The following is a 58958-nucleotide window of genomic DNA, read 5'->3' as shown; positions in this document are numbered from 1 at the left end:
GCATCAATCTTAGTACATTGACCATAGCTCAATGCCACTCTTGGAGGTGGTGTTACTCTGTTCCTGTAACAGGGCACTTGCATGAGTGGAAGACAAATTTAAGTGTAGACACATGAACAACTAGGTAGATGGCTTACATCAACCTAACTTTGTAGTGTAGACCAGGCCCAGGTAACAAATCCATAACCATAGTGTGTCCCAGGCCCTTTCCGAAGAAGAACTGGTCAGGAAAAAATAAGTGCAGGAAATGTATACAGACAGAATGGGTTAGAGAACAAATCCCTTATCAGGTTCAGCGTTATATAATGGGGAGGTGGGAAGGGCAGATACAGTTGTACAAATAAATGAAATTATATATATATATATATATATATATATATACACACATAGCTGTACAGGGCCTGATCTGAATCAAATGGGAGTCTTTCTATTGACATTCAGTGGGATATGGATCAGTCCACCAGAATAAATTCAGAATAACTCCATTAGAGTTAAACTTGTGCTTAAGACAGTGCATGTGAGATCAAAATTAGGCCCACAATGATAATCTGAAACTCAATGTTCCCAAAGCACCAACTCCTGCCATTTAAATGGAGTTAATGTTCAAACCACCATGATACATCTTCAGAATGTTTCCATGTACTAGCATGTAATGCAGTGTTTATTACTATAGAATTGCCAGCATATGGTTACGTTGTTTAAACTGCTTCTGATTTTTCACTGAATAGAACAAATAAAATCGGCAGCTGGGCCAATGTGCTAATCAATATTTCAGTGTTTGTGAGGACTCTTTAAGCTGTAGGGAGAAAACTGCCGCTTTCCTGGTTTAATTAAATATTTTCTTATTTTTTATCCTTTCTATTCTGTGATGTCTGGTCTCCAATACCCTACCATCTTGAAAGGATTTGTGATAAAGATAAAGATTTGTGGTTTCTCCAGTGCTGCTTCTAACTATGGGAAGCTTTGGACCTAAATCCAGTTCACCCTTCTCTCAAGGTTACACCATTCTTTCCATCACATACATTATCAGCTGTAATTAATTATTTTTTCCTCCTCCCATTACAGATACTGGGGATTAGTTATGATCAGCCAGTTATGACCAGCTGCTTGCACAATGGAGATGAACTGCATTTCAATTTATTTTTATCGCATGTTCTTCTCCAGGCTATATCATTAGCATTTTCTTTATCATGAGCTGCTGACAACTCTGGGGGAAATTTTGAAAATCATTCCGTTTAGAGACTATTTTGCTTAAAAAATATCTGAGATACACAACCATCTCTAAACATGATGTTTGTATTTCAAAGTTTTCCAGTCAGGCCTTGCTTATGGCTGCAAAATTCAGACCTGTAATTCATCACATGTGGTAACAACAGTGGAAGTGCTAGTGGAGAAAGGGCTCAGGTATTTTTATCACCATGTCAGGGTTAAATAGCAAGGTGGTAAAAATACCTGAGTCCTGTCTATAAGAGTGCTTCCACCATGGATAATTATGCAGGTGAATTTTTCAAGTGCATTCATTCCCCAAATGTCTGTGGGTCTTTAATACATTGCAGGACAGATGGTAATGTTCATATCATTAAGGCACTTGTAAACAGACAGAAATGGCTTAATGGCATGCACAGAATCTGTTCAAATCCAGGAAGAGATGTTTCCAGGAGAGTCTTATGTCAGCTGTGGTGAAGAAAGCAAACAGGATGTTTAGAAGAAGTCAGCGTAAATTAAAGAAGGTGGGTAGTAGATCTTATTAAGACTGTCATCTGCTGTATCATTGCCTACTAATGAACAGGATTCAGCTCTGAGAACAGGGAAAGTGACGCTAAACATTAATAATGTAAGTGCTGAAGCAATTGGTTTTACTGGAAAGGGGAAGGCCAGTTGACCTACAATAACTGAAGAAACGTCATAGTCCAGAGAAATTATAAATCAGGAGAAATGAGATCATATAGGCCAATGGTAACAAAATATGAAACAGACATTCTTGGCCAATTGGCTATTTCCTGTCCAGAGAATGTGCTGTAACATTCATGTTTTACTGGCAGAAATGACTGCCTCCAATGAAAGCTAATGTGTTTTGTGGTGCAAAGTGGTTACAAAAAATTGCTAAACTTAGTGTCCTGAACATATTTATTAAACAATCCACAGTGCAGTACTGGGGCCTGCAGCGAAAGGGTAACAACAGTGACATAGCTAATGGGGAATGAGGAAGAAACAGACATTCAAAGGCCCTTCCCCCCAAAAATATGTTGCAAGGGTTCTTTTATCTGTTAAGCCACTTGCCATATGCAATGCTTCCCGGCTTCTGTGTAGCAAACCTCTGTAATGGAAACTGCCCATCTGTTCTGATGTGGACCATGAGGAGATTAATTCAGGATATCAGAGAGCAGAAGCTCACTAACTCTGAAACTGACCAGATTCAAGCTGACTCACCAATTTACTTTTCCTTCCTACTTCTAAAGAAAAAAAAAGTAGATCTAGTGCTCAATCAGGAAAAAAAAAATTCCTTGGGTTATTTGCAGCCTAAGATTTGCCCTGCTTTGCCCTTGCCCTCCCTGCTAAAAATGGTTATGAAGATTCTCCATCCCACCTTTTCCGCCAGTAAATAAGATTCTCAATCTGCTTTCAGTTCCAGTGCCTGGCACCACAGTGGGCCCCAGAAGCAGTGTAGGAAAGTCCTGCTCAAAGTCTGCAGATCTAGGCTAGAGAATGCCCAGTACAGATGGAATTAAGTTGGATAGTTAAGCACTGGGACAGGCTTCCAAGGGAGGTTGTGCAATCCCTGTCAGCGAAGCTTTTTAAGAACTGGTTAGATAAACACCTCTTAAGGATGGTCTTGGTCCTGCCTCAGTGCAGGAGGCTGGATTAGATGACGTTTTAAGGCCTCTTCCAACCCTTTAGTTCTATGATCCTATAATTATTGGATAATTTAGCTGTCAAACTCTAACAAGTCTCTACTGAGCATGTGAGAACTGAGATTTTTTTCAAAGGCTTATAACTTGGTCAAATTTGAATAGTTTTTCACAGGGACAGCAAATGGCACATCCCTGTCACAAAGTCCCCCTTCTGCTAAATTCAAGTCCCTGATCCAAGGCTTCTCAATTACACAACTGCAAGAAATTTTTTAACATGGGCAAAAAATGTGTTTTTCCCTAATTGCATTCTCAGAAATGGTTGAACCATTTTAACTGAAACTTTCCAGAACAATTCAGCTTTAGGCAAACACCTGGCATGGGAATGTTCAGCCCAAATGGTTGAAGTTTGGCAAAATTATAAGCAACTGAACACAGTGTCTTATAATGGATAGTTTGGGGCAACCTTAACTATAGGCAGCACTGCCAGTTCCTTCTGTAATAAATAACTCTCCTGGACTTCCCTTGGCGTACATGGAACACAACACTACAAGCTGCTAGACAGGTGTACCTAGAAAAATATTGTATAGTATTACTTGAGAGATAGTATGTGATTACGTAACAGACAATAGTCCAGTGATCTCAGAGTAGAGAGCCAGGAACTTGTGGATCAGTTTCCATCCCACCTGTCACTGAATTGCACTAATCTCCTGTTCGTATGTTTCCTTATCTGCATACTCTGGACAGTATTTACTCACCTCACAGAAAAGCTGAGAGATTAGTCCACTTAGACTATATTCTCTAGATACAAAGTGTTCCATAAGTGCAAAGAGTTATTTCATGGCTTCTGGAAGGTATTTGACTTACGAAACAGGAGTGAGTACTGGATACCAAGGCTGAGAGAAGCTCCAGGAACAAGAGAACTACATGAAAGTGACTTATCTCCAGTTGGCAGACTGGCTAGGTACACACATCCTTTACATATGCCTCAGGGTGTGCATCACAGAGAAAGGAGGTGTATGTAACAGCAACATCCTGTTTGCGTGCAAGAGCAGGCACCTCTCCCAAGTCACTAATAATTAGATGCGGGGGGAGGAAGGGAGGGGAAATTGTGTGTAGAAAATATTGTTCTAAAATCCTTTCCTACAGTGAGTGGTTAGAGACAAAATTATGCAATCTACGGCATTAGCGTTCTATTGAGAACACTGATTTATTTTTGCTCAAGAGGGTAGGTGCTGTTAACTTTTCTGAGGGGAAAATGGCTGACAACAGACTTGCAAACAAAATTATTTTTTGTTAATCCTGTGGCAAGGCTGTCTTATCATCTTGCTTTTGTTTCCTGTTTCTCCACTTCACTCTTCTTACAATTAAGTTCAAGTGACTCAAAAGATAAACCACAGGCACAGGCCTGTCTATGGTAGCAATCCCCCAAGCAGCTCAGTGTGAGTCTGACCTTTTTACAGCATCCTTTAACTCTTTGTGCTCCATGTCTTCCCTATTTTGCATGACATCAGTGGACGTTACAAGGTGATCTGCCACTGTATCTGCTGGCCGGTACCATGTGAAGCCTTGCAGAGCTCACTGCTTTCTGATGGGACTCATGGAGCCTGGCTTATTTAAGTCAAAGGGAGTTTTGCCATTGACTTCAGTGAGGCCAGGATTTCCATGCCCATCTGGTATCTTGGCATGGAGGAAACCTAGAAAACAAAGGCAGATTTAGAGTTAGTGGGGCCCTGTGTGCAGCTTCATTTTCAGCACCCCCACCCACACCCCTGGCCCTGCCCCCTGAGACCCAGGAAAAAGAACATTCTCTCTTATCTCCCCCATGTTTTTCATTCTTTTTTTTCTTCCTCCTCCTCCTATATTATAAGTAATGGGAAGTAAATGAAAATAAAGTGGGGTACCTTGATTGTGGCAGGGGGTTGGGCTCTGGGAGGAAGTTTGGATGTGGGCTCTGGGCTGGGGCAGGGGGTTGGGGTGTGGGAGGAGGGGGAGGAGTGCGGGCTCTGGGAGGAAGTTTGGGTGTGGGGTGCGGGCTCTGGGCTGGGGGTTAGGAGGCAGTGCTTACCTCTGGTGGTGTGGCTCCAGCACACACACCCCTCCGGCAGCAGCTCCTAGGCGGGGGAAGCCAGGGGGTCTCTGTGAACCGCTGCCCACAAGTGCCGTTCCCACGGCTCCCATTGGCCGCAGTTCCCAGCCAATGGGAGCTGTGGAGTCGGCGCTCAGGGCAGGGGCAACACTTGGAGACACTTCCCCGCCCCCCCCGTCCCCCCCCCCCCGGGGCCTCAGGGACATGCCAGTCGCTTCCAGGAGCGAAGCGGCATGGAGGAAGAGACGCAGAGCAGGCAGGGAGCCACCTTAGCCCTGCTGCTGGCATGTCTCTGTACACCCCTTATGGGGAAGGGGACAGCAGACCTCTGTGCACTGCCCAGGCCAGGGGGCAGCACATAGAGTCGCCTTCCCCCCCCCACACCAGGGGTACGCAGAGATGTGCCAGCAGCCGGCCACTTCCGGGAGCGGCGTGGGGCCATCAGCCACGGCATACAGGCAGCCTGCCTACCTGAGCCCTGCTGCACCGCCGGCCAGGACTCACGGGCAGGTTGTCAGATATTTGTCCTGCATTTTGGGGAGGACCCCTGTTGTTGGGGGCCCCGTGCCACCACAAGGTTTGTTTCATGGTAAGTCCACTCCTGCTGGAAAATCTGGGTGAAAATCTAGAAGAAATAATTGATAAATTCACCCTGTGCTTCAGCAGGTACAATGAACTACGCCTGCTCAGGAGACACTAGGACAAAGCACAATATATTTTGTTAAAATTAAGACAAATAGGGGTGTACATTTTATAAACCGTCACTTCAGGATGTCAGCCGGCTTTGCTTTTGTTTCAAATGAAGTCACTTGAACAAGTTACTTCAGTGCTGGTGCCTCCAGAAGTACAGAAATTTTATACCCATCCAAAAAAAAAAAATGCATGAACTTTTTTGTGACCTTCAAAAGAAAAGTAGGTAAAGAATCACTTATAGCATGGTAGAAAGCATCTGAATACTAGCTCATCTCCTATCAGTCCTTATTTACCAGTACTTCAGTAATTCCTTTTATGTATTCTAGATTAATTCTAGGATAATCTTAACCCAAAAAATAAATAAAGAAAGAAAGAAAGAAAGAAAAACCCTAAGGAAGCTATAGGAGAATATTACAGAGAGTGCATTACACTAATAGAAAACTGAAGTAGCCCACACACTCCCCTCTCTGGTTGGAGGTGGGAGGAATATTAATCAAATATTCATGTAAATTATGTCACCTTTAAGTGCCATAGTTTCCCTTTGATAAAATGGGGATAGTGATTATTCTGCTACTTTGAAAAATGCTGTTGATGGAACATGCTATATAATTCTCTTCTTGTGAGTTTGGCTTTTCAGCAAAATAAATCTTTGACTTACAAATTATTGCCTTCCAAATTTTCTGCACTCTGAAGAACCCCGGGTGAAATTCTGGTTCCACTGAGGTCAAGAGGAGTTTTGTTATTTATTTCCTCAGAGTCACAATTTCATCCTAGATATGTAAGTACATGCACAAAAATAGGAAGAGGCTGTATATGTCTGGAGGGCGGGGGAGGATGGGAGTGGGGCGTTTACATCGCATTTGGAAACTTTAACTGTCAAAGGAGGGGGAGTTAGAAGAAATTGGCTTTTAGAATGTGTGAGGGGGCTTGACTTGATTTAAGAGCCTGCAGAGACATCTACCCATGTGAAACCAGACTGGGGGAGGAGCAATGAAGAATTCAAAGCAAGGTTCTGGCTTGAGCTGGATACTGCAAGAAGCAAAGTAACATATATAAATTCAAGACGCTCCCATGTAACAAGAGGCAACCCTAGGAAGACTTCAAGAAAGCCTACACAAATGAACATCATTTGTGTTGGAGGTGTTTTGGATATGTGTGTGGTGCACGTTTGGGGAGGGGTGTTTACAACACTAAAATTCTGGTTGGATTCAATGCTTGGGAGTATTGCATGCATCCAGTTAATTTTCTTCATTAAAGCAATCACTATGGGGTTACTGTTGCTCACCGGCTCTTATGAGAGAAATATTTTTGCTGGCATCGGACATTTTTAACTTTCTGAAACAAACCCTAGGAATTTATTTAACTGGGAGAAAACAAAAACAAACAAACAAAAGGATGGGAGTGCCCAGAAAGCCAGACTGTAATTTTTCAAATAGTTTCCTTCAAAATGCTTTCTATGTGCTGCTGTTACTTTCAGATCCAAGACAGATTTAACAGTAAATAACATTAAATTTAAAAGGTACTGAGTCTCTTTAATGACATGAAGACAGTAGATTGTTGGGACTCCTCCTCTTCCTTCTCATTTCTATGGTTCCTTTTCCTCTGGGCAATCTTCCATGATCCATGTTCTGCTTATTTGGCCTCTAGCATCTAAGCCCCTGTCTAATGGAGCTGGCCTACTAATCCCCTCTTTTCTCTCCAAGCTGATTTCTTTTTACTCAAATAATACTTCATGCCCCACAGCAAAGTAGGAATTTTAAGAAAGGCCCTTAATCTAGCACAAGATTGTCATCCTTCTGTGAAGGGCTGTGGACACCAGAGCCGGCTGAGGTCACTGTGGAAGAATTGGCAGCCAGAACGCTGGCTGGACTGTTGTTAGGGGGGTTTCTGATTTTATTACTAGAATTTTCTGAAGCAATACTCGGGAAGGATTGCTATAAACACGGTGGGCAGCCTGAATGGAGGTGACGGAAGATGATGCATGACCAAGCGGCATGCTGCTCTCCTAGCTCTGTAACTCTTGGTGCCTTTAGTTATTTGCAGGACGGTGTGTCAGAGGGGAGATACAACGCTGAACAATAAACCTATTTCTGTGAAAGATTTGTCATCTTACTCCCATGCCTTTACTGACCAGGAATGGGACTGTGTTTTCAGTTTCACATAAGTGGGATCTGAGTTACCAAGCAGTGTCAGACATAGCTAGTGAGAATTGATATTAGTAAAGACTGGCTTAATCTGGCCTACTGTAATTTTTGTCATGAAGAAGTTTGAAAATGTTGGTTAAAATCAAACCAAGGGCACAGTGTTAATATATATCAGCACAGCACTCTTCTGACAACAGATACATTGTGAGGCACAAAACATTCAAACTGATCAGATTAAGATGTACCACAGTGTCAGGATTTCCAGAACAGCTCAGTCAGAAGAAAATGAGAGAGACTTTCCTAGTGTAATGGGCATGGATAATATTGAGTTTCCTATGCACTGTTGCGTGATGCATCCTATGTTTGTGAAAGCCAGATTGGGCAGCATATTTCCTTTAATTGTAACAGCAGCATTTATTACTCTTGAAATAAGGAACAACATTTTGAAACCATCCTGACAATCTGTCCTAGGTTTTTACAGTTTAAGAATCTTATTTATATCTTATGTTTTTTTGCTCTCAAATTAGAATTTTATCTTTCCACCCCTTCTTTCTCACTGAAGCATTTTGAGGCATAAATGAGAAGCTGAGTGGAAAAAAGTCCTACACAGGACAATTTATCTTCCCTTACTCTAAAAATGCTCCATACAATTAGTGCAACATTATATTGCAGTCTGAGCACAATCTGCCCTTATTTGCATGGGTGTAACTCCTGTTGTATGCTTGTGTAACTTGTAAATTAGGCCCTATGTACATGTTATTATCAGGGAGCAGTTTTGGTCTAGTGGATTGAACAGGGGGATGAAAGACAGCTGACATGGCTTTATTCATGATTCCCACTGATTTGCTGTGTGACCTTGGGCTCTTTGCCTCACTGTCCTCAGCTGTGAAATGGGGATAATGAAACCCACCAGGGGGAAGTGCTTTGAGATGTGTGGATAAAGCACATTAGCAAAGTGCAAATTGTTGTTCGTGGAATCATAGAAATGTAGGGATGGAACAGACCTCAGGAGGTCATATAATGCTTCCCACCTCCCCCGTGCTGAGGTAGGACCAAGTATACCTGTTGTTATTAGTAATTTTTCTTTTATGTATCTTCTGCAGAATTTGGTTTATGATGCTTCTATCTAAAGGTTTTTTTTAATTAATTCTTTTATTAAGACTCTCTTGAAGGGTCTTTGGTCATAACATCCCTTATAGAAAAGCCCTATAGAATTTAATAGAGAACAATATGCTTCTAATTTTTTTAACAATACGATCATGTAGAATAGTTCAAAAAACCTATAGAGAGGCTATTGGTCCCTATTAAGTTGTCTAAATCTTACACATAATTTTGCAAAACCCTCTTGGTTTCATCTCTATGAAGTTCTTTAGAACTTTTCCATAAGGAATACACATACACTAACAAACAACTTATCCCTATGAGGTTTATAGGTACTTCTGCAGTGATGCAGAAGTGATACTGCTATGTAATGCTGTACCTTACTAGTCATCTCAATTGACTTAAAATAGAGCATTGCATAATAAAATCACTGCTGCAGAAATCCTGACAGGAGAAGAAAATGCCATTTACGTCAATAGACAGTTTTTGCAGCAAAGCAAAAAGCCAGAGGGAATGGGGAAACCTATGCTTCAAACCATTCAAATCCTTTCTAATGGAGTGGAATTGTTTTTCTATGAGAGTTTTTCTTGCCTCTTTAAAATTGCACTATTGGATCTTGCTAATTCCAATATCATTACTTGCAATTGTTTTAAAAACAATAGTTTGGGTAAGAATTGGCTCAATATGTCCAATGTCAGCATGCCAGGCTCCTGCTGCAGAGATAATGCAGACATAATGTAACCAAATTATCCTCTAGCAACTCCTCCCAACATTTTGTTGCAAGGGTAGAAGGAAAACTGCCAAGAGCTGTACTTTATCCAGCCAGTTTACTGTCTCTCCCCCTCATTTTGAAATGCAACAAAACCAACGTCTCTGTCAGCTGGCTAGTGAATTTTGCACCACCACCACCAACAAAACAAAAACAAAAGAACCACATATTATCAAAAGTATCAACGTATCAGACACTCCAAATACAATCAAGGTAGGCCGCCTCCAAGATGGCAGAACTTTGTTACTAATGCCATTCAGCCGATCAACCTATGGAAGCCATACTTCTGGGGAGGGACTGGGGAATTACCTCTTTGCCACATGGATTTATATGCCTTGATGCTTTTCATGTGTATGTTTGAAATATATAATATAATAATCTAGGCTGAATTAACATTGTCTTCCCTCAGCCCTTCTTGATGGGTCCTACTTTCATTCAACTTTGAGGAGAGAATATCAAAACAGCTCCCTTGCCTCGATCAGACAGATGCACCTTTTCACTGTTTGCTCTTTTGCTTCTGAGGTACCAGCATTGAGAGCCATGTGGCAGTGAGATTTCAAGGGATATAGAAGAGAGAGAGTTCTTTTATGTCCTCTAGCCATGGATCTGAGTAGGGGAAAACAGAGGCAAAACTAAAATAATAACAGGAATAATAAAAAGATTAATAAAATACACTTAACAGAAATAGGGATACGGTACATGAAACAAAGTGGTCTTAACAGTTCAATAAGCTGAGACTTAACAGCAAAAATGTCACCTGAGTCACTGCTAAGTAATTCAGAGGTAGTGCAAGCCTCCTGTTCTGAGGAAAGGCGAGCAGAGAGAGTGAGTGAGATGGCAAAGCTGAAGTCATAACGTGTGTCAAATCAAGTCTTGTTTTCCCTCAGAACTGTACAAAGTAGTGAACATCCTGGAGCTAAGGTGTGTCTCTGAAAACAGAAGCAGTCCAGAGACTGTAAAGGGGGGAGAGAGACAGAGAGAGAGAGAGATAACAGTTATAGAAAAGCTTCCAGGGAAACCTTGGTGTACTCTAAATAATGGGCCTGACATGCTTTTTTGCCAGCTAGCTCACCAAAGGTGAAGGAAGAGTAGGAGCTGGCAGTCCCTGCATTCCCTAAGGTTCCGGGAATGCAGGAGCTGCTATCCTGGGATTATCTTCCACAGCAGAGGGACAGGGAAGCAAATAAACTCACCTCTGTGCAGCCAGCCAAGGGCATCTCCTGCTCTAGCTAAAGTATAGGAGCCTAGAAGACTGAGTTTTGCTGACCACATCCTCCTCACTAATTCAGATTGGTATTGGGTTTGGGGGCAGGAGAGGATCCTGAAAGTATGTGGTTCTGAGTGAAAGTGCCTTTTGCTTTGCATTGCATGTAACTCGCAGATGCAGACCACTCTCCAAGCTACTACTGTTTTTCATTAGCTGATGAACATTATGAATATATTTATTAGGGAGCTCTCCACTGATATTCTATGCACCTTAGCTTATAAAAATAGCAGACTTCAAGGCAGAACAATACATCAATGCACAGTGTTGCAGGACTTCAGAAAAAAATAGCATTCTTAGAAGCAACTCTTATGGAAAAGTCCTTTAGAATTTAATAGAAATAAACTTTCTAGGCTTTTTGAAAGTTGTTAAATATAAAATTCTCTCCCTGGTGTATGTTTCTATGGGATGGTTAATAAGAAAAAACCTATAGAAAAACATTCTCTGTTAAATTCTATAGGATTCTTCTATGAAAGAGGATAGGATTGTATAGCATTTCTCTATGAAAGTTTAATTTAATCATATGGAGATAGAAGACATTAATTTTTTTAAAATTAGGTCCAGTTTTCCATTACTCCTTTGACTAGTTAAAAATAATACCTTGTATTCATTGTTAGAGGCCTGATCCTGCTCTCACGGAGATTAGGAAACTAGGTGTTTGTCATAGTTTGTCATGTACTAATTATGCCAGTCAGTTGTGTAATCAGAGCTATAAAATATACTGCAATTAAAACAAGTGCAATGTCATTGTATCTGGGAGTGGGAAACACACTTTAGTCTGCTCTTACAGTTAGTACAAGAAAAGCTGCCTTGTGTCACTAAACAAGCTGTTGTAGTTGTTTTTTGTTTTAATAGATAGAAAGTGATTAGTCATTTTAAACTACTGGAGAGCAAATATAGAGATCTTGTGTATAAAAGAATCTGAATCTTTTCCACTAACTCAAAAAGAACTGATTGGTAATAATTCCTAGCTAATAGCATGGATTAAAGTCTTTGAATTATAGTTGTTTAGTCCCAGCTTCCACAAACAGACAAGGTTAACTTTCAGCATGTGAGCTATCCCATTGTGGGATTACTCATGTGTTCAAAGTTGAACACATGAATAAGTGCACGCAGGATCAGAACCTTAGTAAGAGCATCCTGTGAATCTGAGGCCAAAGTTTGTAGGTTGGGGAATAAAAGGGCCAAATCCTGATGGTATTTTCAGGAGTGAAGAAGTATCCTGAACTGATACGAAGGCCTCAGTCCTGCAATTGGATCAGCATGGGGAGACCTTTGAAGACAAGGTGCTCCATGTGGGCCCAGTATTCTGCCTGCATGGATCTGAATAGAAGATACTAGTTCCAGTGTAACCATGTTGCTCAGGTAATTCTATCTGTCAATCACCATAGTATGTAAATATCTTCCACATAAAATCAATAGCAATGTCCCTCCTGGACTTCATGGAGCATCTAGCATTTGTCTGTTTTTGGCATCAAAACTCTGGTCAGAGTAGGGGGGTTGTTTTGATATTTTAGATTTTATTAATTTATTATTTTTAAAGGTTGATTTAATAGAATCGTAGGACTGGAAGGGACCTCCAGAGGTCATCTAGTCCAGTCCCCTACACTCATAGCAGGGCTAACTATTATCTAGACCATCCCTGTCAGGTGTTTCTCTAACCTGCTCTTTAAAATCTCCTATGATGGAAATTCCATTTATTTTAGGGTGTGGCATTTTTGTTTTTGTTTTTTTGGGGTTGGTTGGGGTTTTAGGGTAGAAGGGGCATCCGTGCTGAAAGTGTCATTCCTATGGTGGAAAGGCCTTTCTTACGTGCATTCCTTTATCTTTTAAGGAGATGGGGAGAGTGCACATGGAAGCCACAATCACAGGTGTACAGTAGATTAAACCATTTAATATGTTCCTTCCTTTAGCAGATCTGCAGAACTGCTTCCGTGTCCAAACTCAATACACTGTCAGGATTGCCTTGTGAGGTCTGCTTTAACTGAACAAGTTTACTCCTTGTTCACATATGCCCTGTATTTGGTTTTAACGGTGCAAGTCTGTTCTCCCTGTGTGTGTAATTCCCTTTCTCGTTAATGGAAACTGAGAAGGTACATTGGATGCAGAAGCCAGTTTACAGGTTCACTGGTGCATCAGGAATAGACTGGAAAGTTGATTTGCCTGTACAGATCAGAAAAGGTCATTGTCTGTTCTTATAGCTGTACTTATTGCAAAGCTCTTGTGCTGCGGTCACTGCCAGACGCTGTGATCCCTCGGAGGAGCAGGGTGCGGATTCACAGAACACACAGCAGGAGTTAATGCTGCTTCAGGCTGCATGAGCTTTACACATTTTTCTGTCCATTATGCCATTGTCTTAGGGAGCAGGAGGAGGGGGGTAACCTCCTATTTGTCTCAGCAACTCACCCCTGCCTGGCCTGGCCCAACCCATTATTTCTGCACAAGGGAAATGCATGTATTCAAAGGGGTGGGGGAATGAGCATCTCACCGAATAATTCAAGTCTTCAGCAAAGCTCCATGAGGCTGTACTCAGTGGATTTGCTCCAGTGCACACACTGTACAGTGCAGGGAGTGTAGAGGCCAAAGGAAGTAATAGAAAGTGAAACAAATCTCTTCTTCCCCAAATGGGCAATTGGAAGGCTTGTCTATTTCCTTCAATGGGGAGCAATAACTTGATCTGCTTTGTCCCTTTCATATCTGCTGTTCGGAACAATAAAGTGTCTAGTCAGGCACAAACATATGCCTTAGTTTGCATCCCCTTGATAATGCAGAAGATATGGTCAAATGCTACTGATCGATCTGTATTGATTGGTTCTTACAGCATTTTAGAAACCATTGGAGTAATACTAGTCATTACCCTCCATGGCGTATCTCATCTGATAATTCTTTCTTTTTCGTTAAGTGAAAGAACATTGCATTTGTATATGCTTTGTTGGGCTATAATTTCCAGGTGTTTTGCGGACCATTTCTCCCCAAAAACTCTTCGTAGCTTTTCAGTCATGCTTGTTAAAGGTAGTGCATGTTATATGAAACTAAAACTTGAAAGGGAAATGCATTGTGATACTAAAAAGATACATTGTAAATCTAGCATTTTTATTTCATTAGTGTATCTGTTTTACCGTGTAAAATATTGTTTAGTTTTGACTCTACACACAGCCCAAAATCTGAGCATCCAAAGATTTTGCTTTACATAAAATAAACATTTGTGCCCATTTCAGACTCAAGTACAATGGCTATAAAGACAGCAAGAACCCTCGGCTATGTATTATCATGTAATTTGTCTTACTGAGCTGGGCTCGTCAAAATGACAATCAAGGAAGATTTCGCTCATGTCTCCATTTCATCCTGAGAAACCCCTTAGGTCTCAACTTTCTATGTGTTTGCCCTTTCCAGTATTGTCTTCCTATGGGACTGTTTGCTTGCATTTGCTTTTACCATTTTTCATAGTGAAATTGGTGTTCCCAAAGTCACTTCTCTCTCTCGTGTCAGGGAAGATGCTGAGAGATTAATAATGGAGAGCAGCGTTGCTTTGATTTCTGCATTTCCTTTGTCACTGCTGGCAAAGGTTCTGAGTGAGGAGGAGGTATGCAGCAAGCATGAAAAATAGAATATGGATGCTAACACACATATTACAGGTCCTGTTTTAATTTGACTTTGGATCTTCCAGATCTGTTAATTGTCATCTCCCCTGTTAGAGCCAGACAGTTCTATTTATTGGCATTAATTTCATAAAGATACAGTGTATTTTATATGAAATGTGAAGCCATGTTATGAAAGATACTATTTCAGTGGCTTTCCCAACGTGAAAGGATTATAGTTAATGCACCAGTGTTACTCCCATATCACAGCATATTAGACACTCTGCACATGTTATACATATTTATGCATATCATTCTTTTTAAAATCGTATGAGAGAGAGAGTTATAAGTAGGGTGACCAGGTGTCCCATTTTTAAAGAGACAGTCCTGTATTTAGGCCTTCCTGCAGGTGTCCTGACTTTTTCTTAAAAATGGGCAGATTGTCCTGTATTTTCTGTCTCCTCATCAGTACTGGTGGGTCCTGCTGCTGGCTGGATCCCTGCTTGCCAGCTGCTTGCCCACCAGCGGCAGGAGGAGGAGGGGTCCAGTGACTGCTGATGGGTGTGCAAGGCTGGTGGTGGGGTGAAGCTGCAGCACGTGGGGCCAGCCACTCTCCCTGCTGGTCTGTCAGCGTAGCCCCTGCTGCGTGCCAGCTCTCGGCCAGCAGGGCCCCAACCCCTGTCCCATTTCCAGCCAGTACTGGCTGCGCATTGTGAGCTGCGGTGGCTGGTGCGTGCGGGCAGGCGCCAGGCATTGGCTGGTTACATGTCGCCTCTGCTGCCCACCCATCGGCCCTTTACGTGCTCCCCATCTTGCTGTCCTCTCCCTGCTTTGCCACTTCACCCCCCTCTGCTCCTCCATATCCCGCCCCGTGGGGTGCGTCCCACCTCCCAGCGCTGTGTGGAGAACCAGCCCCTGGCCGGAGTGCTCAGCTCACCAGCAGCCTGGCTGGCAGGCTTCTTCCATCTCCCACTGTCTCTGACAGGGCCAGGGCCCCGGGAAAGCCCAAGACCGTCTAGCCCGGGGCGCTGGCCAGGAGGAGCCGAGCCCTGCGGGTGCTGAAGCCCTGCACAGTACTGGCACAGGGAAGCCTCCCTGCCTCTCAGCTAAGCTCTAGAGTGGGGGGTTGGGGAGGGAAGCAATTTCCAGCCTGTTCATGCCCCGAATCTTCAGGCTCCACAGCAGCCCCCAGGGCAGGGGCTTAGCACTCTCTTCACCTCCCCCACCCCTGGTCCTGCCTCAGGGAATGCGGGGCTGCTCCTTCCCCTAGGCACCCTCCCCTACTGAGCCACCTCTCTGGTTTACTGAAGCCCCTGCAGTCAGGTTCCCTGGGCATTGGTGCACAATGAATCTTTAGAGCTTAACTACTTCCTGCCCATGCTGTAGCTGTGGGACAGGAGGTGGCTGGGTTATGTCCGTGGCTAGCAGCAGCCTGGAGGCGTTAGCTGCCTTTTGACGCTGTGCGGGCAGACAGGGACAAGCTGCTTCAAGCCACACGGGTGGGGAAATAAGAGATGAGCTCTGCAAAGACATGGGCCAGGTCATCCCTTCCCCCCCTCCACTGCCCCTGTGGCTAGAAGCAGCTCACATCCCTTCCCTCCTGCACAGTGCCAAAAGGCTGCTGCTGGCCACATACTGGTGTGAACCCTTGCAGAAATCTGGAGGGCTGTGGCATGAGACCCAGCGTGTCTTCCCCCCCGCACCCCCCCTGCATGTGTTGCCTTGGGAAGACACAGCACGAGGTACCAGGAGAGGCGGGTCTGTCCTGAGGGCCCAGCCAGGCATGGAGGGCAGAAAGTGCCAGGCGGGAGGGTCGGTCAGTCACCCCTCCTGTGTGAAAGAGGTGCATGGGAGGGAGTGAGTGTGTGTGTGTGTGTGTGACCCTTCCCCATGTGAACCCTAAAGTCTTAAAGATAAGAAGGTAAATAAAAAGAATCCAACTATGCAGGATTTCTTTTTAACAGGGGTCAGTCAACTTGATGTTAATTTGAATGTTTGTACTGCATAGTTCTGATTGATTGCCTTTGAACTCGCTTGAATATGAGTAATTTTACCAGGTGTCCTGTATTCCACACGGGGAAATATGGTCACCCTAGTTGTAAGAGGAAGGAAGAAATGGGCAGCCACATCCTAACTATTTCTGGCAAAGGGAAACTGAAGGACAAGGACAAGAACCCAGACAATTAACCCTTCAACACACACAGACATCTGCATGTCTGTATTATTAGCTAAGCTTGAATATCGTCATTGTGCAAAGAATTGTGTGAATGTCTGTGTGTGTGTGTGTGTGTGTGTGTGTGTGTGTGTGTACATATATAATGTTTATGTTTAAATATTTTAGAGAATACTAAGCCCTTTAGGGCTGAATAATATTTTCAAAAGTACCAGATGTCTAAATCACTTTTGAAAATAGGTCTGAGGCTTTTATGTAACTTCGGTGCTTTTGAAATTTTGACTTCATAACTTGTCTCAGCTGGAAGAGCAATGCTGCTCCTATCTTTTTTGCAGTTTGAAAAGTGGAGCTGACGACCAGTTTGTATTCTCTATTTCTTTATCTGAGATAGAAGATCTGTGATCTAAATCTTAGAGTTGATTATTTTATGCAGTTTAGCTATTGGGATACTTTTTTGCTCAGCTTGCTTTCTGAACAAATCAGTCTACAATTGTGATTGAAATTGGGGAAGTTACGGAGTTAATGATTCACTCCAACAAAAATAAGAGATTTTTAAGAAGAGAGAGTTTTGAATGAAAGGGGTTTTAGTACCTTAAACTATTTTTTGACAGGTAGTGATGGTAGTGGAACGTCCAGAGAAATTAAAAGCTGTGGAAATGCTGTAAATAATAATGTGCTGCATTGTACTGCACACTGTGCAAAGATAAATGAGTGCAACATTGGCTTCTGCCTTGTCTCACTTTTTTAGTGTCACTCTCTTTCACAACCCAGGTTCTTACAGACACTGTGCACATTAGGCCCCTAAGGTAGTGTGTAATGTTCCCTTTTTGCTTTTTGTCCCCCAGAAAAGTCTTTGCAATTTTTTATATAATCTTTTTGGTTTATTGCTCTGTCCAGCAACAGATTTACCCAACTGGTTAGAGTAATACTGGATCAGTATCTATCTCAATAACAAGCAATCCATTTATAGAGAATGAGGCTTCTGACCCAAGTAAGGAAGATACTGTCTGACTTCAAACATGAACAAAGCCTCCCATTTAGGCTGTATTAGTAGTAGATTATGGCTGGATCTATGAATCTGGGCTCTGCGCTCAAAAAATCTCCATCATACAACATTTCCATTATCGACACATCATGATAAACAAAACAACACAATGTTAATCCAGGCACTTAGAAGCCAGCCTATTCCTGGGTTTTACTACTGCTGTTGGTACGTTATTGTGTCTTTCGCCACTTCAGCTCAGACAACAATGACATTGGTTGTTTCCAGAAATAGCACTTTTTGTGCCTTTGCCCAGTTAATGTTTTTAGCTTAATTTCCTGTAAGAAAAGACAGTTTTCCATCAGCAATTCTTGCACTAACGCTACTGTGGCATGTGTAATACTGGGGTGACATCTGCAGTCCCGTGCATCCTATCAGGTTTTCTATCTGCTCTGAGTAGCTTGTCTTTAAAAGGATGGAGGTAGCAGTGGCTAGTGGTTAGAACAGCAGATGAGGAGTCAGGACTACTGACTTGATATATAACATTGGGAAAGTCGGGTCCCTCTTTAAGCCATCACTTCTCCTCAACAAAATAAGTATAATATTAACGACCTACCTCACAGTTACCAGGAGGCTGAATAAATTGACTTTTATAAACTAGATTAGCTCCTCAGATAAAAGGCACTGTATAAAAACAACATTATTATAATAATGCAGCTTTAGATCCTTGCATCATTTTCAATCACTTTGTTCTTTATTCTGTGCCCCTTTCTATTCTTTATGCTACTATAGTAATTTCTCGGAGCTGCATTAGGTTTCTAGGGGCAGTATATTGACTAGAACAGACGGACATCGTTGTACAGTGTACATTGCTAAAATGAGGCTCCACTTGTTGTGAGATTCCTTCACATACAATGTGAATCCGTATTCTAGTTGCACTGCACTAAGATAACAAGTACAGGATGTGGCTGCCCATTTACTTAGAGGGGCTGGATTGTTTTCATAGCATGATACCTATTGCACCTGGTTTTTGTAGAGATCCCTGGGTGATTCAAGATGGTGTTTTTATTTATAAAGCCCTCTGTAACTTGGGCCCTACCTCTCATTGAGATGGACTCTACTGCTGTGCTCTCTCCAGGCTGAGGGCTGGTGAGACACTTGACAGATTTACACATGCAGTGGAAGGGAGATCTTGGGAGTGGGACCCTTAGCTCTGGAATTTGCTTCCCTAAGAGGTCTGAAAAAGCTTGACTTTGCTGACCTAAGTTCCTGGAATGTTGCAAGAGCCGTATATAAGACAAGTCTTTCCTGATGAGAGTTGAGTCTTTGGGATGGTTGTGAGGATGCTGTGTCATTTTAGATTGCCAGAATTTGTTTATATATATATATTGGTTCTGCTCCTAGAGTGCACCTAAAAACACATTCAAAACATTGCTAACAGGGTGGGGTTTCCAAAAAAGCCATGGGGAATTTGTTTCTCAAATTCCATTGAATTTTAATGGGATTTGGACATGTAATTGCTTTAGGCTCCTTCGTAAATCCCAGCCTAAACAAACAAAAAGATCCTTGTTATCCGCTCACATGGTATCCTGTGCATTCAACAAGTCTCAGACCATTCCATTATTCCTGAAATCTGCCCCTTATGAGTGGAACCCCTTCTTTGTCCCAGTCATAAGTGCTTCCATCTGTAAGAACCCCTCAGTGTTCTGTAACAGCTACTCCTAACAGACCTGACAAACTCACTAAACCTACCACACTGCTTTCATAGTATTTATCCATAAAGAGTGTCATATGTGGTCTTCAATAAAATCTGGGGTCACAGTAGTCGTTCATATTGTTGTGAAATGTACATACAAATATTACCTAAGAAGGTTTTTGTGTATGTATATGTGTGTGTGTGTGTGTATATATATATATATGATGCACACTGAAAATATGTTCCTAAAAGTCTGAATCAAGGCAGCATTGACAAACAGTTTTCTGCCATACAAAGGATGTATATTCACCTATTTGCCTCAGTTTACATGTAATTTAAGCATTGTAGGCCAGCACAATGGAGGCCCCCTTTGCATGTGAAGTCAACACACTAGCAAGCTAGAGACTGTTTGTTTGTTTTATATGTAACTTTTCTGTTTCCATTATCCTCACTATCTTCAAATCTTAATCTTTGTTAATAAAATTATGGCTGATTTCACTATAAATATAACTCATTACTGTGGTGTTATACAAGAACTGATCCTGGGTTGAATCAGTCAAGCTGTCCACATAATAAACCTGGTATTTCTGTGAGTAGCCTGTGATGGGCTGGATATCACAGGGGAACACTTGAAAGAGGCTCAGGGAATGGGGTGCATTTATTGTGAATTTACAAAATGAGCGCTAGCATTGCCCTGAGGAGAGTGTTTGGGAGGCTGACAGGCTGGCGCTGTCAGGGAGCTGACACCCAGTTAAGCACCAGCAAGTCTCTCTCTCTCTCTCTCTCTCTCTCGCTGGAGGCAGATGGTCAACAAGGTGACTCTGAGTCCTGAGTGCCTCAAGAAAGCATCACACCATCTTGTCCTCCATCAAAACTCATGAAAACACACTATAAGCCATAGCTCACCAATCGCTAACCCTTTAGTTTATTTAAAGGGCTGATCCAAAACACATTGATGTCAATGGAAAGATTGCCATTGGTATCAATGGGCTTTGATCAGCCCCTAAGAGATGTATTCAAACAAAAATCATAGAACTAACAAGACACAGGCTTAGCTTGTATTGTGAGAGCTCAGGTTTACAGTGTGCTGGCCTAGGACTTGCTTTTTCACGTGATTTTTTAACAATAAGCTTAAATTAACTCTGCAAAGGAAATCACTCACTTCTTAGTCCATCAGACAGTGACTTGGCAAGAATTGCTGTCTATGATTGCTCAGCAGGATATTTTTTTTTTTTAGAAAAAAAGGAAAAGAAATCAGGCAGCATTTCCTAATTATTAATAGGGGTCATAAATCCCTCATCAACAAACTGCTAATTAAAAATGTTAGCACAACCTTGCACGTAGTTTAAAGTCAAAATATTTTAGTGGCGAGAGTGATGGTTATCTACTAATATACTGAGCATGTCTATAAAGCCACTCTCCACTCTTTGTTCCCTTCTGTTCTGCTCTAATTTATATGGGTTTGTGCCTATGGACTATGCAGTCTTGGTACAGGGACTTTTACTCAGCATATTTTACTAACACTACAATGCCGTTTCTATTTCGGCCTTACAGACATGAAAAATAATAACTAGAGTGGAGATTTTCAAAGGCACAAAATCAGATGTCTATCTTACAATGACTTTCAGTGGGAGTTAGGTACCTCGCTGCTATTTGTTCCTTTGAAAATATGCCCCCTAACACTTTTCAGCCAAAGATTTCAGTATTTTATAATGTCTGGAACTTCACAATACTACTGTGAGGGAGGTAACATATCCCTGTTTCAAAGATGGGGAAATTTCAACATGACAGTTAAATCCTGGTTCTTCTGAAGTCAAGGGGACTTTTGCCACTGATTTCAAGAGGGCCAAAATTCACCAGGAGGATTTAAGTCATTTCCCCAAGGACACACAGTAAGCCTGTGGTGTGAATTCTAGGAACCCAACCCAAGTCTCTTGACTCCCATTCTGGTTTTTTTATATCAGTTTACCAGGTGTGATAGACCCAGGCCAGTTGGGTCCTGGCCACTGGATTAACAGTTTTCTGTTCCCTGACTGACCAGAGCAGGGGCTGCTCCAGGCTAATGAGAACACCTGACTCCAATTAACCTGCAAAGAGTCAGGTGAGGCCATTAAGCTAATGTGACTACCTGACTCTAATTAAGGCCCCTCTGATAATATAAAGGGGCTCACTCCAGTCAGGCAGAGAGGAGCCAGGGGAGAGGAAGTGTGGTTGAAGGGCTGTTAATAAAGATACCCTCAAGTCATTGGTAAGGGAGAAGCAGGAGAGCTGTGGGGAAGTGGCCCAGGGAAATGTAGCAACTCTAGCAGTAAAAGGTTGGCTGCCAACAGCTACTACCACTAGGGTCCCTGGGCTGGAACCCAGAGTAGGGGGCAGGCCTGGGTCCCCCCCCCCAACCCACCACTACAGAAACATCTCCTGGGAGGGGAAAATAGGCCCCTGTGAGGACAGGAGGCTAAACTGTTTTGGCATGAGGCTGTAGGAGCAACAAAGACTGTGGGAATTCTCTTCCCCAGCCTCCATTGCTGGCTTATGATGAAAAGGGCTCAATGATGTATCCCTGGCCCTAGAGAGAGAAGGGCTACATGGAGGGTTGCAGTGAGCCTCTGAAGCTAGCATAAACAGCCTGGAAGCGTGGGACCCATGGGGACAAGGTTGGAGCTCTGCCACACAGGACATAAATAACGTTAGCACAGGGTCATACTTAAAAAGTATGGCTTAGACTTCGCAGTTCCTTTGGGCTAGAAATGTAATGAGTGCTCCAGTACTACATTTCTTTGCCAGTGAGGAGAGTTGTTGCTTCCTGGTTTGGGTTGAGATCAGAATCAGAAATACTGCAGGAAGTGCAGAAGGGCATAAGAACCTCTGCTACTATTTTAATGTGACATTAGCAATTGGGAAAAGTACCAAACTCTCAGCCTTGGAGACTGATTCCTATTTATCTACAGAACAAGCATTCTTCTCCCCACTGCCTCAGCCCTGACCTGGAGGGACATCTTAGTGAGAGAGCTAGCTGAGACTTCATGCCTATTCAGGCCTTGTGATATGAATTCCTGCATGCTTGGAATCTGGACCAAGAACACCCAACTCTAAGCACCAACACCATCAAAGAGCCATCAGCTTGTAGCAACTAGTGGTCACTGTTGACCTGTTTTGAATTATGCTTCTGGTGGTAGCATGGTGCTTCTTCTAATGAGAGATGCAAGTTCAGCCACCCTGCTTGGTAAGTGCCACGTCTATGTGAGGCAGTGTAGATAGTGGGCTGAGCATGATGGGAAAAGCAAAGAACCTCTACTGAGTCACATTGGCCCATCTCACTTTTTAAATAGGCTTTGAAGTACAAAGTGTTTTAGGTAACAGCTCTTGAATTAGGTAAGACATGGATACTTACCCCAGTGAATAGGTCACTCCATTGGGACTTTGGAATAGAACCCTAGTCTCCTAGGTGATATTGGAAACCTCACGTTAACCTTCTATACCTCAGTTTCTTTACCTGAAAAATGAGGATAATAAAGTTTACTCTCTGTTGTATAGTGCTTTGAGATCTATGAATGAAAATCATCATGCAAGGACAAAATATTAAGATTATTACAAAGATGGCATTCAATAAATGCCAGGATTGCATCAATCTCTCATAAGATATAGATGTTCATAATGTACTTAAATCCTTGCAGCTTCACACACCACATGATTTCTCACAGAATGAGTCGGGGTTATACACTGGCTATTTCAACAGTTGCCCCACTATATTTTATTTGTATATGTGACGCTGGTAGGCTAGGTGCCAGCTCATGCCATGGTCCCCATGTCTCAACTGGACACTAATACATAAATAGCTGGAATGTGTCTGGCTCACTTGAGGGTTAAATAGTGATAAAATAGGTATTAGAATGGTAAGAAAGCGTTTAGTATTTTGATTCTATTAAATGCTTGTGAGTTGCTGCCTGCATTAATCTTACCTGTAATATCAGTGTTCCTTACCGTATTGTAATATCTGAGTGGTTGTTTTGTAAGCCTCTGCGACTGTATGACTCGCCATACAGGAAAGGGACATCCATTAGTGTGAAGATCTGCTCTTCTACAGAAATTGTTACACTCCCTCCCAAAAAAGGAGACCCATCAATGCCAGACAGGATATGGATGGATCTTACAACTGGAAACTCCCCACATCTGGATTGAGAAACCATCAACAACAGAACTAAAGACTCTTATTGTTCTGCTCTCCTCCTGGTGAAGATGAGTCATGCAAGTGAACTCCTCCCATCAGCTGAATTTGAAGCTCAGAGCACATGACAGGAGGGCGATAAAAACCCCAAATGAAAGGAACTAGGTATCTCTATGCTGCTTGGACCTTGAGAGGTGTTTCTAGGCACAAGCAAGAGATCCCTAGCTGCTTAGCTTGGATTAGCCCTATATAGCTTGGTGATTACAGAAGCCCATATAAACTTTGAAACCTAAGATCGTAACTTCTCATGTGTTTGCTTGCTTTAACTTTGTAAATAACTCTCGAAATTCCTTTTCCTATTTAATAAATCTTCATATAGTTTACTATAGGAATGACTACAAACATTATCTTTGGTAGGAGACCTAAAGCGCAATTGTCCTGGGGCAAGTGACTGGTCCTTTGGGATGAGGAGTAACCTGAATGTTGCTGCTGTTCTTGGTGTAAGGGGCCATCTGTCACAGAGAGATACTCACCTGGGTGGCAAGACTGAACGAAGTACTCAAGGGGACTGTCTGTGACTCCGTGTTAGGGCTGTTAAAGTTCCTGAGGAGTTTGCACTTGTTGCAGTGGGTTGGTGAAATCTAAGTTTAGAATTTGCAACCGGTTAAGGGATTGTGCTCTGATTTTTAATGCTCTGCCCTGAGGTTGCTACTCATGCTCTTACTTCCCTTTGGGGAGTGTTATCGTATTTTACTTGATTTTAATGTTATACTACACTAGCTGGATTCTTGTCTAGTAGCCTGGCACAATATTCGGTCTTATTTTAGTTAATTTTCTAACTGCAATAAGACTCTGTGTTACCGTGAGATTACAGTGCAGCACTTAGTGAGCACATAAGGGGCAAAGTACAGGATTACTGCAATATGCTGACCATTTGATCAGAAATACCTGTACTGCAACTGACAGATTCTAACAAAAACAGTGCATAAACCAGGACGAAAAGCTGTAACTGTGAGGCAGAGGCAATACAGAAGCTTTATATTCGAGTAACAGGTCTCACAGGAAGGTTGGATTGTCTAACAAACTGCATACAATTAACTTAGGCTTGAATAAAGACTGGGAGTGGATGGGTCATTACACAAAGTAAAACTATTTCCCCATGTTTATTCTCTTCTTCTCCCCCCCCCCCCAATTCCTCAGATGTTCTTGTCAACTGCTGGAAATGTCCCACCTTGATTATCACGACAAAAGGTTCCCCCTACCCCCCACTCTCCTGCTGGTAATAGCTCACCTTACCCGATCACTCTCGTTACTGCTCAGGATTTTGCAGGCCTGCATGAACACAAACTATCGTAAGTTGTGCACTGTTCATAGGACACTCAACTCGAATATGGCCCAAAATTTAGATATGGTTTAAAAAAACCAAACAAGCTGATTAAAACCTAAGACCAAACTAAACAGTTTTATGAATCTTTTAAATTTCAAGAGAAACAGTTGTTCTTTAGCAAATAAACACTTCCCTGTGCCAGTGAAAGTCTGAAAGCGAAAAGCAGTAAATTAATTTTAATGATCCAAGATGTGTAAAATGCCACCCCCCCCCCAAAATGAGATCAATTCAGATTAAATAGTGAGAACAGTATTGTCAATGCTAAGCATTTAAAATGTCAGATCAGACCTCCAAAATGACTTTTTTCAAATAATAAGTTTTGGGTTCTTTCTATTTGTCTTGTAGGTATGAAGTGTTTAAGGTTTATGTTGTCAAGCTTCTTCTCTACAGTTGTGATGGCTAGAAACTTTTATTTTTAAAACCCTGAAAGTTGAGATTCTCATCTAATCATCTGATTCCAGGAGGCTTTAAGAAAAACACCAAATATTTGCAAGAACATCCTGAGAGTTGGCAAGGCAATGTATGTTACGTAAGACGTTAACATTTCTCTTTGTTTTCAGTCTCTGAAGCGTTGGTGGTGGAAGGAAAGAAATGTGCCCAGATTGCACCTGCTGACCCACATGCATTGCTTCCACCATGTGCAGATCACATTTGCACAAGGAAGCAGGGATGGGGAAGTACCATATGTGCCAGAGTTTATTATTGATTATTATAAGCTCTGTAATGTCTTGGGGCCAGGTTGCCCCAAGGCCAACTGCTTATATAACAGTTTGCATATATAGTGTTTGGGGAGGGTATTGCACTATTTTCCTGGGACACTGAGGGTTCCCTGTGGCATTCAGGATCTTCATTTGAAGAGGGTGCTCTGGGGAGCACCCATTGTCCCCCAATCTCCACAAACACAGTGAGGAATCTGCTCAGGAGTTAGGACAACCCATGGCTGCACAAACTCCCAGGAAAGATGTTCATGTAATGGACACGACTGGTGCTCCCTTGGCCCAGTGTCCTCTCGTTGGGGTAGCTACAGGGAGGTGAGTCACTGGCAGCTTAGCCTCATCATGCTTTCAGGGGATCTGCTTGAAGCTGTGTTGCTCTTAAAGGATCCAAGAGGTTTGGAGAATGAGATTTTGCTTCTATGAGGAGGAAAAACACCATCATTGTAGGAGAATTCAGAGAGTTTCTGCCCCATAGGAAAATGTGTGGGAAGGCACAGTCTAGTCCATGTGACAAAATACAATTTGAAACAAATATGAAAATAGGGCAGTAAATAATCCTCCCATGGAAATGATCACAATTACAGCATCACAGAATATCTTCCTGTCCTTATTCAGAACCTGGCTCTAAGTGCATGTGTATTCTTATGCAGTTGGAGAAAGGGACATTTTCTCCCCTGGGTGTGCAGACTCCTAGATTTAGCTTCCCAAAAAGTTTGTTCAGTGATTCATACTGGAGCCTAAAACTTCAGAGCTTCACACCCCATCTTTAGAGTGGTGACAATGAAATGATTAACAAACTGGCTGTGGTCCAAATATTTTCCTGGAGGAAAGAGGTGTGTGGAGATGTTTGAGTTTTAATTAGTTATTTATGCAACCACCGATCCCATTAACGCTGGAAGTTCAAATTGATTGAAAAGTTAACACAGCCAGCTGAGACTGTAATGGCCAATCTGTGCCATTAGCCATGAGGCTAGTTCTGTGTTTCTAACAGAAGGCTATGGCTGCTGAGTCCCACCTATAATTAAATAGATTCTTGAAGCACAGCAAGATGTCTGTGTCACAAGCTTGACGTCTTTGCATTGGATTTGCAGAGATGTGAAACATTCTTTGTAGCTGAGACATTGTTTCAGTATTGCCAACCTCAACTGTTCAAAAATAATGAGTCAGGCCCCAAATATCTTAGAAAATAATTGTTTGGTTTCTATTTGCCTTTTGGTTTTTGGGGGCACACAGGTAATGTTTTCAGCCTTTTCTCTGCAGCCATGAGGTCTAGAAACTTGCTTTATTTTTATATAAGCTGAGATTTTTCACCTAATCATTTGACTCCAAGTGCTGGAGCTTTAAGAAGAATATTAAATATTGTGAGATTTGTGATAAACTGGCAACACTGCTATTTTTTTAGTCTTGATCATGCTGTCATGGTACTTAATGGAGATAGGCAGGACAGCAGGGAAGCCTAGCCCATTAACACCCTATGTGCGGTATGTAAATACACTCAGCTGCATTACAGAAATTCTTACTGGCATTTGCTGAAGAAAAAGTGCTATTTGCTCTTAGGGTATGCTGCTTCTCCAGGATTTGAGGTAGGCCATCTTTTTTACTCTCTAATTCTGTGCCACTGTGAAATTTACCATTGGAAATGACCAGAATGATAAACTTGCTAGAAGCCAGGTTCCAAAGGACAATCTTCTTGCAGGTTCCTTGGTCAGAAAGGGCTTCAGAGCAGCAAGGGATGAAGAATGGGGCTATTGGAATTATGATTAGTCACTGAGCGAGCTGCTGTTGTGCAGTAAAACTCCCTAACAGTTTATGGCTATGTGGAAAACTGACACGTCCCCTGAACAGCTTATTAAATGGAGAACTAAATTTAGATGGGGTTGCTTGGGTAATACTGTATGTAATGGCATATTCAATGTCTCCATGTGCACTCCGTGCACCAAATTCATGCCTGGTGTAACTCCACTGAAGTCAGAGTACCTCAGGAATAAATTGGCCCTTGTTGCTCTAGGGAGGATGTGTGCTCCAGCATGGGAATGAGTGATGTCAGCCACGCACTGGAGCACAAGAATGCCATTTGAACTCCTCTGTGTGTCTAACTAGAGCAGAAAGCACCCAGGACGTTTAGATAAATTGCAGTTTGTATCTCACAGTTGCTGAAAAGAGTAGTTGAGTAATTGCGTTTAATCAATCAAGGAAAGAAATGAGTTAGCAGCTTTCATTTTTAAATCGCAGGGTAACTGCCAAGCAGACCCAAATGTCGGGTTTAGACATGGTTATCTGCATTGATTCATTGGTGCCTCTGTGGAGAACAGAGTTTCTGACTGGGGAGGCATGGCAGGGTGATTTGTGGTTTCAAGCAAGTTTCCAGCAACACAGAAGATAGGCAGCAAGAATATGAACATATAGTTTCAGGAATGAACAATTCAAGCTCTAGAGCAGTGTTTCCCAACTTGTTCCACCGCTTGTTCAGGGAAAGCCCCTGGCAGGCCCGGCCGGTTTGTTTACCCGCTGCGTCCGCAGGTTCGGCTGATCACGGCTCCCATACCGACCGCCGGGAAGCGGCCAGTGGGAGCTGCGATCGGCCGAACCTGCGGACGCGGCAGGTAAACAAACTGGCCTGGCCCGCCAGGGGCTTTCCCTGAACAAGAGGCGGAACGAGTCTGGGAAACGCTGCTCTAGAGTATAGGAGTCCTGTAGGCTATCAAAAGGCAAATTATGGTAGTTAGCACCCTCATTTTGGAGGGCCAGGTGACTGAAAATCATGTGACTCCATCAGTCTAAATGTTTTTCCACCTTTCCTACTTATCCTCACTCTCCTTTCCCCCCCCCCCCCCCCCGCCATCAAGCTCTGTCACTTCTCACTCTTCTTGCCTGTCTGCCCAGGAAATATTAAAGGCTAGAACTTCCCAAAACACTGCCTAGGGTAGAATTAAAAAAAGTGGAAGCTGATCTTCTAATTCAGTGTGTGTGCATGAGGGAGAGAGAGCGAGAGAGAGCTCTGCTTGCTCTGCTATTCTCTATATCTTGCTGAACAAGAATTTGAGAACTTGCCTTGTGGGACAGTCCCAGGATGGTACATCTGTCAAATCAGTTGTGTTTAACATAGAGAAGATTATTCAAGGAATTGTATTAGGCTGGTCGATCTAAATCAATCCTATTTGATTTTGTAAATAGTCTGTGTATGCTTCAGCTAGATGTATATTTTTATAAACTGAAATAAATGTTATCAAAATCTGAAATGTCGCAGAGTGAAAATACTGTACCCTGCAGTCCTGAAGGGTACAGTATTTTTTGTCACCAATACCAGAAATGGGAGAATGTGGTTTTTTATATGATAAACCTTGGATCTGGGATGCTTGGAAAATAACCACTATAGCTGATGGAACCAGGAATCATAGGATTTTAGGGCTAATGCAAAAACATATGGACAAATTATCAAATGTCCTCTGCCATCACCCCATCTTGCTCTGTAATCCCTAAGAAAGGTCAGTATGGGATGGTTACCAGAGAGACTACCTCTCTCCCCATGTTATACTACCATAGTTTCAGTTAGGTGAGGCATCCAGTCAGGAGTGCTCTCAGGTGAGGCCTAAGGGGGCTGCTGGAAGGCAATCTTTCATGAAGGCCCCTGGATTAGAATATGCTACCTTCCTTGCTCTGGTATAACGTGGATTTGTTAGCCTTTAGGGTGCCCTGCAAAACCCAGACTTTTGGGAAGGGGTAGTTTGATTGCTGTGGGGGGTTTATGCATGGTGAATATGATCATCTCAGTGAGGTGTTATATAACATCTCAGGACTATAACAGGGTTTAAAAGAGAACTAGATAAATTCATGGAGGTTAAGTCCACTAATGGCTACTAGCCAGGATGGGTAAGGAATGGTGTTCCTAGCCTCTGTCTGTCAGAGGGTGGAGATGGATTGCAGGAGAGAGATCACTAGATCATTACCCGTTAGGGTCACTCCCTCTGGGGCACCTGGCATTGGCCACTGTCAGCAGACAGGATACTGGGCTGAATGGACCTTTGGTCTGACCCAGTATGGCCATTCTTATGTTCTTATGTGTTATTGGACAATTTTTTTGGTTTTGTTCTTTGAGCATTTTAAGGATTGTGTAGGTTTTAGTTCTTACTCACGGCCTACGATAGGTGCATAAAATGGAAAATAATAGAACAAAGCATACCTAGGGACTGGAGGAAACGGTGTTGTTAATTCAGGCACGGGAACTTCCCCCAGAGTCGGCACTGAACCAGTGCCCCGTACACAGATGACTGTATTCAGGAGGCAGTCATGCTAGCCCCTTCTTTGTTACGAAGTGTTTGTTACACATGTAAAGTAGCATTGTCACCCTTAGAGAGAGCTTTTGTACAACCTTGACTGAACATTACTTTATGCTATTTATTATATACCAACCCTTTGAAAATCAAGACAGCTAAGGTGGCAATCTCCCTATCCCTGCTAACACTGTATCCTTGGGGGTTGTCCTAATTACATAAACCATTGGTTCAATGTATTACAGAGCATCAGACTGGTCTTGTCACCTTTCACATCAACCATCCCTTTGTTGTGGTACAGTGTGTGATGCTTCCCCGGGGTGCCCAGGGCTGCAGGGCACCTCGCTTCCACCTGCCCTTAGCATATAGAAACTTTGTCTGTGCCCACTGGGTGTCAGCTCCCTGATTCCCCAGGTCTGATGTCCCTCTGCAGGTTAGTGATAGGCACGCTCCAACCTCGAACCCTCCATGAGTCCCCCTGCAGTGTCCAGCCCCCGTCACGCTGGACACTCACAGAATTCACAGATCCACTGCTCCCAAAGGAACAATATCCACCCCGCTTACCACCCATACCTTAGATCTCCGCTTAACACACAGCACTTAGAGATGTTTATAGTGAAAAACATGTAAAACAAAGTATAGAGATTTGAGAAGTAGCAAGTACAAGTATTGAAAAACAAATGGTAACACGAAAAACAAAATTATAACACATTTTAGAGCCTTGACTTAATTAACAAGATACTTTCCTGTCTAATGAAGTTTAGCTCACCCAAACGTTTTGCAGTGTTTTCCAGCCAAGTTGGCTGTGATCCTTTCATAAGAGAGAACACACTGGCCGTTCATCTTCTCCATGAAGGATCCAGGGTGTGCCTCAGTGCTTCCAGTTATACCCAGAAATCTATTGTCTTTACTTATAAACAGGTGCCCCCCCCGCCCCTCCCAGGTGGTTTGTTTTTTCTGGCAGCTTTCCCTATTCTGTGATTTCTCACTCTTTTTTGATTAGCATCAGTCTCAGTAATGCAAATAGGACTCCATTATGATACATACAATGCACAATAGATCCTTGACCAGACAAAGGGAGATAAGAGTCTCAGTCCCCCTGCTGGAAGAGAACCTGTCCAAGGCCTCTCACCCCCTGGTGATGTGCTTTAACTCTAAGGCTTTAAGAACATAATTTCAAGTATAGATAATTTCTTAAATATTACTCGTGCGTACATTTCACAATGACTATGATGACCAGTAAACCACTAGCTTTTGGGAGAGACCTTACATGCCACCATTTGGTGAATTATTATGCATCTTTCTGCTCCAGGGGATGCCTGTAAAACTGCATGCATCCAATCTATTGGCATCAAGAGGTCCCTGGGTCACCCAGTATTCATATAAGTGCATTCCACTTGAAACTGTGACATTTTAGCTCTGTCTCTGAGGCCTACTATTTTAAAACTGCTCATAGTTCAGGTCATTATGTGCACAAATGGCCAGTTAGACAAGTAAGAGGGAAACGATGAAGAGATTGCTTCTTTCATCTCTGTCAGTTCCTTTCTCCTTTTTGTGCGTCAAAGTGAAGGAGATATCAAATGAGGTCCCACTAGACTGTGAGATGTGGAAATAACTTAAAATGTGATCCTAAAGGGGCTTTTATAGTGTGACAGTGTAATCCACTGGTCAGTGTGTTTTGTGTGTCCCCCTTTTTGTTCCATCCACACAGGATGTAAATCTGTTACAGCTCTCAGCCTGGGAACCTGCCTCTTTGACTCAAGCTGTGAAGACTCATACTTTCACCTGTGGAAGGCTCCAGTTACAGTGTTGGCCAAGATGGCAGCCACTACAACAGTGTCTTACATCATTTTCCAGGACTGGGAGAATGCACCTAGGCTGAAATAGGGGACATTTTTCATTACTAGAGAAGATTCAAATTCCAATTTCCACGCAGAATTTGGAGCAAGGTGTTGATTCCCGCCCCCTCCCCCATTTTAGTGTAACTCTATTGTGTAAGGTAAGAGCTGCGAAGACACTCTTTTTCAGATAGCACGGCACAGGGCCATCCAAAGGAAGGACTCAGAGGCATTATGGGGAATAAGGCCATGTAACTACTGACTTGGCTAGCTGGATAGATAGAAGGCCAAGGAGGCAGTGTTTGAAAGAACGTATGATGGAATAGTTCACACTGAGCACCTTGACAATTAACTTCTTGATACTTGCTTTGGTTTGAAGCCTAAATGCTAAGGAAATTATTTTTTCAATCAGTTTAAGTGTTGACTATTCATTGTTTGTTTGCATGACAGACCTGTTCTTCTGCCCTTTGGACCCATTTGCAGGCTTCTTACTTTCAGTGAGTCACAAAAGCCTTTATAAAACCCTGAATCAATGGTTAGTCGGGCCCATCGTTGTATGAAGTGTGTGTGTGTATATATACATATATGGAACAAGTGAATACCAAAGAATTTGTACTTTGTTACATGTGATAACTTAGCAAACGTTCTCCTCTTAAGCTGCAGTGGAATGTTTCACGAAGCGTAGGTGATTAAAGCTGGTGCTGAGTCCCAGGAAGGTGTGGCTAACGTACCGTTTTGAGTAATGGCTGACAGCTGGGATCAACTATCATATCCAAACTACCCCCAGAGCAAATCAAATACACCTTGGACACACAGGAAGTCTTATCTTGCAGATTTTAAGCACTTTACATTCTAAGCCAGCTATACAATTCCACTGGGGAAAGACCCACTAAGATCTTGTCAACTTAATCTGGTTAGGACAAAAATAAGTTTTTAAATAGAAATCCTCTCACCTAATGTGAAATAAGAAGTGGATCATGATCTGCTGGACTCCAGTCAGAGGGCCAGTGATCCCTGGACAACCTGTTATTGACAGGACACCCGTGGAACAGAGAACTTGGGGCAGTTTGGCTGAGTTACTTCCAGTCTATGTAGAGAGAACAGACCACAAGGTTAATAAAGTTTCACTGGTTCAGTTTAACCTGCATTCAGTTTCACGCATTGCAAATGAAACAAAGCATGTGGTTAGGAATGGGGAATTTAGCACATACCTTAATCTAAGAATTTGCTGAGTTGTACCAATAAGAATTAGTACAAACAGGTAAAACATTTGTATTTTAAATTACTTTGAAAAAGTCTCAGTAGTTTGATGCACAGCAAATGTCTGCTAGCTTCCTTCTAATCACAATACAGGGCACAGTTTAAAGCAGCTTTTTGGCTGGACATTGGCTAAGATTGAAACATACCAGCTGCTGTATTGACCAAAGGCCCAACACCCTAAATAAGTTCTATAAGGTATATTTAACTCTTAACATGGGTATACCTGCCTGATGAAAATTCCTGGCAATCTGCTGTCAACGGGTTGCTCTGATTACATAAAGAAATCCAGTGATTACAAAGCTGTGGAGATGTCAGCAAATGCATTAAGTACCTCAGGGCTACAAATGTGAGAGAAACTGTAATAGATCTGCACTGGCCCTTTGATCTTAGGGGAACCCTCCTCTGAGCTAATCCCAGGGAAGAGAATTCAGTACGTTGGCCTTCACTACAATGGACCATCCAGGTGAGCCTTGTTTATTTGTCAGTTAGGGTTTTTGTGGCTGAGGTTGGAGGGGAAACTCAGAGACCAGCCAGGTAGCTCCTAAGAAAGGCTTCTAGTATAGAAATTTAGGAAGAGAATTCTCCTGAAGTATGTTTTTTATGGTGATTGCAGCTGCTAAAGATTATAACCAGTAGCAGCCCTATACTTGAGATAGAGAGGCCCAGAATGGGTTTTATGTTTTGTAGGGTTTGTTTTAATGATAGCCAGGCCAACCCTAGGACATCTCAAGAATCAACACAGAGGAGGGACAAGGATCCACAACAATTGTTTGCACTTAATGAATCAGGTGAATTCATAGTAAGATTTTTCTCTGCCCAAGTTTTGCAGGTTGAAGGTGTAGATATTCCGGTTAAACTCCAAATTGCACAGACATCTGGCTAAAATATGGGCACAAAATGCTGTCTTCTAGGTAGCCAGTGACAATGCAATGCCATGTAGGTAATCCATGTTCAGTCCTGAGCTCAGCTTATCAGTTGTAAGACGGTAGAAGTATGGGATGTTGTACCACACCTGGTGGTTTTAATATATGATGAAATGTTTGATTTCAAACCAAGCAAAGCCAACAGAGCGAACGATGAGGCTAACACTCTAGCCCAGCATTTCCCAAACTTTTTTGGCCACGGAACACTCTTTAGCCTATTAGGGAACACTCATAATATTATTTTGTAGTCGTTTGGTTTTCAAATAAGAATTGTGTTATTTATGCTCAAATATATTTTATTTTATAAAACAAAGCAAAAATACAAATTTAAAATAACTTGAACTAACAATTTCTAACTGGAAAGCACGTATAAAGTAGTACAAAAATCAAGTGCAAGTGTCAAAATTAAAAACAATGTTCTACTTAACCTGTTTTTATATATACACAAACACCAAACAAATTAAAGTTTTACTAGGAAAATCTATTTTTATAAACAGAAATACAAATTTGGATTTAATGGGATTGGTGTTTCTGCATTTTTCTATCACAAATTTGCTTAATATTAGGAATAATGCTGGAAAGTTGAATCCCTCATGTCAGGTGCAGCATCAAGTCTATTCCTATATTTGTTTTTTGTTGCAGTATAATATGAAAATCCCATCTCACACAAATAAGTTGTAGCAAAAGGAAGGAGCACTCAAACTGCACGTTTAGCCACATTAGGGTACTCTTCTATTAGGCTGCTCCAAAAATTATCCAGCAGAAGATCCTTAAACTTTTGTTTCAAGTCAGAGTCAGTTAGGTTTTCATAATCATGCGCAGTAAAGCCAACTGGTTTGGCTGTAATTACAAACGGATTTTGAACCCAAGCATTATCATCAGTAGTTGTAGGAAAATATTCTAATAAAGAGGCCTGCAAGTCACGTAAGTGCTGTAAAATGGTGCTGGAAACTTCTTCATGGACTGTAGAATTTATTTCAGTCAGAAATTCATGTAGTGTAGGGAAGCAACCCAGAATTCCAGTTTCTTTTTTAACGACAAAATTTTATCCATTGTAGTAAAAATGGTCACATTCTTTCCTTGCAGCGACAGATTAATTTCATTTAATTTTGCAAAAATATCTGCAAGATATGCAAGTCTCATCAGCCTCATCAGAGGAATTTGTCAGACAGTCATTAAATTTTTGTCCTGAATTATCTGAAGTGAAGAATACCAGTTGTTCACTACGAAGCTCAAAAAGCCTCACAAGCACTTTTCCTCTGCATAGCCACCTCACTTCCATATGTAAAACAAGTGTTTTGTGCTGACTACCCGTTTCCTCACACAAAATCTTAAATAACCTGGATTGAAGTGGTCGAGATTTGACAAAATTGATAATTTGTACTGCTTCATCAAGCACAATTTTCAGATATGCTGGTATTTTTTTAACAGCAAGTGCTTGTCTGTGTAGAACACAATGGCTCTTAGTGCTTTCTGGTGCCACACTTACGATTCATATTACAGCTCCCTTCATCTTCCTGATCACTGCCTGAGCACCGTCAGTACATACATCAATACATTTTCCCCAACTAATTTCTGATAAAATTGTTGATGCAGTTGAATATTTCTTCTCCAGTCATGTTGCTTTGCAGAGATTCACGTAAGAGCAGGTCCTGTTCAATAATATTATTAAATCTATATTGGACAAATACTAGTAGCACAGCAAGTCCTGAAACGTCAGTGGATTCATCTAGCTGCAGTGAATACTCATGGCAAATTTTCAGTCAGCAAAGTAGCTCTTTTTCTATGTCATCAGCAAGATCTATAATACGGCATGCAACAGTATTATCTGACAACTGTTCAGCATCAATTTTTTTTACCAGACTGCTCGCTCAACATGCACGTTACAGTATCTTTCGCGCAAGGCTTGATAAGCGTTTCTCCAATAGTGTGAGCTTCTCCGGCAAGCGCTATACAGTAACTTACTCGATAAGATGCCTCTGTTGCACTTTCATTGTCTGTTTTAGCAATTTTAATCATCGAAAGTTTACAATTTCCAAGTGAGTCACGCTGCCTCTTGAAAAAACTTATATCTATGTATTTATATTCAGGATGCTTGGTTTCCAAATGCCTACGAAGTTTAGCAGGAGCCAATGAACTGTTTGCTAGTATTTTGTTGCACACGACGTACTGCGCATCAGGAACATCTTTATTTCCAACACATGTAAAACCGAAAGACAAATAACTTTCATCATACTTTCGTTTCGGTCTTTTAACACCTGCTTCTTGTTTTTTGATATACTTTGGTGGAAATTCTTTCACCGTGGATAACTCACTGGTACTAACAGATTTTTCGGCAACAAAAGACTGCGATTGTTCATCCTCACTTTGAAGCGTCACGATATTTTGCTTGTTTATTTCGGCCACGGTTGGAGTACCAGAAAAACTTGCTTTTCGTTTCAAAGTTCCTTCTTTTAGCCACAAATCCATGGTGATTAGGTTTAGTAGCAATATTTAGAAATACTGATTTTTGTCAAATTTTGCTTGTCACAAATATTTATATTGTTTCGAGCGAAGCTAGTTTGGTTGTGCTTATCGCACACACGGTAAAGACCCACAGGTTTTAACATATTGAGTGAATATGTTATATTCAACATGGCGTAAACAGAACGGTGTGTGTGCATACTGCTGCAGTTTGCGCAGCCTCGAGTGGAAGGGGTACGACATCATTAACTGAAACGTGCCCAAAAGGGGTAGACGTCAACATGCTTGTGTGCCGTGTTCTCTTTACGCCATGATATTCAATACAAGATCTATCAATAACCGGAAGAAGAGTTTTATGTTAAATTATAGTCATTCAAAAAGAGTTGTAAACTATGCTTCAAATAAGCCAAATTTTAAAAAAAATGTAAAGACCCTTTTTTAAAATTATGATTCTTTCACGGAACACCTATTCGCATCGTGCAGAACACCAGTGTTCCACGGAACACAGTTTGGGAAATGCTGCTCGAGCCTTATCTCATATTCTTGTGGGAAAATATAAGGCATATCACTACAAGTGAAGCTCAAAGTGCAACACTCTCAGCCAGACACCCTTCTTGGCTTGCGTTGGGTGAGGTTGTGGGTCAATATTTTATAAGCATTCACCTTTGCAATTCGATTTTACATATGCATGATATATCCTGTGAGATAAATATATGTAAAAAATTAACTCTGCTCGGAAGTAGATGGAACACGGTGTTGGGAGGGCGGGTGTGATATTTTGGCTTGGCCAAGGGATATTTTTCAAAACGTATTGTTTTGAGTAAACAGGATATAAAGCAAATGGTTTAAAATACCTCACTGAAATATCCGTGGAGTCAAATTTAATCTGTGTATGGCAAAGCTGGTTCTCAAAATAAAACAACACTCATCTACTTGTCTCTAAATGTTTCTTATGAATTGAAGGTAAAATTCAGCCCTGTGCAGAGAGACTTCGCCTGGCTTCTGCACCATGTCAGCCAGTGGGACTTACTGCGCAATGCTTTGGACAGCACTTAAGTCCACAGAAGAACGGAATTCACCCTGAGGCCCTAAAGCATTTCAGGTACCATATAGACATAAAAACAAGTACAGTGCCTGCCCCAGAGTGCTTACAATCTAAACAATGTAATGAAGGATGCGGCACAGCAGTGAGATGATGCAATTATTCAGTAAAGGCCTGTGTGAACCACAGTTGGATATTGAAAATGACAAATAAAAGAGAGCTCCTGGAATTGCCTTGGTTGATTCACATTTTGTGAGCATCCCGCTAGAAGTGGGTCTTAAGTAGGAACTTGGATGTGGGTGGTGACTAGGTGAATCTGTTTGTGGAGTATGATGGAAAAGGCACAGAGACATTTGTGAGAGAAGCAGCCAAAGTGCTGGCAAGGCTGCCATCACTAGTGGAATAGAGGTGTGAGAGTCAATAGTGCAATAAGAGTAAATCAGATAAGCAGAGCCTGGAGGAAAAGGTGCTGGAATTTGATGCTGTGGAGAAGGTTTCAAAGAGTGGAGTGATGTTGCCAGATTGACAGGCAAAGATGATGATCTTGCCAGCAACAACCGTATGGACTGAAGGGGAGCAAGATCTGTGTAAGGAAGGCCAAAGAGAAGGAGGGTGCAGTAGTCATGATGGGAAATGACTTTAAAACCCTATTTCTTGAGACCCAAGGCTGGGTTTAATCCCTGTGGTATTATCCCACTGTGGTGTTGCTGCCCCTAAAGACTATTTGCCTCCCACCTGTTGTACCAATAAATTAAAAACCAGCAGGATCTTATTAAAGGGAAAAAGGCAAAATACCACATTTATTGTGAATACAGAAAGAATCATAGTAAGCAGTTAGTTATAGCTATAACATTCCATTCAATCTCATATTTATTCACACATTCACACACACACACACACACACACACACAGGTTCTGCAAGGTTGTCATCATAGTTACCAGCCTTAGAGTTGCTCATGCCAAGCCACTGGCCAGGTGGCCTGGACATGAGGAGGGAGCAGGGCCTTGTCAGATGCTCATCTGATGCTCCTGGAAGTTGGTTTGCAGAATCAGACCCCAAAGTTCTCACTTTTTAAGAGTCTATTTTTATAGGAATTTCTTCCTATGCCAGACTATGGGAATTGCTTCATCATGCTGTTGCTGAATCAATCAGCAGATAGCACATTCCTGACGGCTCCAAGAAGTTATCTTGTTCTTTGGTTCTCCCATTCTTGAGGCTGTTGGGTGGATTCCAGTCTGCCCTCCGGGGGTCCTCTGGTTATTTCCACTTGACGCCTTCTTCAGCCGATGGACACTGGATTCTTAGGCTGGCACCTCCCTGATCATTCAGTTCTTATCCACACCAAGCATCCATCCACATCCATCCTCTATCTCTATTTTAATCACAGTTGTTAATACAACAAAAGGGCGGGGAGTCTCTGGGTGCTGTGTCTGTTGTTAGAGTATTGCTTTGAGTCTCTCTCTGTGAATTGCTTTGAGAACAGACTCTGTCTTAGAATGTACTAACGCAATTAGCAGCTTGCAAGTTTCACATACAGAGGGAGAGAAACAGTACCAAAAACCAAGAGACCTCTTAATTAGTAATACCCTGGAATTTAAACTATGGGGAATCAAACTCATTTGTGATTTTAATACAGAACTTCTTTAATATGATCCAACATAATCCCCCTTTTGACACTAAGATTTATAATCGTCAGTGTCACTTTCTATGTAGCCAATTCAAGAGAAGGTACTGTGAGGCAATTTGAGTTTGTGATTCCAATTCATGCCACATACATGATCCTAGTGATGTATCTTTACTACAAGGTTCTGGGGCAACAGGCAAGGTGAGGCACACCCACTTTTGAGGAGTCCATTCGGTACAACCTCTAGTGTCCAATAGCTTCCCTCCCTCCCCAGCCCACTGGCTCGAGGTCCAGGGTAGCCAGAAGGATCCCACGTGTAATATGGGGAGTGGGCTAACCTTCAATACCTTTGCCTCCAGGGACTGTTGGTGTGCAATTTTGACAACAATTTCTCCCATTAACAAGTCTGGTTTTACAATACTGGAAACATATTGCATCCATTCATATTGATAAGTGTCAAACAATGATCTCTTTCTTTGTTTTAACAAATGCATCAAACCCTTAATATTTCCCAATATGACCCAGAACATTTCGTGTTCCAAAGTAGCTAGTGCAAGTATCTGCATTTCAGTGCATCCCATAGCTATGGCTGTGTGGTTTCCTATTTCTAATATTTTTTTTTCTTATGCATAAGCCATGTGGTAGTATTAAGCCATTGCCAAAGATTCCATCGGGCTTTTAGGTTACCCAGACCAATTTGGACCAAGTCTACATTGGCATGTACTTGTTTTTGTGTCAGGCTGTCCTGTAGCTGGGTCAGAGAGCTTAATTTATTTTTAAGTACCTGCAGGTCTTTAGTATTTTTTTTTTTTAAACACACAACAGTGCTAGCAACAAGACAAAACATAGAACACAAAACACAATTTCTATTGTGACAGTAGATTCATGGTATTGGGTTGCTTTTCAGCTGGCATCAGCTTTTCCTGATTTTCTGAAAGACAAAAAGAACATGTTTCTACCCCTTTTGGGGTGGCAGATTATTGCTTAAAATATTTCTTTTACAAATACCCTTGCTGATTGCAGGCAAAACAGAGGAATTGCCCCCACATTTTCCTGTTTTTGTTCTATAGGCAGGCCAGGTTTCAATGGCTTTTATCTTTTAAGGGTTATGGGGAAATTATCCCACTGTTTAGTCATTAAATCCCTGAGTTTTCCTTCTTATACTGCAGACCAAGTTAATAATGTTTTTCCTGCTGTGTTAAGCTTTAAGTTTTATTTACAGGTAATAACTGAGAAGCATCATTACCATACGACGTTAAAGGGTTTTTCCAAAAATCATACACACTATACATTGTTACAGGGATACTTATTATCATTAAATTTATTAAAATTATCTTGTTATCCCATGCCTTTTATTTAGACAATTTGTTTGCTGACCAGGTATGTCCTTTATCTGCAGCTCCTTTGTGCTGCTAATTCTTTCCTTCCTTTATCATTTAGGTAATTTGCATTTTCACAGAAGCTTCCTGCTTTTGGATTTAAAGCCATCAGCAGCTCACTAAAAGGGACACCATCAACTTTCACCAGAGTTTTGATTACTTTTAACTTCTGCTTCCAAAACACACAGCAATCTGAAAAAGAAAACCCAACCTATTGTGGCTCCCTTTGGAGCCCTAATAGCATTTTAATTAAGTAGCATGGTATGTTTGCATTTCTTTTGCCCCTTCTACAATATACCCTGCACATGTTCTGGGGCAAATGCACATTCCTTCCATAGTTTAACTTCTATAACATTATCCAGATCCATTTTTACATAAGGTGTCACTATTTCTTTTTTTGCTTACAGAGGTTTCATGTACCTTTATCAAAGTGACAGTCTGTTTACTCAGAGCCATTTTAAGACTCAGTGTTTCTAACATTGCTTCTTTTTGTTTTGTGCACCTCACCCCTGCTGTTGCTTCAGAGGGGCACTGTCTTTAATTTTTTTTTTTTGTACTACAACTCTCATCTGCTATTTTGTTACAAAAACAAACAAACAAAAAGAATCCAGAATTTTTTTTTTATATTCTCCTGATTTTGACTGCCCAGCTGCAGCCACAACTTAAAAACATTTTAAATTTTGTAAAGCATTGAGTTACCTTTTAAGGGTTGAATGCCAAATCCCAAAGCCAAACAGCACTAATTACCTGTGTCTAGCAAAAAGGTCTGTCAGTTTTGCAACTTTGAATTAAAGAGTCAAATGGATTTTTAGTGGCATTATTTAAAACAAAAACAAAACCAACTGGTCCTTAGAACTTTACATATTTACACACACACAGATAGATACATACACATTTTCTTTTCTTTAACATCCCTTCCACGTTGCTCTGTTTTTTTACATCTTACATTCCCTTTATACATTTGAGGCAGTTAAGTTCCAATAGAACCCCCTTATGTTCTTTTAGCAAATTTGACTAAATTGTCCAGTCAAATGATTTTAATCAGTTTCTTTTGCCTGGCTAATTTACAGACATTCCTTTGGAAAAGGGCCCATTTTTCCCTCAGAATGGCTGCAAAGAAACCAAGAATGCTCTTTCTCTAACACTTTTTTTTTCCTTTTTAACATTTTCACAAAGTTTAGCTGCTTAATTCCCTCCAGCCTCTGCAGAGTTAACTTTTTTTTTTTACTCTTTCTCTTTGTAATTATGCCTGGGGGTGCCATACATAGGACCTTCTCCCCCTTTACCTGCCTCCCTCCAGCCTCTGCAGAGTTAACTTTTTCACTCTTTTTGTATTCCTGGAGTGCCTCTTTCACTATTTTCAGCTGGCTTTGGGTATTTGTAGCCAGCACCTTCCAATTGTCTGCTCCCTTTTCCGTTTGTGCCTTTTCCTCTTTACATGAAGACAAGCGGAGGGAAGAATCCTTACATGCCTCCCACAACAACCAAATTGCTGCTGCATCTCTTTTGGCAGCACTAGAAGGTTTGTATATGAGGATATACTGAGCCAATCTATCCTCTAGGTCCGAAATAGTGCAGAGATCAGCTAGGGCTTGTTTAGTCCAAGGACTGTGCCCAAATTTTTGAAGGTTTTGTTTAAAAGGTGTAATTTCTTTAACAAAAGGTGAGGTTGGAGTTCCTTCTGACTCCATTCCTCCCTCTGGTACTGGCTTACCCTGTTTTCTTTTAAACATCTTAACATGGATATTTCAATCTCTTTGTCACTGCTGGTATTACTTAGCAAGTGACACAGCCTAGATTCTGAAATCATAGCTTAATCTATGCGTTTTTCCCCTGCTACCTTCCCGGAGGCCAGCAGGTCCCCTGCTACCTTCCCGGAGGCCAGCAGGTCTGGTTAACCTATTTCTCCCTGCTACCTTCTCGGAGGCCAGCCGGTCCGGTTAACCTGTTCTTCCCTGCTACCTTCTCGGAGGCCAGCAGGTCCCCTGCTACCTTCTGGGAGGCCAGCAGGTCTGGTTTAATCTGTTTTCCCTGCTACCTTCTCGGAGGCCAGCAGGTCTAGTTTAATCTGTTCTTCCCTGCTACCTTCTCGGAGGCCAGCAGGTCCCCTGCTACCTTCCTGGAGGCCAGCAGGTCTGGTTTAATCTGTTTTCCCTGCTACCTTCTCGGAGGCCAGCAGGTCCCCTGCTACCTTCTCGGAGGCCAGCAGGTCTGGTTTAATCTGTTTTTCCTGCTACCTTCTCGGAGGCCAGCAGGTCCCCTGCTACCTTCTCGGAGGCCAGCAGGTCTGGTTTAATCTGTTTTTCCTGCTACCTTCTCGGAGGCCAGCAGGTCCCCTGCTACCTTCTCGGAGGCCAGCAGAAATGACTTTAAATGACTTTAAAAATGACTTTAAAACCCTATTTCTTTAAAACCCTATTTCTTTAAAACCCTATTTCTTTAAAATAGACTTTAAAACCCTATTTCTTGAGACCCAAGGCTGGGTTTAATCCCTGTGGTATTATCCCACTGTGGTGTTGCTGCCCCTAAAGACTATTTGCCTCCCACCTGTTGTACCAATAAATTAAAAACCAGCAGGATCTTATTAAAGGGAAAAAGGCAAAATACCACATTTATTGTGAATACAGAAAGAATCATAGTAAGCAGTTAGTTATAGCTATAACATTCCATTCAATCTCATATTTATTCACACATTCACACATTCACACACACACACACACACACACACACAGGTTCTGCAAGGTTGTCATCATAGTTACCAGCCTTAGAGTTGCTCATGCCAAGCCACTGGCCAGGTGGCCTGGACATGAGGAGGGAGCAGGGCCTTGTCAGATGCTCATCTGATGCTCCTGGAAGTTGGTTTGCAGAATCAGACCCCAAAGTTCTCACTTTTTAAGAGTCTATTTTTATAGGAATTTCTTCCTATGCCAGTCTATGGGAATTGCTTCATCATGCTGTTGCTGAATCAATCAGCAGATAGCACATTCCTGACGGCTCCAAGAAGTTATCTTGTTCTTTGGTTCTCCCATTCTTGAGGCTGTTGGGTGGATTCCAGTCTGCCCTCCGGGGGTCCTCTGGTTATTTCCACTTGACGCCTTCTTCAGCCGATGGACACTGGATTCTTAGGCTGGCACCTCCCTGATCATTCAGTTCTTATCCACACCAAGCATCCATCCACATCCATCCTCTATCTCTATTTTAATCACAGTTGTTAATACAACAAAAGGGCGGGGAGTCTCTGGGTGCTGTGTCTGTTGTTAGAGTATTGCTTTGAGTCTCTCTCTGTGAATTGCTTTGAGAACAGACTCTGTCTTAGAATGTACTAACGCAATTAGCAGCTTGCAAGTTTCACATACAGAGGGAGAGAAACAGTACCAAAAACCAAGAGACCTCTTAATTAGTAATACCCTGGAATTTAAACTATGGGGAATCAAACTCATTTGTGATTTTAATACAGAACTTCTTTAATATGATCCAACACACCTGCCCCCGGCCCGCCTCCCCAATTATCCAAACGCAGCTTATTTCACTCTTGCATGGTTCCCCTAAAATCTCTGAATTTTTAATGATTTATTTTGTTTACGTTTTAAATACACTTGAATGGGGCCTTTTGCACTGAATGTGCAAGAATCCTGCATTCTCAGTTTAGCATAGGGTGCCCATTCACTCAGTATCCTGCCTGCTCAGAAGAATGGAGGTGTGATAACACAAGGACAGGTGCATTAGGAATGCAGAGGATGATATTGTGCATGAGGCATAGGCATCACTTAAGGCCCAGTTAAACTCTCAACATAAGAACGGCCATACTGTATCAGACCAAAGGTCCATATAGCCCAGTATCCTGTCTTCTGACAGTGGCTAATGCCAGGTGTGCCAGAGGGCATGAACAGAACAGGTAATCATCAAGTGATCCACTCCCTGTCACCCTTTCCCAGCTTCTGGCAAACAGAGGCTAGGGACACCGTCCCTGCCCATCCTGGCTAATAGACATTGATGGACCTTTCCTACATGAATTTAGGAGGGCTAAATTGGGCTTATGTGTGACTTGTCCATCAGCCGTGTGCTGGCCATCTGCACAGGGGTGAATTTCACTGAGATAGAGTGAAAGGACACTGACATACATGTGAGTACCTAACCCTGCTCTTAGAACAAAGCTAGCTCTAATTTTAGCCCAACTAGCCTTGAATATTTCCCTTTAGTGTTAACCAGTTATGGATTGCTTCGATATTTTAGCACATCTAGCACAGAAAGTAAAATGTTACACAACTTTTTAGAAGGGCAAAGAACTGCCTTTGTGTTAGCAAGGACCTACCTTCAAGAGATTTGTTTAAACTTTTAAAAGAACAAATCTACTGAGCATGAAACTTTAAAAATGCAAACCATTTTTTCCAGTTAGATTTATTTTATTCTTTTGTTTAATGTCCATGTTTGTTACTGGAGGAAGGACAAAATGGAAACCCTGTGACCAAAGCTGCTCACTGCACTAGCTTTGGCATGATGCACGGCTTTGGGCTGCTCATTTCTGCCCTATATCAATGCATAATACCTAGTTTGGAGCCTGCCAGCAGGACTGTAATTTCCCCAACAAGTCTGCTTCCAGCCTGAGATATACTGTAAATACCTCCCTTCTCTTAAGAGGTGCATTTGCCCTTCAATTGCACACACTGGTTTTCTGCTAACTGGAGCTAAACCCATGTATTGAGAGGATATTAAATTCTTCTAAGAGCAGGAAGGGACTGGGAAGTATTTTAAAGCAGTACATTTCCACAGTACAGCCAAAATTAAGACAAGCAGGGGACCTGTATTAAAATGGTTGCCAAAGAAAAAGACAGTCTTCTCCTGGAGCTATGGCAACTCCAAGTTTACCTGTTGAGTTGATATATCTAGGATTAAAGCAACCCATTTTCCTCAAGATTATATACAGGAGATTCAGAACTATCAACCAGGGGTGTCTTATTAAGCTCATAAGAGCTTATTATATAAAGCTATTTGAGATGAGAGGGAAAAAGGGAAATATCTTCCACATTAATATATGGGACTGTTTTTTAATTCTAAATCTGAGTGCTAATTCATCTCTGAACCAATACGTCAATTTAATTTCAATGGAGAGCCTGGGCTTTTCTCTGGTGGTTAATGTACTTTAACAGCAAACTATTGTGCCAATGCCTCAGAAACTACTTTGATACCATTCGTCTGTGCTATGCTGTGTCAGTGGCTGCTGCTAGAGCCACCAGAACCTTTCCACGGCTTTCTTGTAATGGACAGTTATTTTATTTATGTCCGTAATATATTAAGCCTGGGATTTTCAAAGGCGCCGAAAGAAATTGGTGCTCGTATCTCATTGAAATTCCCTAGGAACTGGGCACCTGACTCTCCCATGCCCTGATCCTGCAAACAGTTATGCAAGTGCTTAACTTTGCTACTGTGAGCAGTCCACGCTGAAATCAATGGGATCACTCATGATAGTAAAGTTAAGAATAGGCGTAACTGTTCATAGGATGGGGGCCTTAGGGGCCTTTGAAAATCCCAGCCTAAATGCTTATGTCCAGATAACAGTAATAGCTCGAAGATTTATAACATAATATCACAGTGAGGCATCCTGGGTTGACACTTGATGAATATGTGATTCTTGTGTAAATGTGGGAGCCTGATGCTTGCAAACAAGCCAAATACGATTTGTAATACGCCCCAGTTTCTGCAAACCAAGCAATAATAATGAACACTGTGAACGGTGATTACCAAAATCTGAGACTGCCTAGGGAACTCCCCAATGTAGGCCATGTCCGGACTAACAAATAGGTTGTGTATTAAAACAAGTTAGCTAACACAATTTAACAAACAAAATGCTAAATAGGACTTTGCACCTAGACAGGGCAAGTTGTGCTTAAAAAAAAATGTTAACTGGTCATGGTTGACTCTCGGCTCTCCACCACCAATCAGCTACCACACTGTTTCAGACACCACTTTTGCCCTGTGTAAACTCCATCGATGATGCATCTATATGGGGTGCAAAGTCCTGCTTTAAAATGTGTTAGCTAACTTGAACTGTTTTGCTAGTTTAGACATGGCTATGGAGTCTAGTACATCTGGGCCTGTATCTTCCCAATGCAGGGCCTTCCATGTTGGCACTCACTTCCCCATTGGTTCAACGGAACCTGAATTTGTTGACCTTCAGAATCCATCATAAGGACTAGTCTCTGCCTGAGATGAAGATGATGGAGGATTTCTAAGGAGCTGTCTGCCAGAAAGTAAGGCTAATTTATGTGTAGTCTAATTATGTCTACCTTATTCGCCATACCTGCACACAGAGCAGGTGACGAGCACATTTCACAAGTCTAAGGGATTGTGTCCCTAGCCTCTGTTTGCCGGAAGCTGGGAATGGGTGACTGGATGGATCACTTGATGATTACTTGTTCTGTTCATTCCCTCTGAAGCACTGTCATTGGCTACTGTCAGAAGACAGGATACTGGGCTAGATGGACCATTGGTCTGACCCAGTATGAAGAAAAGGAGTACTTGTGGCACCTTAGAGACAAATTTATGTGTTAGTCTCTAAGGTGCCACAAGTACTCCTTTTCTTTTTACGGATACAGATTAACATGGCTGCTACTCTGACCCAGTATGGTCATTCTTAAGAATAAACTCAGGAAATGTCAGTGAACTGACAACCCAAAGATTTGCTGAGGGACTCCAGTGTTGCACTGAAAAGGAGGATGGGATATGCTGACAAGTAGGAATATGGAAATCCATCCTCTAACTCGGAGGGAGAAGATTACTGCTTTGGCTTTTAGAACTAAACCGACTGCTAAAGGTGACCTGCAGAGGAGTTAAAATGATTGTATGCTCACTTTTGCTTTTTTATGATGCATGAAGAGAGCTCAAAGGCTGTTGTTTTCTCCTTATAAAAAAAAATTCTGCTTTTTTTCCGATTAGGTGATAGGGTTTTGTCTGCCCAGTAATTCTTTGTAGAAATTATGACATGACAAGAGATGAAATCTGAGCAATTGAGAACAGATGGGATTTTTAGTTGGACTGTTTAAAACATTTTGGTTTTGGTTAGCACCTATTAAGCTCCAGTGCTTTACAACATTTGGGAGAAGGGAAACCTTTGTTAAAAATGCAATAGTCCTACCCCTGCAGCTAAGGGGTAAAATAGCTCCCAGTCTATAGCTGAGACTTCCTGAGGCTGTTTAGGTAAACCAGGGGTGACCAGAGAAAATCCATGATGTTTCTGTAATTAAAAATCAAGCAGAAAAAAGCTTTTTAGTAATAATTCTTTCATTGTCTTTATATATCACCAGAGGGCACAAATCCAATTTGTTAAAAATCCCTTCCCCCTCTACTCCTGGGTATTCCATTTCCCCTCCTATGCTACAGAAGCAGCGGCTCCTGGGCGCACTGCTCCCTGCTTCCACTTGGCCTGAGAGGGAGGAGATGACCACACATCCAAGCATATTCATGAAAACACCTGGTTTCACTCTAACTTACTGTGGTACTGGGAAGTCTATTCACCCTAAGCCAGGTTTAGCAGAGGCCAAACATGGCCTGCACAATGTGTGAGAAGAAAACAACCCAGTTTGACTTTCAGTTCACAGGCTGAGTTTGCAGGACTGGCAATTGGAAGAAGATTTACTTGTAGGCCGAGTGAGCAGGAGCTCCTTGGGAGACAAACATGGGACCTCATGCCACCATTTTCACAGATTCACTTTGCTTTGAGTTGACCCTTCCATTTGCAGCTGAAATTATCCTGATAATATCACCTAGCACAGTATTATTATTTAGTAAGCACCAATAAAGACAGTTCCTGCCTGGAAGTGCTTGCCATCTATTATAGACTCTATATGCCTTTCCTGGATGGAAAAACTGTCCATAACCAGAGCAAATGCTGACTCTGCTCATTGTGCTGTATTGATTGTGCAGCAGACACACAGGGCTCTGCAGATACACTTTCTTGGCACATAGCTTGGTGGTACTAGTTTAATGAAAAAATGTTTTCAAGCAGTATTCTACAGCGCCTTTTAATTCAGCCTTAACAATCGGTCAGTATAAGGCATCAGTCTATATGTCTGGGTCAACACAATCTAAAATAAGAGTATGATGTACAGTAATATTATGCATGAGTCATGCATTTCTGTGCACCCTGTACAGTGTCCAGAACAGTGAGGTGGCCAATCCAAAAATAATTTTATCCTCAGTGTCAAATCCTGATGAAAATGAAGAAAAATGCAGGTTTCCCCCTCCCCGCCAGAGTCTCTGGATTGCTTTCACAGGGGCAGGTACTTTTTATACTCTGCTGGCTGGGCCTGATCTTACAGTCCATACACTCACTGGTCCCATTACTTACAGTGGGAGTCTAGGTGCACAAGGAAGTCAAGATCAGACATTATTGGCTTGCAGCCCTCCTTGATACAACTAAGGACGCAATCCTGCTGAACACGTGTACTTTACCTGAACTTCAGTGGGAGAAGTGGGTTCTCAACAACTCTCAGGATCAAGCTTAAGGTCTTGTCTACACAAGGGGAGTTTTTGAAATCTTTCCCACCATTGTTAACACCAGTTTAGCTGAACCTGTGTTAGCAAAGTTGGAACTCTACGATAGACAGCTCACAAGCTGCAAACAACATTTTCAGTATTGTGTTGATTAGACCTGCTTTCAGCAAACTAACTGACACGGTGTTGATAAGGGCCAGCTACGCTATGCTCCAATGTTATAGCGCTGGTTCAGCTGAAGAACTGGTGTGTTAACAATAGTGGGTAACTTTTCAAACACATCCCTAGTAAAGACAAGGCCCAGGAGTATGCTTGGTGAAAGTTACAGGGTGGAGAATAGTTTAGCTAAGTTCTTCTGGTAGCAAAACCTTAATCCTAAATCTGAACTGAACTTGAATGAATCCATCACTAGGGTTTGGCGATGTTGGGCGGACTATTTTGCACACTTCCTCACTTCCTGTTTCCAGATTATCACCAGAAGGTGGTTCTTGTTGTACTTCCATCTTGACTGGAAGTCAAAGATACCAGAAATCTAATGAAACAGCTGGGTCTTATGAGATTTCCATCTCGGTCTTCCCTCCTACCTGGAGGGTGCTTATCTGTAGAAAACCTTTAGAGGTTTTCCCATCATCAGTAAAAATAGGGCAAATCTCAGAGCTGAGAAGCAGAGGATAGGAGGAAGCTGTCAAATGATCAGAGTGGCACAGAAAAGCTGAAAGAAAATGAGCGATGCACAAGGGACCCGAAAGGGGATTTGGAGACACTCACTTTTCAGTGTTAATGTATTGTTCTGATGATAATGATTGCATTTATAGAAGATCTGTGTAGACAATAGCAGTGTTCATTATGGATGATGTGAATTTATTTTTCTTTCTTTTTATAAAGAAGATGTTGTATTTATCTCTAGAACAGTTTCGTATAATTAGAAAAGAGAAACTAGGACAAGGAAGGCCATTTATTTGTTAGAAGGGTGACCAGACAGCAAGTGTGAAAAATCGGGATGGGGGTGGGGGGTAATAGGTGCCTATATAAGACAAAGCCCCAAATATTCGGATTGTCCCTATAAAATTGGGACATCTGGTCACCCTATTTGTTAGAAATAATCATTCTTCCAAAAATAGCTACCCCTTTCTACTGAATGAAACCAGGTTTGTGTGACATGTAAAAATGCATCTAATACCCACTCTAGAGGCAGTGTGGTCCTGTGAATAAGGCACTGGGCTGAATGTCAGAAGAGCTGGGTTCTCTTCCTGTTTTTTCCCCACTAACTTGAGCATATTGCTTGAGCACCCGGGGCTTATTTTCTTTATCTGTAAAATGAGAATAATGATGCCTAACTTCCTTTCTAAAGTGTTCCGAGGTTCTCCAGGGCTTGTGCACATGTTTAATTTTATGAAGTGAGAGTAAGGCTGAGTGTCTGTCACAGATGTCACGGATTCCTTCACTTTCCATGACTTTTGCAGCCGCCAGTGAGGCTGGCACAGGGGCTGTCTGAACACGCAGGCAGCCCCTGGGCCAGCAGCAGTTTGGGTGTGGGAGGGTGCTCAGGGCTGGGTCAGGGGGTTGGGGTATGAGGCAGCGCTTACCTGGGGGGGCTGCCCAGAAGCAGCTGGCATGTCCCTGCGGAGGGACCAGGGGGCTGTGTGTGCTGTCCTTCTTGCAGGCACTGCCCCTGCAGCTCCCATTGGCTGCAGTTTCTGGCTAATGGGAGCTGCAGAGCCAGTGCTTGTGGCAGGAGCAGCACGCAGAGCTCCCCTGGCTTTCCCTTACTAAAAATACCTGTGACTAAAATGTAGCCTTTACTATGACTACGAGTAATCCCACTGAATTGGGTCTCTTCACATGTATAAAGTAAAGTGAGTGCATGGGTCTTTGCAGGGTCGAGGCCTATATAACTAATTATTAGGGCTGGCTGAAAATTTTCTGTTTTTAAAATTGTTTTTTCACTGGAAAATTGGGGTTTCAAAGAAATGTAAGTTTTCAAAAAAAAGAATGCCCCAAAATCAAAATATTTTTATTTTATAATGAACTGCCTCCCCTCTCCAAGAAGTGAGACCAAGTGCCATTTGGGAGATGTAGTCCAACCAGGGAGCCCAGCCTATACAAGAGAATGGAAGCACAAGGCACCCAAACTACAGCTTCCATGAGGCACAGGGTAACACTTCTGAATCAGAATATTTTGGGTTTTGACTAAAATATTTCAGCATTCAAATTTTTGCCAAATAATCAAAATTTTCTGTAGAAAACTTATACTTTTTTTTTTTAATTTAGAGGGAAAAGCCCACTTTCCTACCAGTTCTAGTAATTATTATGTTTACTCCAACCATTAAGTTAAATACAATGGCACGTCTCCACCCTCTAACATACCCAAAGAAAGTTGAATATCATTGTGCAAATGATTAAATGGGGGAAAATATGGTAGAATGATCTGCAAAATTATGCTAGAGATCTGCATTACTTTTGAAAACAAGGACCACATGCATTTAGAGATTAAAGGCCTCTCCATTGTCCCCTTCTGACAGAGCTGAAAGAGTTATCTGATGATAGGCAGATGATACAAATATATTTGGATAGCTATAGTATGCCTTGGTTCAGAACTGCAGCAATGGTAATGCATTAGCAGTTGCACTGAATGCCCTTTTCGATGTAATCCCTCTTCATTTCCAAGCCATTTCTGCACCATATATGTCAGTTATGTTGTATTAATGAGCTCTCCTCACAACCCTCAGTTTAAAGGGCTCCTCTAACAAGAAAAGAAACTAATGTGAGTAAGCAAGATGGTGCCATTACAACTCTCTCTCTCATGCAATATTACTCCTTGCTCAGCTTTCATACAAGGGGTGTAACTGTGTTCAGATGTGCTTCAAAGAACAAATTCATTGGGGCCTCGCCTTCCCCATGTCCTCCTGCCCCTTTTGTCACATGCTGAAAATGTTCTACTCAACCCACACCGTCCTCACCTTATCCTCTATGCCTGTCCCCAATGTCTCACTTTCCTCTCCACCTCCTCCAACCCCTGAATCCTTATGACCCTCTCTTCCCCTCTCCTTTGTGATGTAATCTGATTAAAATATGACCATGTAGATCATTGTTGCTGCCACTATTCCATAATTGCAACAAATCTCATACAAAGTATGTCAAGCAAGGTGTCAATAGAAAAGTTATGGTTTGCTGAATATGATTATGATATTTTGTATACATGTATCATTTTTGTATCTGAATTTATGAATATTGTGTACCTGTATTTCAAATGTTTGCTCATGTGGTAACACCCACAACGTATTTAGCCTGCACATCTTGAGGGATTGTTCAAAGTAAATGGCTGTTCACAGAACACTTAACTCACAATGGATCATGGAACACACCCATCCACACCTGATGGACTTGCCTGTGAACCTCCTAACTAGAATATGGGTGATGGCTTCTACCATGACTAAGTGAAGCATGCATGGACATGTGACTTGCCCATGTGACTCCAAAAACCATCTTGTTCCCTTTAACTTTCCACAGTGAGAACAATGGGTTTCCCTTCTCTTGGCAGAGGCTATAAAAGGCCCTGGGAACAGCTCCATTTTGCCTCTTTCCTGCTCAAACCTCTGGACTATAGATTTATACTAATGGGAGCATTCTAACCAAAGGACTGAGGGCTTCCAATGATTTTGAAGTAACCAGAGACTTGACTTTATTCTGTCACTGTTACAAGCCTGACCCAAGAACTTTGCAATTGTTGTATGTATTTGATTCCTTAACCAATTTTAACTCTTCACTGTTTTTTTTTCTTTTTATAAATAAACCTTTAGATTTTCCATACTAAAGGATTGGCAACATTGTGATTATTGGGTAAGATCTAAGTTATATATTGACCTGGGTATGTGCCTGGTCCTTTGGGATCAGAAGAACCTTTTGTTTGATTAAATTGGTTTTAAATAACCACTCATCATTAAGTCTAGTGTCTGGGTGTTGAATCAAGGACTGGAATACCTAAGGAGGTAGCATTTCTGACTTCTTGTTAGCCAGTGTGGTGAGACAGAAGTTTAATTTTGTTGCTGGTTTAGTATATCTCATAGAAGAATAACCACCAGTTTTTGGGGTTTGTCTGCCCTTTTTCCCAGCAGCTTGTCCTAAATTTGGTATTCTCAGTTGTGACCTGTGGAGGCATGGTGACATCCTTACTATCATCTCTGGTGGCACTGCTCACTTTAACTGGTAGCAGTATCCTCTTGCCAACCATTTATTGCCTTGGGAGGGTGGCTGCCTTCTGTATGCAGTGCTTCCAACATCAGCTAGCAGGCAGATGGGTAAGGCCTTTGTTTAATTTTAAGCACATGCATTAAAGTCCCATTGAAGTTGATGAAACTTAAGTACCTATCTAAGTGCTTTGCCGAATCAGGGCCAAAAAGAGTTGGCTTTTGGAGCCTGACTCACTCCTACATCAACAGTAGCTCCTGCAAGGCCCCCAGGATGCGTGGACTCCCAAGTGCTGCTGGATTTACACAAATATTTCTGACTCTTCCCCTCTTGTTTATATTTCTATCTATTTTATGCCCTGTCCGCTTGACGAGAGAGAGTATCCAAGAACAATTTGTATTCCCCCAAACTGATGATAGCTGCTGCAGGACAGGATTATTTTATTTTAATTTCCTCTGCCTGCCATATCTTCATTGGCAATTTATCTGTCTGTCTGTACACAGACCTTTCCTCCACTTCTGTCTCTCAAATCATCATGTGATAATAAGCCCCAGGGCAGGGCAACCAGATTGCAGTTTTCCTGGGTGCTGTGTCTCACTAAATACATTCTGACCTTTTTGGTGATGCTTTCCCACCAATGACAGGTTTCAGAGTAACAGCCGTGTTAGTCTGTATTCGCAAAAAGAAAAGGAGTACTTCTGGCACCTTAGAGACTAACCAATTTATTTGAGCATAAGCTTTTGTGAGCTACAGCTCACTTCATCGGATGTGTTTTACTGTCTCTTCTCTGTTGCAGGATGCGATTGAGTCCCTACTGGATAGGGGGAATTGTGGTTTTGCCTCTCAAAAGAAGTGTCTTGGAGAAGTAAAGCGTGATTTCAGGGAAGTGCTCTACATCTTCCTATTAAAAACCAGTTGCCTTAGCTCGTTATATAATAATACTTACCACTTAGAGTGCTTTTCATCTGCAGTGCTTTACGCTCATTAAGCCTTGCTACACCCCTGTAGAGTAGGTGCAGTAACTATCACTGTCCTCATTTGATAGGTGTAAAAATGGGGACAAAGCAGTTAAATGACTTACCCAAGTCTGTGGATGGAGATGGTACCAGGGATCATAACTAAGAAGTTCCTGGCTGCCATATCTGTGCTCAGACCACAGGGAGGACCCTGATTGCACATCTCTATGAAGCTGTGTGGGTGAGTAAACTATGTCTGAGAAAGGAAGAAACAATATTTTGATTATGGAAGGTTGTACTGCTATGTGAGGGTATGGGTCAGGATTGTGCCTTTCAGTTTGCTTACATGATTGAATTGGTAATGGTAAATGGCACCACTGCAAATAGTCTCCTTCTTTGTTAATAATTACCTGCCATATTGAGAGGATATTGGTTTCTCTGTGAATATGTGGCTGTGAAATTTTATCTGTGTTTTCCTTAGGCTGGTGATCTTCTCCATTATTCTGTTCTTCCTTGCCAGGTTTTGTACCTATGGTTCCATGTGCATTTTAGATGATGATGTTTCTGGAGAAGTATAACATGGAGTGTGAATCCAGAGGAAGGGCCCCATGTGGTAAATCAGGGCTGTGATTTTTACATGAACAATTAGTTCTTGTTCAAGCTGGGAGAAGAAGGGGAGGCAAAAGGGTTTGAAAGGATCTGGGCTTTGAAGGCGTCTGTAGGTTTGTTTTGTTTGTTTGAGGAATAAAACAGCTGAGAATACCTACACAGTGAGGTTATTTCTGTTCACTTAGTGTTCTCCGCTTCACCCCTTACCCCCAAGTAGTCCCCCCCCCCCAAAAAAACCCCAACCCGTCAGCCAAATACAAACTCTGACAAAACAAAATGGAGTGGGAGAAAGGAAACTGATTTAAATCAGGATTCTGGATTGGAGTGAGACCTGCCAAACAAAGGGCCAGACCATCAGCTCATATAAGTCAGTGCGGTCAATAGAGCTATACAGATTTTAGACCAGCTGAGGTGCTGACCCAGCTGTGTTAGAGAGAAGTGGGGAGCTGGTTCTGAAGAGGGTGGGTCCAGGAGACCAGAGCCATCTTGGTTCCTTTATAATTCCTTTAAATTCATTTTGAGATTATTTTGCAGGAATCGATTAAAAGTGATGGCTGCTGAGAAAACTGGGAAAAACATCAAAGCTTAACTTAAAGTTGCATAGGAACTTTAGTTGTGATATTTAAATGGATATAAACTGCCTGAGCCAAACACTTGTCAGTTGGAAGCTGTGTTTTTTCTGGGGCTTTTTAAATGAATTTATGAAAGGTAGATACTACATCAAGCGGGCAAAATTCCCAACGTGCAATTTGAAATCTTCACAGTGAACAATAACCGTAATGGAGGGATTGTTTGCCAGTAGTTAGAGATGAGGACAGGGAGCTGGTGCTTCAATACTCCAGTGGTGGGAAACCCTCTAAATGTCACAAAGAGATATCAGGTTCTAGTTGCTAGTTGTGACACTAACTGCCTATATCGCCTTACACAATCATTTAATTTTGTTGTGCCTCAACTTCCCTATCCGCAAAATGGGAATCATATCACTTACCTACCTCACTGGTATTTTGTGAGTCTTAAGTAATCTTTGTAAAATTTTTTGGAATAAAACTACTATAATAATAATGATTGATTGAGCCTTACTCTGAGAACATACATTTTAGCAAAATGTTACCAGACCTAGAAAAAACTGATGAATAAACTTTGATTCAGATCCTGCAAACTGTTCTGCATGGGCAGACCCTTGTACCTACACAGACCAGCTGGTGGGATTGGGTTAAAGACACTTCTGTCACTGAAATGGTGCCATCTTGAGGTTGGGACCCAGTAGCTGTTGAACAGCATACAGCTACACTGCACAATGAATAGGGCAAGGAGCAAACAATATGTTTATGAGACTCCCTAGTTACCATGTCTGCCTTCTGTGTCTGAGTGTTATGGACTAGGATGTAGGCAGTCTGGCCTAGTAGTCAGAGCAGGAGTCATGTCTAGTGGGCAGAGCAGCCATCCAGGTTGGGGGATGAAGCCAAGGGTCAGCACTAGAGTCAAGTGCCAATTATCGGAGCCAAGGGTCAGACTGAGGGTCAGAGCTGAGTCAGATATCAAATGCCAGAGCCAAAGGTCAAGCCAGAGTCAGAAGTCGGAACCAGGACTGGTAACTAATGGTGGAAGTGAGGTAGGGGCAGGCACTGGAGGAGAAGCAAGGATCAAGCATGGAACAGGAGCAAAGGCAGGGGTGAGGTGGGAGCCAGGAGCAGAGCAGAAATCAAGAACAGGCTTGGGTGCAGGAAGCAGCACAAGCAGGGTCCAATGGAGCCACGACAGGAAATCAGGGTATTGCTCAGACAACTTTCTGTGCCTCCTTCTGGCTTAAACAGTGTGGTTGGACCAATCAATGGAGCCTAGGCAATCTTCCAATCAGGGCTCCTGTGGAGGGTGCTTTGGCTGAGGCTCTAGTCCTACTAGTTGCTTGGCCCACTAGGTTTCAGCAGACACTGGGCAGAGGCGAGGATGTGGTGGCTGTCTGGAAAACTCACAGGCCTTGGTTCAAGACCTGAGGCATCACACTGAGCTGCAGTAGGAAATAAAATGGGATGCTACTAGGGGATAGCTTAGTTGAAAGGAACCAAGCGAGGCTAAATAGCAACCTCCATGGACTGAGCTACCCTCAGCGTCTCTTTGCGGGTGGTGATAATTCCATATTTCAGCCAACAAATGTTGATCAGAAGGGCCTGTGCGTGGAATCTGACTTGTGTTGATGAGCCATTTCTCAAGGGACTCCTTGTGTGAGTCAGCTCAGCTCATTAAAGTGTGTAAGGTTGTCACACTCAGGCCCAGAGTGTCTTTCTTTTGGACAATTCCCTGATGCCTTTGCCTTTTCCTTCAGACATGGCAAAGGAAACATGGCAAAAGTTTCAGTATTACAAGTGCTATATAGTATTAGGAGCTGTGCAGCGTAAGCAGACACTACTCTGGGAGCTTGTTGCCATTTTTACTTTAGAGAAGATACTAAAAAAATGTTAACTGTGGACCTGCTATGGATAGCAGCCAAAACAGGTGAGCTTAAAATAGGCTCCAACATAACAGAAAATGTGTCACTGACAAGTGAGATTTACAGCAACAGCTGAACCTCTGAGGGTTTTCTCACTGCAGCAGGAAGTTGGGTGTGCATGCAAATGAAGCTATTGTAAAGATAAGCAGGACCTAAAATTAAGACTATATTCAATGTTACTGGTTCACACAGTGAGTGTGGGAGGAAAAGGCAGTTAAAAGTATTTATTCTGAAACCATTTATGACTGTTCCACAGGTCACCAGTAAAATTATCTCTCCAAACCAGGAGTAATGTCTGTATAAGCATAACCACAAATATAAAGGTCAAATCTGGCAAACATCTCCAAAACTGGGAATAGCTCCAGCATCAAACCCATCCAAGTGTACAGTTTGCAGTGAGAGGAATAGTCCATTTATTACTGAAACGTGAATTGTGAGTTTCCACAGTAATACAGGACAATCATTTTTCTGGTGCATAGACTGGGGTGGGGGGGTGGGAGAGGGGCTTTCATTATGAAGGCAGAACAATCTCTCCCATCTGGATCCAGAATTTAACAGCATTTATTTTGTTAAATGTCTTGCTTTTCAACATTCACTTTAGTTATTTACTCAGTCTAGAGCTCATGTTTAAGGTCCAGATCCTGCTATCCTGATGCTGTTGAAGCCAATGGTAAAGCTCCCACTAACTTCAGTGGAAATATCCCTCTGTCTCCCTAATGCTGAATAGGATGCTGTTACATCCAAGGTCTTGAAATCATATTATCTAACACCAATTGGCTTTATCAGTCAAATATCTGGCTGCTAGTGAGAGTGCTGTGATGAAGGTGTAAAGTGCTTTTAACTGCTAAACCCAGGAAGATGTTCTGTTTGTTGGGTGAGGAACAATCCAGGCACTCTGATTGGAGAGAACAAGCCATGTACCCCTGTCATAGACCCCTAATAATTCCCCCAGGACAGCATTCTGAAATGTATGGGGCTTAGTGTCCTTTAGGAGCCTTCCTAGAGACTCCATTCCTACCTGCAAAGGGAGCCCTAGTGACTCTCCTAATAAGCAAAGAGGATCTAGATGTTGGCAACAGGGAAGTGGGGAAACTTTTTCTTCCCTGCCCCACTGATTTGAACTTAAATAAATATAACCTGTGTTTAATAACATCTAAGTTTGCGAGATGCTTGTCCATTGGCTTTTCTTCCTACCCCACCTATCTTGAACCATTGTGACAGAGTAGTCCAGAAGACAGTAAAAGTTAACATTTTAGAAAACTAAATGGCACTATTGTCCTTAATCTATGTGCAGAATAAGCGGTGATGGCTCTGGGTTCAGAGTGAGGGAAGTGGGTTCTATTCTTGGCTCTGCAATACAGTTTCTGTGTGAGCATAGGCAAATCACTTAAGCCCTCCCTGCCTCCATTTCTCCACCAGCAAAATAAAAATACTTTGTAGAGTTGTTGTGGAGCTTGATTCATTTCATTGTTGTGGTTGCAATAGGAGACCATCATGGACCAAGACACCATTATACTAAGGCAGTGTACAAACATAGAACAAGGTTGTGGTACCTGTCCTAAAACACTGGCAATCTCATATGTGTAAAGTTCTTTGAGATGCTTTGTATTTCTATTGCACCTTCCACTGGAGTATCATTATTGTATATTGAGGAATGTATTGGAATTTCAACTATCACTTGAAGAGTATGTGAGTGTGGGGGCAGTTTCCTGGTCCTACTTTCAGGCTGGGGGACTCTACTGAAGTGTGCAATCTGGAGAGCAGCAATCGGTCTGGAAAAAGCCAGCCTAGAACAAGGTGGGGTGGATTGGGCCTCTCTC

At 42.1% G+C, this 58958-nt stretch overlaps 1 pseudogene; it reads right to left on the bottom strand.

Annotated features, from left to right (window-relative positions):
* Positions 1-34411: 34411 nt before the first annotated feature.
* Positions 34412-36367, bottom strand: LOC141991346 (zinc finger BED domain-containing protein 5-like; annotated as a pseudogene).
* Between the last annotated feature and the right edge of the window lie 22591 nt (positions 36368-58958).

Source organism: Natator depressus, chromosome 7, assembly GCF_965152275.1.
Source record: "Natator depressus isolate rNatDep1 chromosome 7, rNatDep2.hap1, whole genome shotgun sequence".
Lineage (NCBI taxonomy): Eukaryota > Metazoa > Chordata > Testudines > Cheloniidae > Natator > Natator depressus.
Note: the sequence above shows the minus strand (reverse complement) of the source record. Positions and strands in the feature narration are given on the sequence as shown.